The sequence below is a fragment of the Pagrus pagrus genome (assembly GCF_965226575.1).
Source record: "Pagrus pagrus genome assembly, chromosome: 7".
In the NCBI taxonomy this organism is placed as follows: Eukaryota; Metazoa; Chordata; class Actinopteri; order Spariformes; family Sparidae; genus Pagrus; species Pagrus pagrus.
This window is the reverse complement of record NC_140191.1, coordinates 31,749,982-31,822,070: the sequence shown is the minus strand read 5'-3', so window position 1 is coordinate 31,822,070 and position 72,089 is coordinate 31,749,982. Positions and strand designations below refer to the sequence as shown.

Below are 72,089 nucleotides of genomic sequence, written 5' to 3'. Positions count from 1 at the left end.
CGACACAATGTCCCAGATACTAGTTGGCTCTTCCTCCACCCATGGCAAACCTTTCCTCCAAATTTGATTGAGATCTGCTAACCAACACAAAACACACACACAGATGCAAATCTGAATCTTAAATTGTACTGCCTTCTTACATATACATACTATAATACATGAATGATTCCTTGAATCAGTCAGTCTAATTCATCTTCTGCAAATCTTCTCAACAGTTTCTCGTTCATGGCGAGTAATTACACTAACCTCTAAAAATTAAAGTATGGTAGCAATCTATATAAACATGAGTACAGGTTTCTGCAGCCTGTAGGAGGCAGGAGAGGGAAACTCGTCCAACCAACTAAACCATCACAGACAAACAGCAGGCTATCCTGGTCCAGGGAAACTGTAAGGCATCAGTAGTCACATCACATCATTGTGCTCCAACTGCAATTTTCAGCCACTGAGTGTTGGAGAGTGCAAACAGAGAGAGGTGGGGGAAAATTACAGTTGTCACCTGTGTGATGCAGCTTGTCTAATGGCATGGTGTGGAGGCAGCAGACACCCCTGAACAACAACCGAGCAAAGGAAGAAAAAATGCTCCATGGGACTGATGATACAATAAAGCCAGAATAACACATTAAGTAGTAGATGATAACAAGTAGCTGAGAGTCAGAAAACAAGTATTATCATCTTCATTAGAAGACATATCATGCCTATAATGAGAATGAGTCTGTGGTATCAAGTAAAACAAAACAGATACTGTCGAGGTGTTTTAGGATATTAGGGAAAAAAAAAAAAAAAAATTCAGGTTTATTTTTGGATGCATGTAAAATCTGAAGCAAACTGGAGGCAAACCAGAGCTATAGCTAACTATTGGATATTGCAATCATGAGATTGTTTTCACAGCTCTGAATCCTGTTGGGCACAGTTCAGGACTGTAATGGGTTTAGCTTAAAACAATCATGATGAGCTTGAAGCAAGTTTCAAGTGACTTTTCACCTGCAGTCTGTCATTTACTGTACACAACACAGGCTGCATCTCTGTGTTGGTGTTGTTCCAAGAACTTCATGACACTGTTTCTGGACCATCATTTCAGCTGAGGAAAAAGCCACAAAGTCCATATCTGGAGCAAGCCATTGTGGCTGAATGAGCTATGTATAGGGGTTCTTTTCCCCTTTAGACCCAAATATTATACATTAAATTCACTCATTATTTAATGTTTCTTTTAAGTTTCCGGTCACAGTTTATTTAGGTTTAGGCAACAAAAATACTTGGTTTGGTTTAGGAAAACATATTTGGGTTTAAATACACCCTTACGTAACGCTAACCGCATGCTTAGAAGAAGAGCTTTATATACATATTCTAGTCTTTTCGAGAGCTGCAAAGTGATGAGATAAAAAACAAACATGTTTGGTCAGTTGCAAAAGAATCCAAAAGAATGACTACCTATATACTATTTACACCTAATATTTCCATATTGGATTTGTATGCTTCTTTATGTAAAAAAAAACAAAAACATGCAATTGAAAATGAGCACATGCTTTTACCGAAATAATCATTAAAAAACAGCCAAAGGACATGTTTGATACCCACACACCAGCTTTTCTTTAGCATCAGAAATAAAGAATTAAAGTTTTAACAAAACAGAAAATAGGATGTGAAAATAATTTACTGTCACAGGTTGTAAGAGCTCCTACTGTACAAATGTTACCTGACTGCACTGACTGTTGTGCTTGCAGCAGAGTAGCAGTGACTTTATTTGAAAAGACTGTATACGCCATCTGCAATCTACTGCATGTTGTCTCGTCTGCAGATCAATGAGGCTCATAATAGGAGTGGGTCTTCACTGCTGTGATAACTAGATGAAATAATTACACTGGAGAGAACGTTCATAACAAGAAAGGAGGAATGCATTCCATTATGCTATCCGTTTGTATTGACGTATATCGTACTAGTCAGATCAAAGCTGTGGAGGAGATGAGTGATGGAGAAAGCTGAAATTCAAGAAGGCAAGCAAATATGTCAAGATGCCAAACAACTGGCAATGTTAAACAGGGTAGGAGTGATGCTGCAGTCACAGAGTAGCAACAGTTCAGTACTGGGGTTCATTTTTGATCTAGCATTACGCCGCAGTGGTTAGCGATTGCAATTATATAGTTCGCTTCATAACTGCACCCACTTAAAATGATTACAACCAAGGTTTCCCAACTGTAACTAAGTATAACAAACTATTATCTTTCCCCATACCTTAAAGGTGGCCTGCAGTGTTTTCTTGAAAACAAAGTAGATTTTTGAATATTTAAGTCCTATATTGTTTACAACCACATTTTGTAGCTCGCAGGCTTCTTCTCTGCTTTTGTTGTTGCATTGCTGTGTTTGTTACTGCTGTAAACCTTTAATCATTGGAATAGTGTGAAAACGGCAGCAGGAGTGGGTGTCAATCACCCACATGCTGGTTTTATGTGTGCATGATTCTAACAAATTGGCGATCCACTTGTAAACACACTGCCATAGCGCTACTGGTGGTCCCAAACTCCACAGGGTACTTTAAACAGAGTGCTTTCAGAGCCTTAACATGGCCATAGAGCCAGGAAGGTACAGGAATAGTATATCTTTTTATCATTATGACTAAAAATAGAATTACTTTAAGTAACACTATGTAAAGTTTTTACCTTGAAATAACCACTTTGTTAGGTTAGGGGAACAGAACCCGGCTCAGCAGCCTCTACGGACATCATGACAGAGGTGAAGAGACCAAAGAGGATGTTGACAGAGGAAGCTATGAAGAGAGAGAAAGATGACCGAGCAATATCTCAGGCTGGCTTTTTGTTGTTGGCGACAGCTTCACTAAATAAAAGACTGCAGACAGACACCTACTGTAGCAGTATTTGGTAAGCAGTGAGTAATAGATTTAAGAAGTCAAAAATATTTTCAGATCAATATGAGTCTATGTCGAGCAAATAAGACTCTAGGTAATTAATGCGAAACAAATATTCGATACAGTGCCCAGAAAAAGTCCTAGCCCCCTTGGATGTGTTCCCCTTTTATTGCTTTTATGAATGGAATCATGGTCAAAATACAATATATATATATATTTTTTTTTAAAAATGTACAAAAAACCTCTTTGATGTTAAAGTTAAAACCGTTTTTTACAAAATATTGTCAATTAAAATATATGATTAATAAGTGATTGCATAAATAGTCACCCACTTTAAAGTAACTCAGAGGTCCAGCCAATTGGTGCAAGTAGTGTCACAATTAGTGAAATGGAGATCAGCTGAGTGCAGTGACTCTGCAAGGTCCAGTCACTGGTTAATCAGAACTCCAGGCTACAATTACACCAAGAAGACAAAAGAACATGCCAAGCAAGTTGAAAAGTACAAGTCAGGGGATGCATACAAAAACATTGATATAGATAGAGGCACAGGGTCTAGACTGATGAGGCACAGACAGATGAATAAAGCAAATATTTTCATAAATATTGTGAAGAAATTAGGATTGAACCTAAAAGAAAATGGAACTGCTGGAAAAACAGATTTCAAACAAGGTGAGTATAAGAAAAAATATTTATTTAACAGAAACAATCTAAAAAGCCGGCTCCAACAATACTAGAACTCTAATGACTATAACGGAAAACTAAAATCAGTGGGCTGGGGCCTCAGTGGGAGGCAGACTACTGGGAAAGTGCCCCTTCTCACTAGTCTGGGGTGCAACACTACAGAAAGTACAAACAAAACATGCACTAAAAGTGCCCCAGTGCCTACTTGCATGCAACAGGAGTGAGGTTCTCACCACGGTGCCAAGCCTCCCACCTGATGACACCCAGGCCGCGTTGGAAATCAAAGAAAGAAACAAAGAAACTTCCTGAAACAAACAAAAAGTTACCAAAACCAACAACCCAATTGATAATTAAACACCATCAAAACATACACACTCGAAGTCCTGTGTCAAACAGAAATGTACTTAAAGTAAGCAAACTTAATAAATCTGGACCTAACTAGCAAATCAAAACCACAAGAAATTAGCAAAATAGGCAACAATGGCCAAAATAAATCAGAAGAGTGCAAATAAGACCAAAACAGATGGAAAAGCTAGTCCAAAAGGAAAAGAAATGGGGCAAAAAAAAGGCAAACCTAACAAACACAAAAGCAAAGCAGAACAACAGCAGGTGAGCCACCTTCAGCAGGCAACCATCACCAGGGACCAGCAAGAGGCTGAACAGAGCCAGCTGAGGCCTTTTATACTGCACCTGGGCAGGGGGAGGAGCTAAGAGAGGAGTCTTGCTGGACTACCTGGGTTGCGTTCACAACCTTCACTGAGGTTCACTACACATACAACAACTGTTGCCCAGGTTCTTCACCAGTCAAAGCATTATGGGAGAGTGGCAAAGAGTAGGCCACTGATGAAGAAAGCTTATTAAATCTCAACTAGAGTTCACCCAAAGGCACGTGGGAGACTCCAAGGTCAACTTGAAGAAGGTTCTTTGGTCTGATGAGACCAAATGGAGTTTTTTGGCCATCAGACTGATTGTAGGACACCAAACACTGCACATCACCACAAACACACAATCCCCACCATCAGAGGCGATTCTAGAGTCTGTTGGGGCCCCAAGCAAAAGTTTCCATAACATAACAAGTTTGCTTATTTACTTTCTTCTACCCTAATAGCTAGCAAATTAATAGTATTAATGTATTAATTAATACTATTAATTTTCTGAGCAATCATTGAGCAGAGCATGCGTTGAATATATTTTTGAAACATTCATAAAACAGCCCTCGGGCCCCGAGTCTTGGGGGCCCCCTGGCAACTCGGGGCCCAAGCAGTTGCTTGCCTTGCCTGTTCACAAGCTGCGCGTCTGCCCACCATGAAGCATGGTGGTGGCAGCATCATGCTGTGGGGATGTGGGGAATATTTTTTATAGGCACTGTATATGCATGGTCTTATACTTGCTTGATGTTTGTTGTTGTCAGACAAGTGGTCAACTTGATCATAAGCCAAATCAGTTTCGACAGAGGTTTAGCTGGTAACATGTTATAGCCAGCTGTTATTGTCTCTGGTTCAGGTTAGCTTGGTGTATTGTTACTGTTCTGAGTTGTGTGCAGCACTTGTGTAAACTTTGACTGCTTCATGGCACATATTCCTGAGCATGCATGTTTTCTTCAAGACATACGTTTTTCGAGACAAAACATTGTTATGTTAATATTATTGGAACACTGCCTGCACAGAATTGTCGGATTAAATTCAGTCTATTCACTGGCTCAAAGGACATAACTGTGCCAGTTGTTGAGTCCGTGGGAAGAGGTGCCAGTTCACCTCCTGGGCATTGCTGAGGCGCCCTTAAGTGAAGCACCGAACCGCTAACTTTCTCTGCCTGTAACTTTACTCAAAAAAACTTGTAGAAGTGGAAGCAATTAGAGTTTATTTTGATTACTGATGAAATTAGCACTCAATTAGTACCCACAAACATATATGTATGTTATGTGTGTGCATGTGTGAGATAGATAGATAGATAGATAGATAGATAGATAGATAGACAGACAGATACAGTAGATAGATAGATAGATAGATAGATAGATAGAGAGAGAGAGAGAGAGAGAGAGAGAGAGAGAGAGAGACATTTAATCAATCATACACCCCAAAATGATAAAAAGCAATAAAATCCAGTCAAACAACACTTCTCAGTACTCAGTTTTGACACCATGACGGATTGTTATGTTCACAGTCTCTTAGATTTCCAATCTCCAATCTTGTAGCCTGAATTATTCTTGCCCTTCAAATGCCAGGCACCTTCCTGTGATGCAAGACTACAGCCAAGGCTTCATTCACACCCACTACTTCCAAATCACCATGCTGTCACACCTGAAACCATGGCAACAGGCATCGCAGTCGACTAACGCACTCAAGCAGTTACATGTGCAACTCATTAAAATTAATTTGCATCCACATTAATATCCCTATATTTTTACGATTATTCAGTTCTCCCGCTATGAGTTTGCAGGTAGAAATACCACAGCCAGGATAAGCTGCTGTATTAATTATGGGGTGTGTGACTGATAGTTGAGATGAACCAACACTGTCTTGTCAATAGCAAACTTCATTTAATTTCAATTTCATGTGTACACAACATCAACAAGTGGCTACAATTCGACTGTTTTACCTATCTGCATTTGTATATACCTAGAGCAGGGGTGTCAGGCATATTTGTCTGTTGGTCACATTAATGGTGCCTTCATGTGCTATGGTATTTATGGTAAATACCAAAAGACGACATGAAAAGTGCACATGAACACCCTCTCATGTGGTATTTTCCACTGGGCAACTCGTAGAATTTTTTGATGCCCGAGTTGCCGAGATGAGATAACCTTTCACCTTTTCAACATGGCGGCGAGCAACGGAAGATTCGTGAATGGTAAGCAATGTACACTACTAAACGTGTTTTGCTACCGTTAGTGGATAGTTTTTGTAGCCTATAAAGTGTTGCTCCATTGACAATTGTAATATGATGCATTAACACTCGGTGTCAGTTTTTAAAATACCATTATGGTTTGGTTTTACCTCCCCAGAGCAGATGCTAACAAGCCTGAATCTGTGTGTCCACCATCTTTATTTTCTCTGTACAACAACAAAAACACATGAACACAACGCACTGGTAAATACCAGATCACAAGTGGAAAATACCATCTGTACCATAGCACATGAAGGCAGCATAAGCCATATTTGATCTCAGGTGGACCAGGCCAGCAAAATCACTGTATAATAACACATAGTTTTTTCATATAGGTCTAGTACATATAAAAACATTCGCAATTAATAAACCATCAATTTAGAAAACAGATAATAAACAGCCTGAGATGTCTTACATGCAATTTCAACAATATGTCTCAGTCAGTCACGTTCAGTCAGTCTACTATGCATTACAATTTACTGATCAAACTGGATCTATAAAGGCATAAAACATTTAGTCACATGTATTTTGGTTCTGACCAACAATATAGTATTTTACTTCTTTATGATTCAAACAACTTCTTGAGATCTAGAAATTCTTTTAATTTTCCATCTGTTCTACTCCTGCGTAGTAACATTGGCATCGGCACACCATGCCAACTGAAGTGGAAGCATGTGTGCAAGCCTGGAATGCAGTTCTTACAAACTCACTTACACGCCTTTTGTTTCTGCCTTTTCATCATGATTAAAAATGCAACACATCAAGTTACTCACCATCACTTTGCTCATTCAATTTTTAAGGCGATACAGGTTATATCTAGCTATAAAAAAAAGCCCAAAAAACTGAAATAAGAGAGTCCATGCAATCGAGATGATACACTGTCTCGTCTAGTTGCATTGGTATGAACTGGCAGGTTTTCATAACATTGTAACACTCTACTGCTCAGTGGCACCAAAACCAAGGAAATAAGAGGCAATGACACACACCCCTGTCTACATCAGTGGAGCTGAGGTGAAGCAGGTGAACAGTTTTAGGCTCTGTGGAATCCTTGGAAGTTTGATCTACTGTGGGGCCTCCAACAATTAGCTTATTCTAGCACTTCCCACAAATGCTATATCAAATTGGGATCTGGGGAATTTGTATCCTAGTATTTTTTGGGCTCTGTGCCACCTCACATATTTCACTGATGGTTGCTATTATGTATCAATGACATTTTAAGCAGTATTAATCACCCGAAGCAGATTCTTCCTGTCCTGGGACGTGCAGATCCAATGTTTTTTTGTGATGTTGGCAGTAAGAATGCTTTCTGATGCTCCTCTGTAACAGTTCAAGAGAACTTGGCATGGGAATTTAGCCTACTGAAGTTTTTTCATCAGGGTGGAGATGTGTGATGACCATGGCAGGTTGTCCAGGATTTTGATCAAGGAACCTGCAACTGTTCACCTACTCCACCTCAGCTCCACTGATGTAGACATGGGTGTGTGTGTTTGCCTCCTTTTATTCTAAAATCAACAATCACCTTCTTGGTTTTGCTGATGTTGAGCAGTAGATTGATCTCTGTGCACCACCCTACAATATTGTTGATTTCCTCTGATGTGTGCCTGCCAATTTGACTTGTCTGAGTTCTTATGGTTGTTGTGTCTTTGTATGTTAATCCTGCTACCAGGTTTGTCATCCAAAAGATATGCCTGTACTAGGTGCTCTGGGATGCTATGCAACAGTTTGCTAACATGAAGTAACAATCTAACATTGCTAACTGGAAGAAGAAATCTGCTCCCGTCCAATATCCAGTTGCGGAGTGTTCAAGTTTCATAAGATTGTATTGAAGGCTGAGCTGCAATCAACAACAACAGTCTGATGTAGTTTTTGTTATTTTGAAGGTGTGTGAAGACTGAATGGAGAGCAGTAGATGCACCCTCTGTGGATCTTTTGATTCTGAAAGCATACTGGTGAGGGTCCAGGCTGGCAGGGATGTTTTCTGTGATGTGCTATAGAACCAATTTCTCAAAGCATTTCATCAGACACTGCAGACATATCTAATTATGCTTTTACAAATCTGCACCTTTGCGATTTCAAAGGTTGACATCTAGACTGCGCAGCATCCAAAGTAGTGTTGTGTTCTCTGAAAACTTTTGCCATTAGTTCTGACATGAAATGTAGAATTCTTCTGAATTCTGTATGATTGATTAAATATCTATCTATCTATCTATCTATCTATCTGATCTTATGTTTATCCTCTTGGCTTTAGGCATCAAACTCTCATATATGAAAAAAAAAAATATATTGGTATCAAGAAAGTCACACAGTCCATATAAACTGGTGTTGTTATTAGTTAATTGAATGTGATTCTGCACATTCAAGTTTTGTTACGGTGTGAGATGAATGAAACATCACAGGTTATAATATTAATATGCTGTGGGTGTATTTGCATTCCTTCCATTCTGTCCTCTCTTTAACTCCTTTTTGTTCTTTTTGACAACACTCCCTCAAAGGAGAAAAGATACTTACATCAAACAGGATTAAATGCCTTCAGAGCACATTTTATATAGTCAGATCCATCCACTCGAGCCTCACAAGATTAATTTGGGTTCAATAACAATTCCAAACGTCACTAAATGACTCACACAACGCAGGCGCAGGACAGTATTGACAAGGGGGATGTTTAATTATGATAAGCAAGGAAAATCAAATTTATCATTCTAGAATTGTAATTGATTAATTCAAATCATTTCCCCCTTTTACTGTCGGAGATAGAGAATGGGTGCTGAGAGGAATATTAGGTGAATTATGAAATGAGGCTCTTGCATTTGAAATGAATGATATATTAGTTTAGAGGAGATTGGAGAGAATCATTTGTCCTCACAGACCCACAGTTACCAGCTGTGATTAGCCAGCCATTCACTTGACTGTTCATCCTCTTTACTTCCAAGTGAAGTTTTTATGATCCGTATTTATTCTGCATACTGTCACGATGAAATGGTCATGATTTTATTTCAAAGATTAATTATAAATCTCCTCCCACTCAAACTGGAGGAATGTGAGGAGAGTGGTGAGGACAGCGGAGAAGATAATTGGGACTTCTCTCCCCTCCATTCAAGACATTGCTCCCAAGTGCTGCATGTCCCGAGCTGGGAATATTATCAGAGACTCCTCCCACCCTCACCATGGACTGTTTTGCGACTGTAACAGCTTTTCCCCCCATGTCATCAGACTGCTGAACTCTAAGTGACAATTGTCCTTTATTCTGGATACCTTGTTTCCTCAAAATATTTGCACTACCTAACTCAACTATGTCACTTTAAATAATTTGCACTTTCAGTAAGTTTCTGTTTTTGATATGTTTTTTCTTATTGTGGTATTTTTTTGATATACTTTCATTTTAATTCTATGCTGAGCCTCTCAAACGAAATTTCGTTCCGAGTTCACTTGTTGCACACTGAATGACAATACAGTCTGTCTAAGTCTCAGTCTAAGTCTAATTAAAAGAAAACACACACACAAACGCACACACACACACACAAAAAAAACAAATATAATCTGAGTGAATCTTCAACTACAGATATCGCTATTTCACCCCGAGATTTTATGGTTAGGGTTACATATTCTGAAAGCACATAAATGATACGCCTACTGTAAACAAAGACTCGAGCCATCCCTGGAGGATTTCTTCATTATTGTGGTTTTTGATCAGGGCTCAATTTCCCAAGAGTCTATCTTCAAGGAAAACTCTTGATAATGTTGGAAACGTATTGCTGTATCACAACAGTGCTCAACATGCTTTTGTCTATATTTCATTCCACTTATTTGGCAATGGTAAATGAGACTGAAAGTTGTAAACCCTGCCAGTGGCCCCATGAGGCTGTATTGTTTATAATACCTCACAGTAACAAACTGTTGGGTGGAAAAATCATACTGATGATTGACATTCATACTATGCGTGTAATGGTAACGGAAGTCATATTTGGTACGTATTTCGGTTTTAGGGGTCACACTTTTGTACAAGTTTGGTAAAACAGGAACAACGTAAATCCCAACCGTATAAGATTAGATATCTATTTATTTTTAGCAGACTGTAGTGTAAATTAAAGGTCCCACATTATGAAAAACGTTTTCTCTGGTCTCTACATACATAAACTGGTCCTCCCTGAGCCTACCAACTCCCAGAATGAGGAAAGCAAACGAGTCCTGCATCTCTCTGCAGCCCGGGGCTCCTACAGGCTGTTCAGATTCAGCTCCTGTCGTGACGTAACGACAGGAGTAATTTTCATAGGCCGGGCTCCTCTGCGTGAAAACACTCCCCCCTCTCCCCGGAGATATCCGAGAGGGGGGCGTTCATCCCCGAGGTGAAGTTCGGTGTGTCCAACAGTAAGATAGCAGTGTTGCCTAACTAGTTAGCTCCGCCTCGGTCCGCTATGCAATGGCGATTGAAGCAAGTTTAATGTTAATAATATTACGAAGGAGCTTGATGTCACAGTAAAAAGCTAGCTGTTTTTAGATGTTACCTGTTGCAGGTCAGTGGGGGATGGGAGCCGGATGGTTGTGTTGGGGAGTGGGGAGTCTCTCATGTAATGGTGGACAACACACAAATTCCTGACTGTTGGCTTATTAAGCTTATACAGCCTTTTTTGTGTACAGGCCAGCACATCAAGTGCATCCATTCAGCCACCTGCATCAAGGGAGGTCGCATGCCAGACTGACCCACTGGACTACTGTAAGCGCACAGTTTTCCTTTAGGACTCTTCAGCCCCACTTTAGAAGTGAAGCTATGTACAAACCATCTTCAGTACAATACGTTTTGATGAAGTTGGTTATCATTTACCCGTTGTAATTTTCTTGTTGTGTCATTTATGTAGACTTCTTTAGTAAAATTATATTGTTGTTTACAGGTGTTCAGGCTACTGTGTCCTGCAAGGATTTTGGTGTTGGGACATTCACTGCAGACCCTTTTTGTTTTTCCTCAACACCTGTAAAGAGACTCTCAAAGAGACCTCGTCTGGACCTCGAAGAGGAGCTGGAGCTGGAGGACGATCCATTAGAGGGCAGCTCTTCAACAGCAGCTTCAAAGAGGCATGATCCCACCTATGATCCTGCAGAGTCCATCACAGCACTGTCAGAGTCAACACTTTTGTCGTAAGTTACCCAATATATCGGTATTTGTGTGTGTTAGTGAGTATGCATGTGGTGATGGTAGTTCACTAGATAAGAATAGTGCTGTATAATACAATAGTCTATAGTTTTTTCATCATTGTATTCATTTTTGTTCACGTCAGTTTTGTTGGAAAAATTTTAGACAGATTCATGTAGATCTTATGATGTTCTTTTGGTTCCTGATGTTTTATTTTTCAAGTTATACTGAAATGACTTTATGTTTTTAATTGTACGGTGTCTATACATAAAAGATCAGTCTCTATGGAAACTGAAGTACAGTTTAACTGTCCTGGAGATTTCCTGTAACCTATATGACTGTATTTCTCATTGTAGGACTGTTGTTGTTTACATCAGTAGTTGTACCTTTGTTTATGTGCATAAAAAAATGTATATACAGTATATAGACCAACTGGAAACAGTGTAATGGTTTAGAGTACACTACTGAAGAGAATTCAAACTGTGTAATGCTAAATGTGTTTTCCTTTTGTTTGATATAGACAAGAATCATCCACTCCCACCCACAAGATCAGAAAATACATAGTGTATGAGAGCTGCATTATGGAGTTGTTTGCTGCGTGTCCTGTCTGCACGCGGGCATGTGATGTGAGGACCCGAAAGCTGGGGACATTCCTGTCCGTGGAGCAGCGATGCCCCCATTGCGAGTTCTGCAGACACTGGAATAGCCAGCCTATCCTTGGGAGCACACCAGCTGGAAACCTCCACTTTTCGGCAGCTGTGTACCTGAGTGGTGCATCCTTCTTAAAAATTGCATGGGTAAATGATGTGCAACTGTATTTCCTACAATTCTGTTTATCGCTGTGAATATGAAGTATTTCTGATCAAGTTACATGCATTATGTCAACAAAAACTTTAGTTTTTTTTCTTACCAACAGGTCTTCAAGGCAATGGAGCTGCAACGTTTTCAGTACGACACATTTTGCCGGCATGCCAGATCTTTCATTGAACCTGCAGTCATTCACCACTGGAAAATATTACAGGATGTGATGCTGCAGCGGCTCAGTCAGAAGAGCAAAGTTATAGTTGGTGGCGACATGAGAGCTGACTCTCCAGGTATTTACACATCAATGAAATAGTGCATTTTATACAGGTTTTTGATATTTTGTGAAGTTCAAAGGAGAGTGACATTATGAAAATGCCACATATAATCAAAAAGTATTGATATGTGATGACTAATATGAAGAGTTGAACAGGGCACTGCGAAATTTGGGTTGGTTCAGGTGAGTGGTTAAAATTCTAATTGTAACAAGGTTATTCAGTGAAATTTGTAAATGTCCATTTGGCTTTTGCTTATACTGTTTATTTTGGTTTTTTTGTGCCAGGGCGACAGAGCAATGAGGTTGGTGGTAGTTACCACATGGAGAAAGAGGGCCTGAGGAGGAGTAGAACGTGGCATTAATCTTGACTGCATTGTTAGCGACCGTCATCCACAAATTCAAAAGTTCCTCAGGGAGAGAAACATCACCCACTACTACGATGTGTGGCACATGGCAAAAGGTATATTTCCTTATTTTCATGTGCATCCACATAGTAGCTGCTACTAAAAGTGCATTATGCATTAGCACTTTTCTGTGCACATTAGACGTGAGTAACATGAAAGAAAATTGGTTACCTTACAGTAACATTGTAAAGCTATGAGTCAATTAGTATCACGTTTTGAAATTGATTATGAAATGCTGCAGCTGACTGATCAATCAATTTTTGATGAAAGGAATGTATCTATATGAACTTAAGGGATTTCAAAGAAAATGGACAAGATCAGTAAGGAGAAAGACTGTCAAAAACTACAGAAGTGGATGAGAAGCATCAACAATCACTACTGGACTGTAGCTACCTCATCCACCGGACCAGAGAGAGTCGCAAAATGGACCTCAATCCTGAACCACGTGCAAGACGTCCACACACATGATGACCCTCTTTACCCCGAGTGCCTGCATGAGGTCCACCAGACACGGGACAAAAACAAATGGCTCAGAGCAGGTGTTGTACTAATAGATAGACTAAAAGTTATTACATCATTTTTACTCAATTTTAAATAGTGATCACACATTTTGTATAAAAGACAACTACACCTAGTGATGTGATATTTTTGAAATTCATCACAAATAATGTCAGTAATATGTATTACTTTATTGTATTTTAAAATATGCATTTTTTTATTGTTTGTAGGAACTCCGGCTTTCTACAAATTAGAAAAGGTGTTGACCATCAAAAGAACTCTGAAGGATGTGGCAAAACTGAGCCCTCACCACCAGACTTCATCTTTAGAGGCATTCCATAGTGTAATCCTTCGTTTTGCCCCAAAGAATGTTGTTTTTCCCTTCGTTGGAATGCTGTGCAGGTAAATCAAACTAGGGTTACTTCAAACTTTGACAGATGCAGCCTAAACTGTGTTTTATTATGATCACCTGTGATTTTGTCTTCCATGTACTTCCAGACTCTACCTGGCTGCCATGTATTACAATGAAAATGCAGACAGACCACAGGCCAAAATCCGGAAAGGTGTACCTCTCTACAAGGTCCACTTTCCAAAGGCTTTGAAGGGACAATGCAGAGCCAAACTCCTAAAGACAGAGCTAACATTCCGTTAGTGTTAAAATCTTTTAATTTTTTAACTAAACATGTTTTGAAGTTGTTGTACTGGTAATTGCTCTCACATGTTAAAAGATTTTCAAAAACAAAACACAGTAAAAACCCTAACCTTACAAATGAATAAATAACTAAATAAATTAGTGGCAAGTACCAGGATGTATTTAGGACATTTGTATTGTTTTGTAAAAAATAAATAACAATTACAACAAAAGTAATAATAACAAAAGTAAAACTTATCTTTGTGCTTGTGTTTTATGAAACAGGGTATGTTTCTGACACGATGGACCTCATATTTGACAAAGTCTTTGTGGACCCTACGCCATACACAAACGCGATGTTGGCCATCCCTGTCCCAGAGGATTTGACTGCCCAGTATGAGCAGCCTGACAAGGAGGAGGTCATTGCCAACTATGTGTCCAGGTTCAACCGTGGGCCAGTCTAAATCCAACGCAGTGGCCTTCGGCATCAGGAAACTCTCGGTGGATGCGTAGGACCACACAAACTGGAATGACTACCCAGATTCTGTGTCCCAAGAAGCCCCAGCACCAGCTCACAAAACTGCGATAGGCTAGATACCTGTAACGAGGCATTCTGCAAGGAGTAAACATTGAGGCATACAGGCTCCAACCCAGGATGGTCAGTCATACATGACACCTCCTCATCGACCTCCTGTAGACGTCTGGTAACCTACAGTAAATAACAAGCAGTAAATGTCATTGTAATTTATAAGTGTAAACAGTAGCCAAATTGAGACAAATAACTTTTGAGTTTAGCTGTGAGGTTGCTACCTGTGGATTCTCCAAGCAGCAGATATTTTCAACTTCTGTGGGCATAGTTGCAGTTTCCACAGGAGCACCTATCCAAAAAACAGAAGGTGAAGATTTCACAAAAATATGAAATGAGTATATCTCTGCAACCACGAGGTCTATTTGAATAATTGCGGTGTCATAGTAAAGGGAACACTTTGAGATGTGTAAATATCAGTATATGTTTTTTACACGTCTGCTGTTTAATTTGACGTGCAATGTGACTATATTCTTTCATGATTAGTGCAATGGTGGCACTGTGTTAGCTCTGTGTCTCTCAGAGTCCCCTCTCCCTTCTCAAAGTCCCCCAATTGGGAGACTCTCGTTTGGGAGAACTGCAGGTCACGGAGGACTGCACAGTGCCTCAATTTTAGGAAGACGTGTTCATGCTGCTTTGTAACGGGGTAAATTCAATATAATATGAAGAACTATAAGTTACCTCTACCGTTAGCAGGAGCTAGCATTAGCTACATGGTAGTAACTGTAACTACACAAACTAAGTAACATATTCAGACACACCAACCCTTCTGAAATGTACTGCTGCAGCCGCAGAGTCTGTATTTTTCTGAGCCTCTCCTTCTGGGTCCAATTCTGGGTCAAACTGGTGTGGTTGAACGACAGCATCTCGCGAGCCATAGCGATACATCCACCGTAAACATTAGCGCATGCTACCGCTAGCGTAAGCGGCATCCTCTCCCTGAGAGGGGCGTGTAGCAGGACGGAGCTCATTAGCATTAAAGGTGCAGGCACAGAAACAGCCTGCTCTCAGTAGAGCAACTTTAAGACAGCTGAGATTCAGGACCACGGATGGGTTTGGGGCAATACATTTCTAATACAGTGTTGTTGGACCTCTGACAGCTGTGTGAAATTGATGAAAAACAGTATAATATGGGACCTTTAAGACTCACCAAACAACCATCAAAGAACTAGCTGTTGAAGGCCATCTCTTGCAACAACTCATGTCTCCTGTGTCTTGGCCAAAGAGCTACACTTGAACACATCGCAAAGACTACAGCTGGTGTCCAACAAGCTGTTATGTGTCAGCTTTAAAAGAAATACCTCTGCCACTATAAAAACCATAGCTGTGATTAAGCAGTATTTTTTGACAGCACTCTTGCCAAGAGAACTTAGCATGTGCATTTAGCCTCCTGAAGTTTCTTTACCTGGGTGAAGATGTGTGATTACCATGGCAGGTTGTCCATGATGTTGATCAAGGGACCTAAAATTGTTCACCTGCTCCAATTTCTTCTTCATATGATCTCTCACAAATATTTGTTTGTAGTGTGGCCGATGATGGTGGGGTCGTCCGCATACTTCACAAAAGCGTCCTCTTGATGTCTGGGAGTGCAGTCATTGGTGTACAGTGTGAATAGGATGGGGCTGAGCACACAGCCCTGGGCGGCTCAGGTGTTGAGCACTAAAGTAGAAGGGTTGTGTCTGCCAATCCAAACTATCTAGGCTCTGTTTGTTCGTTGTGTCTTTGTATGTTACCCTCCTCACATGTTTTACATCCAAAATATACGACTGTGTCACTGCCACCAGGAGGTGTGTGTCAAGTGGCATCCACATGAATGCTCGTACCCAAGGTTTCCCACTGCATTGTAACAGGATGATCAATGTTAATCACTTCACCTGTCAGTTTTTTTTACGTTGTGGCTGATCGGTGTACTGCTCTGTACGGACCTTATTAGGTGGTAGTACCACAAGTTCAAAAAGTTAAAAAAGTTAGTGTTATAAAGGGACAATGAAAATTATTGTGGTAATACCAACCTATTAAGGCCCATACTGAGCGAAGTACATGAAGATTGTAATTCATGTACAAAAACTTTCTTACTATCAATAAGCAATGATAGTGGTTGTAGATTATAGTAGATATAGATTATATGCTACTGATAACGCATGCTAATAAGAAACTAGTTAATGGGGATGTGCTTCAGTATAAAGTGTAACCCTTTTTCCTGCTGAGCCTCTGTTAAGTTTGAATACTAATTGGAAAAGCCTGACCACTGCTGTTATGTTTATACCAGTTTAAACAAGTTCTGTTAATTATAGATGAAAACTAAAGCTGATTTGATTTTATCTTTCCTGCTGCATCTCTGGCAGGAGATTTGACATTTTGTTGATAGTTTAACATTCTTATAAATTATGTGTGAAAAGAGAATTCGCAGAATAGAAATGACGAGAGTGCAGAAATATCTAAAGCTACAGAAGATAACATATCTGAGAGACATGACAAGCAGAAAAGTCAGATTCATTGTTAAATTAAAAGAGAGGAAAAAAACATCCAGGCTTTTTGTCAAAACACAGCCCATACCCTTGATTAAATTATCTTACCAGTCCCCCAAATACAACATGTTGGCACCATCACTGGACACACACTGAAATTTCTCTGAAGTCCAAATGAAAAATTTCTAACCATGCCAGTTAGAGTCTCCCTGGAGCACTGACAAAGACAGAGTGATGTTTGTGTTTTAAATGCTCCAAACTGAAGTTCATGTGCAGTTTTCCTCTTTTTAAGACAGCAGGCTGTTGGCCAGATTTCACAATGTACAATTTCAAATCCTTTTTTGACTTGCTTCTGCTTATTTCTCTATGACTGAGGCAGTGTATGCCATCTGTCTCACTTGGCTCTTTTAATGTCATGTTGCTATACAGACCCTAAACAGAGCTGTGACTCCAATCTGTTCTCATTCCCAGGTCGTACAATACCGATGTTTTGTCAAATCCACTGGCATATCAATAGACAAGCCTTTGGCGTCTGTATAGTGACGCAACAGGTTTCCAATTGACTCTAATTATAACCCATGGCAATATTAGATGCCCACAGCAACTGCTCCTGACATCCATTGACCCTGACACTCCCCACCCGCAGCAATAATGGACGCTTTGAGCTGTGTGATTCCTACTGAAGAGCTGAGGCATTACACACATTCTCTGCCCAAATTAGGGGTTCAGTGGGAAGTCCTACTGTTAAGAAGCATATTTCCTAACTGCAAGTTCCACTTTTAAGAATTTGTTTATGATACCCTCAATGTTCCTTAACATGAAAATGTAAGGATCTTTTGAAAATAGGTTCAGGTTAGTCCTGATGTGTCTTTTTCAGGGCTCTTTGTCAGTGGGTCACTTTTAGTGTGTGTAATGCACTAGTGGAAAAAGCTCAACCAGTGAACTTGTGATCAGATTGCAGTTGCTCACAGTATTATGGAAAAAGTGGAAATGCACAATTTGTATTTTTTCAAGCAATACGAAAAACCTATAATTACCTGCTTTCTCTTGCTGATGAGTTTACCAATAATTTGTGTTACCAATTGGCTCAAGGCCGGCAACAAAAAGGGACGCCACACCCAGACACTTCAATAAAGAAATTATTTATTTAACTCAAAGTGAATAAACAAAGTAACCAACCAAATGGGGTGTGTGAGTAAGAAAGTCATCAGTCATGTCAGTGGTGTATGGATGAGTGAAAATACGGTGTAATGTATGTTGTAAGGTGCAACAAACCGAACCAAGAGAGAACAGGCTGTAGTGGCTGCATCAGGCTCAGCTGAGAGAGAGACACAGACTACCGGAGAGGCGGACCTCTATGCCTTTTGGGAGACCCTGCCCAAATGGGTAGGTATTAATCAGCCACACTTGGCATTTCCTTGTCTGATTTGTAAACATATATAAAAATTGTGTTCCACATCTGAGAGAGTAACTAGCCAAGTGTGTTCTGCCCCCAGTATACATGTCATTTGAAAAGAAAACCATGAACCTGTATTATTAAAAACAATTTGCCAATACCACTGGCAACCAAAAGTGTTGGCCAGCCAAGACTAAATTAGAATTATTATTAGTTAAAGGTGCATTATGTAAGATCTGTATTTGAACAAAATCAACAGCAAATACCAACAGCCATTATCCTTACAACCTTAACTAATGTGTGTCACGAGTTAGGTTGTCATAGTGCAGCCCCCCTTTTACTGCCATGGCATCACCACAGTAACACAGCAGCAAGCATGTCATATATAAGTAGATACATCTGTATCATAGCCTGATCACATCCACACACTGTTCACACTGTGTGATAAAGACAGTGCTAACATGCTGTTGGGGTACAAAGGTAGGGCAGGTGTGGTTATTAGCAAATAATAATTAGTAATACAAATTAATAAAATTATTAATAAAAAATATGAATTCAATCAATAAAACAGAGCACCACCCTGTAATCAGGGACCAATAACCAGACCGAAAAATAGTCTCAAAAGCAGGGTTCACTTTAAATGTAAATATTTGTAAAATATTTCATATTAAAGGAACAGTGAAGGAATGAATCTGAGCACTGACCATCACAACCAGCTGTTACCATAAAACATATGCACGAATAATCACAGAAACAATATAATGTATTTTATTAATATGAGCAGATTGATGAATAACCAATAATACTTCAACTAACAAACATCCATCATTCAACAACAGCAGCTAAACTATGAAACTAAAACACTAAGACAAACTCAAGCAACAATCAAGCATGCAGTGTGTTTGTGTGTGTGTATGAGAGAGAGAGAGAGAGAAAGAGAGAGAGAGAGTCAGAGAGAGAGCCAAGATGGCGGACGTGGAGTGAGAGAGAGATAAAATGGCTGATGCCATCTCCCAAGAGATGGCGTCAGCCATTTTGGCTCTCTCACACAGAGTGTTCAAGATGGCGGACAGGGGGACGTCACGCCATGGGCAATGGAGGTGACTGCTCCATGGCTGGTGAACAAACTCAGGCTCGAATCACCTTTGGCTGGTCCTCGACAGGAACGCAGCTTAATGTACGCTCACAGGGCGGCAAAGCTAACACTTAGCTCCACAGAGTGGAGAGGCTCAAATCAGCTCACGATGAGCACAAAGAAAAGCAAGCAACAAGCACAAGTTTTACAGTGTAAAACAACCGCAGATAGGACTCTAATAAAAACAGTGTGTCTGAACTAATTGTCATAATTTGCTATAGTATTTCCTTATATTTGTATTGTAATTTTTGTGTTCTATATATATTCTTAACTGTTGCACTAAATAGCCTTCATTTTTTATGCACCAGACATATTTGTGCCGGTTTTACTCAAATGTAGGTTACAGTGGTTGTTCAGTATGCCTGCTTACACAGACCTGTGTTTGTTCCACCAATAGAGTGAGCTGTTCTCAGAATGTAGTATCAATTTATACCTCCCAAGTTTTATTTAGCAATTATTGTGTAAGAAAAGAGTGCAACAATGAAACTGAGGAATGGTGAATATATGGGGAACTTGCAAAATTAATTTGCAAAGAAGCAAATAAAGTATATAAAATAACTAACAAAAAGGGTTTGAACTAAACATTGAGAAGTGGGGAAGTACTGCACCCTATGCGTTTGAAGCAGGTGGCTGGCAAATACAAATGGGTCCTTTAAAAGCACATAAACTACATTTATGTACAGTGGCCAATGCTTTCTGATTTCGATATATTGCTTTGTTTGAAAATGAATAAAACTGAGTGAAAATTGTTAAATAAATAATGGTTTTATTAAAATACTGCTGGTGCATAAATTGAGATGTGTGTACATACACCTCTACAGTGGCAGAATCCCAAAACTAAATAAACTTAGAAACTAAGCAACGTGACCGACTCTGAATATTTGAATCTGTGCTGTTTACCTTTCCCATATTGGAAAAGAAGCAGACTTTATTTGCCAGCAGAGAGCTGAACAACATTCAGGCAATCAGCCCCTCACAGGAAGGAGACAGACACCATAGCAACAGCAGAAACTTTGAGAAGTTGTGAGCTGGGAGCAGCAGCGGCAGCAGCAGTGCTTGTGTTGAGTCGTTGGACTGGAACAGATATACGTTAATTGGAAGTAAATCTGACAGCTCTGGGGGAGAAATGAGGTACGGCAAAGAGAGGGGGGAAGCAACACCATCAGCAGACACCTAGACCTAGGAATGAATTAAGCAGTAAGCTCCCAGATCTGAAGAGGGTACTTCAAACATCTTGTCCTCATTATGTATTTATTGTTTGTATTATAGCCTGTATTTCTCCCCACTTTGTACATCAAGTCTGAGGAAGAAGCAGGGGGTGCACCCAAGGTCTGCATTCACTATTATTTCCAGAGAGATGTTGTTTCTCAAAAAATAGTTATGAAGTTATTTTGTTTGGCTTAACTTTGAACTTCATTGACAACCAGTGATACTAATCAGGAACAAACAGAATAGAAGTGTGATGCTTTCAGACAGGAGAGGGACGGGGGGGGGGGGGGGATGGGGGGGGGGGGGGGGGGGGTTGTGGTGGTGGTGGTGATGGGTGGAATGGGGAGGCTGGAGCAGGGGAGGACAGGGACGCTGCCGATTGAAAGGGATGCTTTCGACTTTTCAGGTCAGACTTGGTGTTTTGAAGCTGACAGCTTCCCCTGCCATCTGAAAGAGCACGGTGGGAAGTCAGGGGAAAAATATGGACTATGAAAGAGGGAGGGGAGCCTGCATTGAAGCCTGCTGCCAGGAAAACTGAGATAAAAGCAATGACAAATAATACAGAAATATTAGAGGTCTGTGTATCTTATTTAAGGAGGACTCTTTATTAGAAAGCACCTCTCAGTTTAAACCACATTCTGAAGGTGGTGGTAATTATCTCTCAATAACTTTACTGAAGAAGGAAACAGTTAAATAAGTCTATTAAGATTCTGTTCTATTAAAGGATTGGCTAGCAGTTAAAAAAATGTTTTTTTTAAAAAAAGGATCAGTGAGTATATATTTTAATAACATGTAAGTATAATGCCACTACTCCAAGCTGAAGTCAAATTGTGACAATAATTTTCCTATTCTTGCAGCCTTACCAGAAGTGAAGCTATGGGTGGTGGTGAGCATTCCTATGGAAGCTAAAGATAATCATTAGGCCTTGTAGTGGTACCGGGCTGTGACGTCATAAATCCAGTGAGCCCTCTGACAGGTGTCACCACCTCTAGCCCTGACCTAACTAATGCCTATTAATCCAACTCTGACCAAAGAAGGCTAAACTACTGCGACTGCCCCCCTGGCATGATAGATTGTCACTCTACCGGGTTAAAGCATGAGCTAACAATGCACTAAAAAACAATAACCAGCTAACTACCTCACATGTTGTCATCACCGGCAGCAATGTGCCTGACCTGCCAATCAACACACCAACAAATCCTGTTCAGCTTCTTCACTTAAGCAGGCAACAGAGCATATGTTTCTGTCACCAGCAACATCAGCAAACAACATGTTAAGCTCACAAGCAACAACCAGCTAAAACCAACCAGCTAACAGCATGCTAAGATTCTCATATTTCTATGCAAAAGTAACCCTTAGATCTGATGTTGGCATTAGAAGAAGATGAAAGGGTCATAAAAATATTAGAACGTATCCTCTTGAAACCATGAACATTAAACTTCATGAAGATACCACATTTGATAAATGTAACTGTGCCTGATAACACCATTAAAATCTAAAGCTGGTTTGCTTTATTATATACCCTTGACAGCCTATCCTGATTATGCAGATTTTCTTAGCCCAAAGTCCAAAATGGAATTTATTCATCCTCTGATAAGTAATAATGTGCTCAGTAAATTTAAGGGGCTATCTGTTAGTTCAGGCAGAGCACTTTAATTGTTCTGCCGGATGTTACTGTTACTGTCATATTTTATGGTACCTCCCAGAAAGCTGGAAATGCAGCCACCGAGGCTTTCATCATATGGAATTGGGTGGGTGTAGTTAACAGTAGTTAACTGGGTTAGAAAAACGATAGATGCATCTAGTTTGCATTCCACCGAGTGCATGAATCCATGTGAATGCAGAATAGGGCCCAATCCTCCCAATTCACCCATTCTTCTCTGATTGGCAAGCACGTAGTAAGTAGCAGTCAGACAAATATAGCAAAAAAGAAGTTGAGAGCAGTGGTCTCCAAATTTGTACTGAAGTACAGCCATTGAGTAAATGTACTTAGTTACATTCCAACACTGGGAGGGAGTCAATGAAGACTTTTTTGTTGATTCTTGCAGCCAGCAAGAGATAAATTGGTGTGCTTTGCCTGTGCCTTCCACATCTTCATATGACAACTGCAGAAAGCAGGATGATTACACTAGGTTTCAAAGGGCGGAGCAACAGGAGTTGGTGCTGTGTGACATAAGCTTCATTTCCACCAAGTAGTTCAACTTAGTTCAATTCAGTTTGTTACACATTTGAATGGTTATTATTGCGTTCCGTTGTCAAAACTGAGCACACTGATCCGATACTAAAAGGCGTTAACATGCTGCAGATCACTTATTGGTCTGTAAGAACAACTAAGGGTATCCCGTCACCTGCACCTTGATGTTGGATTTCCCAACCTCCTGTTATTTCAGCAGTTTGTAAAACCTGTCTGCAGACTTTGACAAGCAAAGCTAGTTAGCTTGTTGTAATAAATAACAACATTTATGTTCTGTGCTTAGAGAATGTGTGGTCGAAAGAAAGAAAGAGAGCTGCAGGGCAGAGATGGTGAATGCGAGCATAAAGGAGGGAAAAAATGTGAGCACTAGTTTTATGTTTCCAATGGGAGAGTTATGTACAGTGTTGGTCAGTGTCAGTTACAGTAAGTCCAGTCCCCTTTGTTGTTTTCCAACTGCTAGAAAAGTGAAAGGGGGTAACCCAAAGCCAGCCAATAACAACCCAGCCTACATTTAAGATTACTGTCAACAGTGGAAACGCAAAGCAGATCTGGCTTTTAGGTAGAGTGACCAGGGGTATCTTAGAGTTCAAAGGGAACTGTACCAAAAGTACTTTGGTGAAACGCAGCTATAGCGACGCAGATATGTAACGAAGACTACAAAGAAGGCGTTTCAGCAGCCCATTCTCAACTATATAGGTTAACTGTAAAAGCAAATAATTATAACCCATATTGATGTTTCTTGTTAGGCAGCAACCTCTAGTGGCTGTAGTAAATATTCACGGCAGCAAAGGAGGAAGTCAGTTGAGATAGTATAAAGAGCAACATGTCCATATAGGGAGGAGGCTGGGGCTGATTGTTTGGGTCAAACAAGCACAGGATAATGTAACTGCAGTTATGTATGTAATGCAGGTATGTTTGTTACTGAAGTCACATAGTTTAATCCTAACAATGATGTTTTCCTAACACTAACCAAGTAGTTTTGTTGCCTAAACCTTGTTTTAGGGAAAGTGATGTGTTTTTTTCTGGGAGTCTCTGGCAATTGATGTATTCAATCTTAAAGGTATGCGGATGTGTTGCATTTCAGACAGTTCAGGAGCAGTGTTTTCCCCTTAAGAGATGAACTCCCTTTGGCTGTATAGTTATATAACACACTAATGATAAGTGAGAAACAAAAAGAGCATAATATGGCCTCTTTAAGATGACATGATATGAATTTATTGGTGGTGGTGGTGATGATAGTGTGGTGTGTTTGTACTTGTGTACTATACTTGCGTGGCATGTGATTTCATAATGATGAATATTTTTCTGTGCCTTTCATTTAATGCCGAATTATTCAACGAGACATAAACCTGGCAATCAGAGTGTGGCAGGCAGTTTGGCTGGGAAATATGTTGTTTTCCTCTGTCATCAACACTGAATCTCACTTCCCGCCCATCGCCTCCCCCTTTATCTCACCTCCTGATAAACAGTAGCAAGATGTAAACTGGTGTCACACGAAATGTGTTCCAGCACAGGTACTTCCCTCATTTAGTTCATGTGAATATTTGATAGCTGATATGTGGCACAGCAGTTTGCCCCCGGTGTTTGTGTTTGTTTAGCTGCCATGTGGTTACACACAGACAAATGCTCCACACATCCACACAGTACTTGGCAGGATACATGTGCCAATTTGTTGTCAACGCTCATAAAAATATTTTATTTGACCTACTTGAAATATTAATAGCAAGCTTTCTGACCCCAGTTTAATAGATATAATAAATATCAAATTTCCCTAAAATGAAAGAGATGAAAGAGACACAATAACATTCATTCTTGTTTCTTCCTGTCTAGAATATTTTGTGAAAAAGGAACAAAAACATTTGAAACTATGACACAATTTATCAAATGCATGCCATTAAAAGGCATGTAAATGTTTTCTCTTAAAATTCTACATTGAAAAGTTATTTCAGCCATGTAATAATCTAACAGAAGTAATGATAAAATAATATTACCATTGGATATCAGGGCTGGAATCCTGTCAGATTAATGTTTGCTTTTTTTAACTAGCCATATTTTTTCCCCAATCTTAAACAGGAACTTTGCTGATTGTCAACCAGTTTTGTATCACTACAACGTTGGTAGTATATGTAAATGAACGATGATAGACCTCATTCCCTGCGTTTCCTGCGCCAGGAGCCCCCTACTTTTGTAAATTTTGTGTGTCCGCCATATTGTTCCTGTATTGTAAAAAACAGAGGCTGAATTTACTGCAATTAAGCTGTAAAACAAGGCCATGCTGATCAGATTTGAACCACGACCCTGTTAATTTTATATTTATTTTCTTAAAGAAATCTGTGTGGATGTAATACAATATGGTTTGTTACTGGCTGGCTGCTTTACTATTTTTTGTTTTAAAATGGAATCTGAGCCCAAACCAATCACCACCCAACTCACAGTTCATCACTCATCAGAAGGAGTATTTCTACCTTTTAAGCAAATGGGAATACCACAACTCTTTTTCTCTGTTTTCTCTGGTCATGTAGCACCAATTTCATGAATATGTGTGTCTTTCTACTGCAGAGACAGCACAGTTTTATGCAAGGACCATCTCTCCAGCGGTAAATACTTCTTTAACCATATCATGGTTGCCATACCGGATATTAGAAATTTTAAAAACATTGTCACAAGATACAATCTTGGGTTTCGCAGAATTTTTTGGTATCAACAATAATCAGCATTCAAACGTACAGGTTGCTTAAATCAAACAGCAGGTTATCTGAACCCCTTTATTTGGGTCAAACTGAGAATGCATCTAAGAAAATCTGTCTCAGCAGTGCTGGGCAAGTTGCTTCTAAAATACTTTACTTAAGTTACTTTAAGATATTATTGTCCGTGTAGAGAAATGCAAAATCACACCACTTTTGCAATACTTTTACTTAAACAACCATAGAAGTAGGACTAGGCATTATAAAATGGAAGAGGGTAATATTGTTTACCTACTATACCCTCAGATTCACCAGGTCTCTTTTGACTTTAAAACCTTTTACTATCATTCAAAACTTACTATCATATTTTTTCTTTTGTTCTTCATTCTGCAAAAAACAGATGGAAAAAACAAGTGATTCAGTACAGCTGAATTGTGAAGATTGTGACTGATCTAAGCATGTAGTTTAAACATTTATATTTTTATGAGCCGCTTTGAATAAACTTAAATGGGTCTGAGCATCATGAAAAACATCTATAGACACAACAATTTTGGGTGGCAATGTGTTACTGGACAGATAATTTTTACTTTTAGTCTACCATTACTTTTGTAGCATGTTACCCCCAATACACACTTTTCAGTTAAGTTTTCACTTCCCATCTCTGCAATAAACACGGTAAGTTCAACAATTATGGCCCAACCTACAAAAATAAGTTGTATCTAACCAGAATTATCTTTAATTATGATGCTTCTGCCTCTAGGGAGAGTTAAATGGCTGGGAAACAACCAGCCATTAGAGATAACCAGATTATCGTTTAATTTAATATATCGCATATGAGACATTGCACATGTCCATTAGAGGGGCTCTGTAGAACATTTGTGTTGCGGTGGAAGGCCATCATTTGTTTAGCAGACTTCATTTATAAACTAACGTCAGCTACTGTTGCTCTTTGTTAGCGGACCAGAGAGAGGCACTGAAACAAGGTACTCAAGAACTTGCAAAAAGCCACATCCTTGATGTGGAAAATCCATCCCAAGCCCTTCACAAAGAAATCCACAGTCGAGCAGCATTAAACAACTTTAATAATAACTTAACAAGGCAACAAAGAGAGATGGGGAGGGTCTCATTTTTCATGTCAAGTTACATTCCGCTCACATATGGTCAATAAAGAAGTGATTATTCCATGTAAATTGCTCCAAATTGTTACACAGAGCCCCTTTGAAATTGCACTGTAAATGAATTTGAGAGCACCAAGTAACAAATCATCAATTTGTGTGTATGTAGTTGTCAGTTTAATAATATAAATGACTCATATACCCTGGTCTTCCCTCTGCACGCTGCCAGATTACACCAGCTCCAGTGGTACTTGGTTTTTCAAAGTGACTCTTGAGTTTGTATGTCTGAAGTTTTCTTAGTTTCACTTGCCAGCGATCTAATCCAGCTTCTCTTCTGTTCCAGTGTGATTGGACCATTTCTATGGACCAGCTCCTCGACCACTCGCCACCCAGCCTCCAGCACCTCCGCCACCCTGCTCAACCCTGATGACCTGAGTGGGCTACCTGCCTGCGCCTGTGCTCACTGCCTCTACCAGCCTGTTATTTCATAGTGTTCAATAATTTCACCTTTGAAATCAGCTCTCTGTTTGGCGTCCACATGTACACTCCTATGAACCGCTACACATACTCCCTATTTTAAGTTGTTAGATAGCCGATATTGGTTGGGTCATACATGAAAGCTTTTTCTGAGAGTTGTGTAAGGTTGATCCTGGTATTTTTGACTGACACAGTCAGTTTCCAAGTTTTCACAATACATTTCATAAACTAATTTCCAGGCAGGTACACTGGGTGTCCGCGGTGACATTCCCGGAAAAAATCACAAGTGGTGCACAGTTAGTGACGCATTCAGACGTCAGTGAGCAGTGGTTGGTCGGTCAGAGAGAGTAGGTGGTTGCACGCGACATAACAGGATATGTCGGCAGGATTATGGATTTGGCCCAATTTTCATGAACCTTTGTGGAAGTCATTAGGTTTGCAAACAAACGGGACCGTTTCAGGGCTAATTTATTTTCTCTCTTAGTGAGCTAGCTATGATCAAATTACCTCAGAAAATATGCAAGCTAAAGTTAGACCCTATCAGACTACTTGACTATCTGGTTGTGTGGTTTAGCACAGACTAATTTGACTCAAGCAGCCTGCATTATATGTGTGGTGTACAGTTATATATGCTGACGTTACAGTATGCAAGGTTCTCGAGTAAAGTCATACAATATGGTTGCTGGTATAATTTTCACCTGCAATTGCCACTTATCGCCATCGGTGTCGCCAATCTTCAAGATTGACTGAAGTTATGTACATAAAGTAGTTACTTTTTAAAGTGAAGTTATGTAAGTAATAAATTCATTTTAACCCAAATCGCAATGTGTTTTATTAAACCCAACCAAGTACTGTTCTTGCCTTGACCTAAAGTCATTGTGACTGTACAACCATACATATGACGCTGGTACTCTGCAAATGATGTTTTGGAAACAGTGTTGTATGTCATTTGGGAGTCATTGGCAATCAACCTACTCAGTCCTTTAGATATGAGGATGTATTGGTTTTCACTCTCAGGTAATGCTCGAAAGCATGCAAAATTCACATGATCATGGTTTACCATAACAGATGTGATGATCCTAACTACCAGTGAATATACACCAGCCACAACATTAAAACCACTGACAGCTGAAGTGAATAACATTGATCATCTTGTTACAATGCAACATTCTGCTGAGAAACCTTGGGTCCTGGCATTCATGTGGATGCCACGACGTGAACCACCCACTCATAGACCGTTGCAGACCAAGTACACCCCTTGATGGCACCAGTGCTTCATGATGGCTGTCCCACCTTGCAGCCTTCTGATGTCAAAGGATCTGCCACCTACGCCCTGGTGACAGAAACCACAGGAGGTGCCCCAGAAGTCCTGTGTCTATGCCTTGATGGGTAAGAGCCAAGTTTGATCCATGATTTGGCCTCCATCAATCAGACTTGTTCAGGGACATCTCACAAATGCTCGATCAGATTAGGATCCGGGAAGTTTGGAGGCCAGGTGGACACCTCAAGCTCTTTGTCATGTTCCTCGGGCCACTCCTGAGAAGATCTTCCAGTGTGGCAGGGAGCGTTGTCCTGCTGGGGGTGCACTGCCACCAGGTGCCTTAGGGGTGGTACTTGGTCTGCAACAGTGTTTGGATGGGTGGTGTGTGTCAGGTGGCATTCACATGAATGCCAGGACCTAAAGTTTCACGGGAAGTACATTGTAACGAGATGATCATTGTTATTCACTTCAACTCTCAGTGGTTTTAATGTTATGGCTGTTCAGTGTGTATTTTAAAAAGTAGAAGATGTACTAGTTAGTCATTCAGGGACCTCAGAATGTCAATAAAATAAGCACATTCAGACAAATAATCCATCCTTTTCCAAAGATGAGTCTGAGATTAGAGCACACTGTTAAATGACCAAAGGGATTAAAAGTGCTTTGATGTAGCTGTTTTAGAAATGTATTACTGCACAAATGGAGAATGCAGCAGACGTGTGTGTATGCGTGTTAGATACACGAAGAACAGGATGGAGAAAGTTCAACTGTGTGTGTAGGGGAGGCGTCTCCATGTTACAGATAAAAAGAGAAAAAAATAATTTGTTTGGGTGTGTGCTGGACTGAAAGGTCAATCTCTCAGCCTCCATCTGCAAGAGTGGCTCTTTAGAGGAAAAAGGCAAAGGTTGTTAATCAATAGCATTTCAGATTGGTCCCAAAAGTCTGCTGTGAGCCTGGAATATTGCTGCCATTTTGATTACCCCAATGATTAATTAAAACTTATGTATCCTGCAATCAAACTGAGCTTAATCAATACGGAGTGCACCGGCTGTGCCAAGCTCATCTTTCATGCTTTCACTAACAAATATCACATCAAAACTTTCTGTTGTGCAATGTACTCCCACCTCCACCACAGCAGGTAAACGGGGCTCTGCTGTTTTATACTGCATCAGGAGCTGCTGGCTCCAACATATTCACATTTTCAAATTAAAGAATGAAGTTTGTAAAAACTTAAAGTAGTAAAAAGCAATCAATGCCATGTAGAAGCAGTTTGAATTTCAAAAACACTGGTGGAGCAAAAGACTTGAAAATGTGCTCACTGTTCTTAACTATAATGTAATTGGGATTGATGAGAAATATGACTCAAATGCCTACAAAACATTTCACTGGTCGTATCTTCAATTCAGTGCACATTGGCAAACAGCAAAGTCAAAGATCTGCACACAGCTTTAGTGCATGACGACAGTAGATTAATGATATAGAGAGATAAAGTTACCCACAAGATCCATCGAATTCAGCTATGTTGCATTCTGGCTTCTTTACAGCTGCTTGAGATTATCCACTACCATTTCAGCTTCACAAATTTAGCCCTTGTAAGTTTCTGTCAGAAGAGGAGCCTGTTCTGTGCTTTTTTAATCAGAGCGTTGATGTGTGATGACCAAGACAGGTTCTCAGTAATGGTGATTGCAAAGAACTTAAAACTGTTCACCTGCTCCAACTCAGCTCCACTGATGTAGACAGGGTTGTGTGTCTTTGCCTCCTTTTTTCTAAAATCAACAATCAGCTCCTTGGTTTTGCTGACGTTGAGCAGTAGATTGTTCTCTGTGCACCACTCTGCAAGATTTTTGATTTCCTTCCGATATGAACTCTCATCATTACCTCTAATGCAACTGATGGTGGTGGTGTCATCCGCATACTTCACAATAGGGTTATTGATTACAGTTTTTGTATATGATCTATGTTTATGTGCAATCTGAACCATCCCCTGCGGCATGCTGCAACAGACACACTGTGCAGTGGACTGCTGCCAGCGGTCTACCTCAAAGCTCTGTGTGTTTGTACCAGAGCTCACTGAGATGAGGCGCTTGGCTGTCTGAAGCCTGCACACTGCACCTGAGTTAGAAACGGTACTGGTATATTCTGTTCTATTTTTCTATTGGCTATAATGTTTTTATTTAACTTTTGATTAGGCATAATACACATGGCTACTGCCAGCACTGACCGCAGAGAAATTGCTAGCTAAGCTACAAAAGCAGCAAGGACTGCTTACTACAATCTGTCCCTCTCAAGATGAACTGTTACAAGGCAGGTTGAGTACATCACAGGAGCAATGCTGAAAAGCAAGTCTGACAATTTCAACACTCCTCAAAGCTTTACAAGAACTACTTGAAGACCAAAGAAGACCAGGGAGTCCTGACTGTTATTTACTTTCCTCCCTGTCAGGTCAAGTGCTTGCTATCATCAAAGTCAATGCGGGGAAATTACTAAATACTAAGATATATTAAAATTTAAGAAAATCTTCAACAATTCAACTTTTCACTCATATTATTAGGTTTATATCATCGTTTGTAATGAAAAAAATACCAGTGATACCAGTTAGTGCTTGTTGGTTGTTTGCTGGTTTCACTGATGGTGTTATTATTTTATCTATAGCGTTCAGTGAAATTTCACCGAGAGAAGCATTTATAAACTTAATTGTAAATTATTAATGAGCGACTCATTTTAACATTGTATTTATTTACACTGGAGCCATCACCTCCCTGTTAATGATTTTCTCATTTGATCCTGAGTCGTCGAAGTCTTCTTCAATACGAGCTCTATAGATTAACCATTGATCTTCCTTCTGACATGCATTAATGATGAATGAGATATCACTGTGATGAATGAGAGGTATGGCTCTATAAATAGCCACAGCCCTGTATAACGGTCTCTCGTTATGACAGCTGTTCTGATGCAGTTGGAGAGCCTCACTGATAAAACACAGTCACTTAAATGTCCCTTTTCTTCTTTGCCGTTCTTCCTATTGACAGGTTTAATGAGTGGTGGAGACACAGATTAGCTTATTACAAGCAGAGTTACGGAAGGATTCAATGTGACCGCAGGCTTCTGAAACAGACTCAGATATTCTGGGCGATAAGCAATGGACTAACTAGTGAGCAAAGTCAACCCGTTTTTATTGAGGATCCAGTTCGATACCAGGATGCTTTAACAACGTTGTTGCAGCCTATATTTCTGTTGCAAGTTTACCTGCTAATGTATGGTCCAATTCTGATCATGTCGCTTGGCAAAAAGTGAGATTAAGAGTGACGATCCAAAATTGTTTGGTCCACAGCGCACAACTTAATGTACAATTCTGCTGCTGTTGATCAACAAGCTGAAGACAGTCAAGACGTCAAAGACACAAAGGTAAGCTGTGAGAAGTTGTCAAGAATCACAGTAACATGGGAGTAACTAAAATGGAGGACGGCCCAAACACAAAATTCCAGGACAGGTTTTTCCAGGTTAGGCGCCATGTTTTCAACATTAAATTGCAGTTTGACAGCTGCAAGGAGCTGAGGGAGAACCTGAAGCCCAAAGGGTGCCTCAAACATGCAGATTTAGTGAAAATTACTTATGCAAGTACAGTGAAGAAACCCAGTCTGTGCATTTTGGAAGTTTACAACAGCAGGCCAGTCTGCACACTGGAGTGTTAGACACCACAGATGAGCAGGTGCCGCAATCTTCATGTTCAAGTAACAGCCAGTAGTGACAACAGGGAACTTCTTCTACGTGCCTCTTGCTGGAAGCCTACAAGTATAGCTTTAAAGAAATAACTTGGATTTTTTTTTTTCATTTTTTATATTTTTTTGCTAGCCATGGGATGGAGGCCCTGGACAGTATGGGTGGGGCCTGGGGTTTTGGACCATGGACGAAACATTAAATATATTGTCTTTGTACTTTTTTCAATTAAATATACCATATGTTAAAAATGATTTTATTCTATTATATGAATTTGTTTGCATTGATCCCAATATTTTTGCAATCGGGGGTTCTACAAATAACGTTACGTATAAAGCAGGTACAAAAGCAGTATGAACACCACCTCCTTTTGTAAGGATCTTGATAAAACATTCATTTTCTTTTGAAAGAAGCGAAATAAAGACATGAAGGACCACTTTTCTTTATTACACACAGCTGTTTTCAGGATGTATAGTGAGGAGGTAATGTAAGATCAATAACTGTATTATGATGTGTTTATTAAATTGTAATCGACAGTCTGCCCACATTTTTCTGAAAAAAGCAACAGTTGACCTGATGAAATGTAACCTGTTTTCTAATGATTTAGAGATGTCCTAACTCTGAATGTTCCCACTCAGGAATCAGTTTGGTCATCTTTTCATTAAACAGAGCAAAAATCATCCTAAAAAAAAAATAGTCTCTTTCAATTAGTTTTTCAAGAAATTACTATACTTTATCTTTTGGACCACATGGCAAAATTTGACTAAGTATATTTGAGCAATATATTCTAAATTGTCATGTTTCACTGAATAGTGACAATGTTCATATCCAATGATTGGATTTTTATACAGGTCCAAAACAAACAATACCCCAAATAAATGTAATTTACTTTCCTGCCCTGCTCAGTGGCACCCTGGCAGTCTATGTTGGGGGATAAGGCATGTAATTGTAGATCCTTTTTGGTCTATTAATCAGAAACACACATCTAACCATTGTATTGTCAATCACAGTTGTTGTATCAGTTATGACAATATTGTTGATGATTATATGAATAATACAAATGTGCATGCTTTGATTTCAGTTTACAGTTAATGAAAGCAATAAATAATGATTTAAACTGACATAGCTGGCTCAGAGAATGAATAATTCAGAGATGCAGATTTTGTCAGAGTCATGCGATCAGGAACAGTTTGCCTGGGGATACAAACACTGAGATGTAAGTTACTTTAAAACACAAACTTGCATGTTAACATTTATGATTTTACCTTAATCAACTGTTAATTACAGTAAGTATACAGATTATAGATATATATTGCTAAACAAATGAAATGTTTTTCACCTTATACACTTTATGTCTATTTTTTTGTAGTGTATTTATTTCAGTGTGTCTTAGTATTATACAGATACAGACTCTCACTCATGTTGTCATGTCATCTATGTCGATGTACATATTTCTAATTGATACGTTCTTCACATATTTAAACTGCTATCTGTTTTGTTATGACACCAACATTTAAGAGCACGGCAGTGTCTGACACATTGTTTCCCACCTCAGCCCCTCCATACTTCGCAAGAATCACGTATGCTTGTATACAGTGTACCAGCGTTGACATTGGCAACTATGGCAGGCCTATTTTCCAGTTCTTTTGGGGAATCCCCCAGTGTTCCCCGTCAATACTGGATCTCTTCAGTGTCTTCTGGGGCAGAAATATGTCTCCTGCAAAAAGAGATCAAATCCGGAATACACTGAACAGTTGTCCCTCAACAAAATTTAGAGATTAGTTGTATCCAGAGCCGATGAAAAAGCAAAACTGTTCGGGAAATTCTGAGGATTGATGATCTTAAAGTTACAGTTATGCAGAGATGATGCAAGATAATTACAAGAATCGCTGCAGAAATGGTTTAAGGGTTAGGGTTAACCAGGGTAAATCTGAAAATTATTAAGTGTAACATAATAGAAATGGTTATAGTTTAAAGCTGTAACCCTTACAGCAAGGTTTTACCTTAAAACTATGATATCTATATTGGAGTCACCATCAGTGTAAGGTATAAAACATGAGGCGGATGGTCTTTGAGCTCTCTGTGAATGTTTAGATGTATGTGTATGTGTGCATTTATGAGTATGCTTCAGTCTGAGGTCAGTCCTGACCTCCCCCTGAGGCTCCATCTTTACCCTGCTGATGGTATTCAAAGAGTGACTGGCCTGTCAGACTGGCCATGGTTGGATGACTGCTGCTTAGCAACGACAGAAAAAGGATGAAATATTATCCAATCTTTTCTCTTTGTTTCGCCTTTTGTTTCAGGTTAATTATTATCAGATGGTTTGCATCAGGTTGAAAATCTGCATGTGGAACCAGGTCGAAAAGATGGCACAGGTTTGAGGTCTATGCAGTTTTGGTTTTAGCATGAATGACACAAAGTGTATTGATCACCATAGAAACCATATTTAAATATTTATTTATATTCACTCTCAGTGGCTACTTTACTAGCTACACCGGTACGATCCAATGTAGTCAATTTGCAATGAAGCTGACACATGTTGATACCTCGCTTTGTGCATACTTTTAAGGTAAGAAAACAATAGTTTGGTGATTTTCTATAAATTTAGTTTTGCATTGTAGATCATGAAACAAGCATTTGTCACTAGTATCAAAATACATTTCTCTCCAGCCAGGGGCCTAGCAGACATTTCATGAAATTATCTAACTTATCAATAACACTATTATTATTATTGCCTAGTCTTCTTACTTAATGCTTCTAAAGCCTTTAAAGTCTTATTGTCAACTCAAAATGCTTCACAACAAAAATCAGCATTCACCCACACATTCATTTACTGGTGGCAGAGGCTACCATGCAAGGCACCACTTGCTCTTTAGAAGCAAAAACCATTCATACACACACTCATCATCAAGACACCAGGAGCAATTTGGGGTTTAGTATCTTGCCCAAGGAGACTTTGGCATGTCGATGGCAGTGGCTCGGGAATGAACCAGCAACCCTTCAATTAGTGGACAACCACTCCACCTCCTGAGCCACATAGTGCTACTGGTAATATCACCCATAATTGTTTCTCAAGTGACCTCCGCAGGAATTGCTGTATAGAATGTTCACATCAGTATTTGCGTACAAATTATACAAATTATGTGGTTCTTTCATCAGACCGTTTCATCTGAAATCTTGTTTCTTTCCATTTCATGTGGCTAAGCATATCTTGCATAATCTTGTTTTGTCTAGTTTCTGGGTTTTGGAGGAAATTCCTAGAATGTTTCATTGGCTGCAGTTTCATAAAAACCCTGGAAGCTGTTGTATTTTGATATGATTCAACTGTATTACTTGGTAAATTGTGTGAAGATGATTTAAGACAAGTGTTTTTTTCTGTTACTATGACTGTACGGTTGGTTTTGTGTATTTCACAAAAATATCCTATTTTCAGGAGCTTGTCTTTTTTTATTATGATTTCCACTCGCACTCGAGTTCTTATAGATGACCTGCTCGCAGACAGACACAGACTCGCCCACACACTCAGTCAGAGCATTATAAATAAAGCCTAATGACAGTAAGCAAGAGCCTCACCTTCTCCCAGAAATAACACCCTCCTGTTTGTGTTGAGGTATCAGGCGCCATCCATCAAAGAGCGATCTGTGTTTCTATCAATAAAAACGCTCATGCATTTTTCAACATTCAAATACCTTGCAGCTCCGGGGACGGATGTTGCATTCCTGTCTGTCTACCAGCTCCGCCACAACAAAAGAACAATTCATAAATATTAGAGCGGATTAGTCCCAGCCTTCTCCTTTCTCTCATTGCTCTGTCTTGATTTACTGTGTAAGTATAGAGTTAGACCATTTCTCTCACAGGAGCTTTGTTGGGTTTTGTAAACTCCCTGCTTGCCTGGTGTTTGTGACACTTCCCCTGAGGATCAGCCTGCATACATTTACCATTACTTTGCTAGCAGGTTATCAATTCAAACATGTATCTCTGAAATGGTGCACAGATGGACATGGATATGTAAATAAGTAAATTCAATATATATACAGTACATACACAAAATATCTCTTGTGTATATATATATATATATAAATATATATATATTGTGTTGTAACTGAACTGTACCTTTGCAGCAGGTCAACATATTAGGTAGAGTGGAAGGAAGAAGGGGATAGCAAGACAAAGAAGAAGCATCCTCTGATTTCAATTAACCAAACCTTATTGTGTTGATGTCAGAAAGCAATTTCAAAAAAAGAATTGTGCGAGACTTTGAAGCACACCGATGATAGATCAGACAACATTTGCTCTTGTGCTACTGTGTTTTAAAATGATTCATCTTTGCATCCCTGATAGCTGAGTCGATTTTTTTTTCTTTGTTTGTGTGAATTTAATCACTGCACAGACACAATCATTGTCTCAGTATGACACCTTACTTCAATTCCTGGGGCTGAATTTGCAGATGTGGCCAACATTGTTATGGATCTCCTGTAATTTTTTCAGAGTGATTATGATAAATGGATGTTTCTCTCACCCGCCCATTTCCAACCTATTCATCACAGGGCCAATAGAATATAAAAGATTACAACAGAGGCTTTTAACGTGCCTCCCAATGGAGGCAGTGGCACAGAACTCATACATTTAGCCTCAAGGGGCTGATGACAAGAATAACACGAGGCACAGTTATTTATATGCAAACACACACACGCATATACTGTATAATAAATATATCACACAATGTCATAGAATACGTATGTCTTCTACCAAACTGCCCTGTCCTTTTCGTTTTGCTGATGATGACTTCTGGCAAACTGAGTAAATTCCTGTCACATACAATGAGGACAACAAAGACAGACATATTGTTCTGCTGCTTGAGATGGTGACTGATGTGCTGGCAAAATGCTGACTGGCCACAGACGCACACACAAGTCAACCTGCCAGGTTGTGAAAAGTCTTTCTGGTTGGTGTTTATTGTCCCCTAGCATGACACATGCTTTGTCTTGTTGGCTCTTTAATTCATCGGATCTGATCTAGGCATCAGAAGGACTACAAAGAAAGTATTTCAGCAATATAATGAATATCATTTACCAAATTCAATCTTCTGTAGATATTTTTATCTTTGAAACTATCTCTACAATTCCAAAATAGTGTAGGCATTAAAGAGCATCTTCCGCTTAAGGTTAAAAAACTACAAGTAAAGATAAGATAGAGAAACCTTTAACATTCCTCTCTGATGAAAATAACATTCAAGTAGCCCACAGGCAAACAACACAGCTAAGCTGACCTTAGAATTAGAGGGAAAGTTGAAAGATACATTTTGAAGCAATTCAGAAAACAACTCCATACCAAATATTGAAGGGGAATTGCAATTACATCAAAAATTCAGACTAAATTTAGTATACCAGTGAAATCATTCAGCTGGGGAAGTAGCTGCAAAAAGAGTGAAAACCACTCAGTATCAGCACCTGAATTACTGTATGTACTGTATGTATATTGACTAATGCTGCAGCTGTATAGGATACTGTGAACTGCAGCTATGAAACAGATAACTAGGAAATGGTGACAATCTTGAACAACAATGTCTGTTGTTAAATGCTAATAGTTGAGCTTAAAAGTTTGAATAAATGATTTATCAACAATTAAAGGTCATACCGATAACATTTTTATGAAGACAAATCATTTAACAAAAGAATAATACATATACAAGAGCTTGTAGAAGGGTGCAGAATAAAATAATCTGTTTTACTTAAAAACATTACTATGATTGTGAATTAATAATTTGACAGTGTTAAAAGGGTACAGATGACCCTGGCCAGTACTGCCCCTAATGTAAAGGGAACTGACTAGCCAACTCTAAATGCCTCACCAAAAATCAGAGGCTCAATCACTCATTTATTGGAGGGCATTTTCTCTCCTTGTTTAAAGGTAAGATGGAGAAATATGGAAAGAAACTGTCACAGTGTAGTTTGAGATTTATTTTTTCTTTGTTTAAAATAACTGACCCTTGCAGGCTTAATAATCATATTATGCATGGCATGGATGTGTTGATAACACTGAATTTGGAAAGAGAATCTGTGTCACTGTAAGGCTAATGACCAAGAGTTTATTTGAAATTGCCCATGTTGGTATCAGAACAAAGGGGGTCCCCCTGTCCATAATTCCTAGCAGTGTTGCCTAACGTTACTTTTAAAAGTGACTTGTTACATTACTGTGTTATCTACTGAGAAAAGTAACTTGTTAGAGTACTTTAGTGTTACCAAAAATTATGATAAACCCCTTTGAGTTGCAAGGGGTTTTACCATAATTTTTGCAAAAATTTAAATTTACCAGACGGTGTGTAGCCTTCTTTATGGCCCACAATCGGCCTAATAAAAGGAATGACAGACACAGTATAACATTTACAGCTCTTTATTTTACTAACAATCTGACAGTGAACTGGGCAGAGGCATATAGTGTTAGGCACAGCTGTTTCACTGAAAACAATACAACATGGGCTCTTATAGCCAGTATATGATGTTTACACATGCAACTAATGAACCCATAAACTTTGAGTTCTTACATAGAAACTTTAAAAGCACACATACGATGAAAGTGCATGGGCTTTTTTTTTCAAACACATTTCTACATACAAACGATTGAAGTGCATATAGTCTTAGGCCGTGTGAGCCCTTCCCAGGATATTATTTTTTTAAGTGCATTTCCCACAATTCACAATTTTCATATATATGAAGATTTGCTCATTTAGAACATAGTTTTGAGGAATACATTGACCATTTGAATTCACATTGAAAGAATAGTCTGCAATTTCTCTGACATAGCAGCAAATAGGATGGCTTCCAATGAGGAAAAATTACATACCTAAAGCATGTTGGTGTAAATTTTGTGATTGAAACAATGAAAACGTGCTATGGACTTTTAAGTAAATCAAAGTGAATTTGCATTTTGTTGATTTGTCTCAAAATAAATGTACATTTATGCTGAAAAGTTTAATGTGAATGAAGTCATAGATGAAATTAGAATTAAATTCAGATACCATTATTGTACTAGAAGAACAATGACTGACCCCATGATCATTTTAATTTGATGCATTAAATATTCTGCTTTTATTACTGCTAATGTTAGTTGCTTTAACTTTACCAAGCCTGTTTAAGTGCCAACTGAATTTTAAAACCATCAATCACACACACACACACACACACACGACACACAGGGGGGAGATGGAGAAAAAAGAACAGCACACACGGATGATACAGAGTTCAAATGGACCCCTTTTAAAAGTTTTTCCCCCACCAGAATTTAGCCTAACTTTGGAGCATTATTCAGCCCGTTTTCCGACAAGCTATCATGCCGTTGGTACCAATAGATGCCTTATATATTCTAGTTTCATATGATATCTGTATCTTCATTCTAGCTTTAATACTGAGCCATTTAAACGCGATAATTTTTTCACATTCATTCAAAAATTAGCACGCTCATTTTGAACATAGCACTACTTTTTAGGTGTCTAGTTGCTTACCGTCTGAAAAAAAGGCAAATGTCCGCCTGTTGGTCCTGCTTTTTCCACTTTGGTGCTACTCCCTCCATTTGTTTATATGCCCATGACCACCAGTGACAGTCGGAAAGAGTGGTTTTTCACATGATGCCGGTGTTCACGGGCGCAACCAAGTGTACAATCGGGAGGGGGGTTGTCACACAGTTTTGTATTCCTTGTTTTTCCTGAATTGAAAATAAATCGGAATTAACAAGAGACTGTTCCACTGACAGCCAGGATTCATAAAAGGAGGACACATCATATGTCACATATTTAGATATATTATTGGGGGGACGCCCATGATCATGACTATATTCTCGATATCTCCGTTTTTTCTTTAACATGTCGCTAATACTTTGTCATACACACCTTTCAAACACACAGACTCACCCAGCCAATGTTCTGTTCTTTCTAGTTGACTTTGCTCCAAAGTAGTGATTATAACGCAGGAGAAGACGTTTTTCAAAATGTGTGTCTGACAGTTGGTTCCTCTTGGAGGTAAGGACAAGCCTTCCAAGGCGAAAAAGCTTCACTGATAAAAATACGGGGCTTGATCTACTTAAAAAAAGTAAGGCAACTTTTTGCATCATTTTATCCCGTAGATCAAACAAGAGTAGTCTTTGTTTGTACAACATTACTTTTGCAAGTAAAGTCAACTTACTTTTGCAAGTAAAGTCAACATTACTTTTGCAAGTAAAGTCAACTTACTTTTGCAAGTAAAGTCAACATTACTTTTGCAAGTAAAGTCAACTTACTTTTGCAAGTCAAGTCAACTCAATTGTGTTAAGCTGACTTTACTAGCAAAAGTAAGTTGACTTGACTTGCAAAATTAATGTTGTACATACAAAGACAACTCTTGTTTGATCTATGTGATAAAATGATGCAAAAAGTTGCCTTACTTTTTCTCAGTAGATAAAACACGATATATTTTTGTCATGGTGAGCTACTTAAATCAAGTATGTGATCTATGTGTTGGTCAACCTGTCCAATATAAAAATGCTAGAAAAAAAATACATAACTAAATTAAGAGGGTGAATGCCCTGGAAATCATAAGTACACTCAGCAAATTGTATGAGAGTTGCACTAGAGGAAAGGTCATAGGGTCAACACAATCAAGAGGTCAGAAGTTACCAAAATTTACATATTTTATTGCAAATTCTCACAAAATTTCAAACTCATGTCATACATGTACTGCTATTGAACTGGGCAAAAACTGAGTGTACTGTATAGAGCTGCGACTATTAGTTGTTTAATTGCTAAGTTGCCAATTACTAATTTCATCACAGATTTTTTTAAAGGATTTGTAATTATCAATTAATCTTTAAAACAAGACATTTTAAGTTGCATCTCGGGCTTCGGGAAACAGTGATAAAACATTTTTCCCCATTTTCTCACAACAAAACCAATCAATTGAAAGAAAGAGATTGTACAATAATGAAAATTATTGTTAGTTGCAGCCCTAATACTGTATACTCTGCAACAACGACCACATTATTCAAACAACATCTGGTATTAATTATTCAACTTAACAAAACAAAAGGGCTTGTTTACCTTGTTTAACAATAGTTCCAGATGTATTGTAATATTTTAGTGTATTTACGGCATGGAACATACGATATACCAAAGACACTTTGATAAGAAAATAAGACCATAAACTCCATTGTATTGACAACATCAGAAATACCTGAGATGCCAGTGCCAGACGCGCCATAAGACAATGCCAATGACCCAACACATAACTCATGGGATTCGCATCCTATTACTTAATGGTTCTTCTAATGAAAAGTGAACTTCTGCAAACATGTTCTACAAAACAAACATCCATTCTGTCTACCCTGAGGAAGCACTTGCAGGGATGAGACCCCATCCAAAGTCTGACCTTAAAGGTTTGAACGTCCAATCAAATGATGGCTACATTCAAAATCTGACCGATACATTGATTGCGCAAAAAACACAAAATCCAGCACCTCACAAAATATAACTGTACAGAGCTTTCCTGTTCTGTATAGATCTGCCTCCTGTAGCAGTACCTCAAAAGCTGCTTGAACAATACACCTCAGGTCACTTACAATGATTTACTCTTGTGCTGAGCCGAATTATATTAGCCATTTAAAGTGCAGACAACTGATGGAATTTACACCACATAACAAATTTAAGCATATACAAGCTTCAAAGCATAAAAATTTAAACTGAGGAAGCGTGGTGGAAAACCTGAGAAGATGCGATGTAAAACCGACAACTGTAAACCTTGACAAGAGGGAGCTCACTCAAAACCTCTAGCAATGTCTGTATGGCTTTTATGCATGTAAACTGACCTTGAGATCATGGACTTTGGAGGACACCTTTTGGTTGACATCCTCCAGCTCTAGGAAGATCTTTTGGAAAACTTCAAAGGTGTATTTCAGTTTGTTTGGGTACCTTAGTTCCAAGGCATAGATAAGGCCCATTAGGTATGTACAAGCATGTGCCACATCAGGGATACCAAAAAGGATCTCTGCTCCCTCAATGGCTATTCCAGCTTGCTTGGGGAGATCTTCATCTCTGGCTTTGCTGACCACGAAGATGTTGAGGACATGTGTAGTAAGGGCCTCTTGGACAGTCGCAGCATCATCATCATCTAAAACCTGTAAAATATACCAGAAAGAATAAAACCCTCTTGTATACCAATGTGAATGATGCATACAGTATAGTTCTCTTGGCACTCTTTCTCCCCGCATGGGTGATCAGATTGATATGCTTTGGTTGCTTTGTAGCTTCATAAGACTGTCTACGGGTATCACAGATTTAAATTTAATGCAATTGAAGGCCATTTTAAGTAAATCTAAGAGTGGCTAAATAGTCTCATTCAATTTGATAGATTAATTTCCAATAAATGGCAATCTTCAAAATTCCATAAAATAATCTAATTAAAATGTTAGCAGCAGTTTTCAGCAAACTGCAGCACATACATGTACAAGTCTCTAGGTATCTCTGATGATTTTCCAACTTTGACTATAGTGTTGTTAATAATTAGATGCTTAAATCATAACATTCCATCCATTTCTACATAGACAAAAAAAAAAAAAATCAATTTTTAAAATACCACTAAGCCATCAGCTATCCTGGATTGCACAACCTCATCTCAAACAGGCAGGGCTTTGAAACAGTTTTCTTTACCTTGTAGTCCTTGATGAGCTCCTCTGTCTTCTCACCAAGGTAGAGAATGAGGCCTCTGATCACAGCGTCTCTTCTGGAGTCAATGCTGTTGTCCTATAAAAAAAGAAATGAGATCATGCTAAGTACAGACATCAGAAAGCTAATACATATAACTAACTATTTAACTGTTGTGCAATAAGTACATGCCTCATTTAACATGTCAAGGGTCTCATCGAGCTTCTTCCCAACAGCGCCTCCCTTCCTCCTGTAGAGGCTCAACAGTCTGGGTGTGTACTGGTCCAACTTTCCCAGGAATGTGGACTGTAGTGGCTTAAGTGTTATCCTCCGGAATTCTTCCTCGATCTACAAAAGAAGAGAGATGGAGAAACATCATGAGATACAGAAAAAAAGAATTACAGAGACACAGAGCAACAAAAACAGAACAGGAGCCTAAGGCTACACTGAAAGCAACACTTAAGTGGTCATGCGTTTTGCAAGGAATGTTCCACAGGTAATCAGGTTAAAATCTTATCCTTCAGTTTCATCAGGTAGGAATACTGTTCATCCCTGCCCCACCACAGGTAATCAGGTAAGTTTAGCTTTTATTCTGACAGTCTCATCAGGTTTTTTCCACAGGTAATCACAGAGGTTTCATCAGGTAAACATCGTCTTCATATGTTTTCACAGGTAATGCAGTCAATTTTTTTTTTTTTTTTGTTGGCATATGCCAGGCTGAAGACTTTGAAACTTTACCATTACCACCTCTATTGAAGAAGACACAATTAAAATGTACAACATACCTGGGAAAGCTCAAACAGGGCAGGCCATCGAGCTTTGAAGTCAATCACAGCTGGTTTATTGAGGATTACATCATTTCGACGCAGTGAAAAGGTTTTCGCCATCTTCTCATTGATGATTTTGGTGTTGTCCTTCTTCTTGTACTCATAGAGAAGCTCTACTCTCTCTTTTTCAAGGGTTTCATCAGTTTCACCTTGAGGATGAGGTGGGAGATAGTTTACCTCAGATTTCTTAGCTTTTTTCAAGCTTTTAGTTGGAGGTCCATCTGCAGCTGATTTTCTCTTCCGACAGTTTACATTTAGTTCTGGTAATCCAAGGTGCTTCACCTTTGCTCTAAAATTGCCAACCTTGTATTTCAGGCTGTTCTGCCATCCATATATACCATTGGAAGACACAGGGTCCCTCAAACAGGGGTGTTTCATGACCAGGGCCTCAGCAACCTGCTCCCTTTGTGCTCGTGAAGGATAAGCAGTGTAGACAAAGATGCTGTCTGCAAGTTTGTCCAGAATGTTGGGTTTTACTGAAGGATTGCTGAGCAGGGTTCCGTCCTTTCTGTAAGCTTCATTTGCAGCTTGTAGAATGAGCTCTGTGTCAAAGGAGAAGGTAGGTATGGTAAACTGAGCTGGCCAAGATGAAGAACGAAGAGAGGTCTCTGGAGAAGACTGAATTATGGTCTCTGGAGAAGACAGAAGTATGGTATCATTGGATGTATGGGAGTAACTGGAAGAGACATCTTCTGATGACTCAGTGCAACTGCTACCAAAGCTCTCCTGGAGTCCTTTAGCATTCAAAGAATCTTCAAATGTTAGTGTGATCACTGGTGCAGTAAGAACCACCTTGATGGTGTCTTTGTCCTTTACTTCATTCATTTCAAGAAGAGTAAAAAATTGACCGTCAAAATCCTGGTCCTGGAACTGCAAAGTAAAATCTTGTTCAATTGCAAATGTCTCCTGTACAATACGCTTCAATTCATCCACAGTCTGTGGGATTCCTGAGGGCAAGGGAAGCTTGCGAATTTCCTCTTGGAGTATGACTCGAAGTCTGGCAGACATGTTGATTGCTCTATAGGAAGGGGAAAGAGAGGAGACAGAAAAAAGAAAAAAAAAAGGTTCTGTTGACTTTAGGCATACAAACAATAAAATTACATCCTATAACAAAGATGACTAAAAGCTTCAATCTTAACCCTCGTATTATGTTCGGCCAGAGAATGGGGGAAACATACAGGCAGTACATGATGGTCATGGTCAGGAGTCAAACCAGTGATCTCCTGCACAAGGGCCAGAGTCCATATGGGATGTGCTCTAAGACCACTCACCCACCAGAACACCACCTCCACCACCACTTTGTTTTATTATTTCACATTTTCAGACTGAATCTTTATATGTTTAGCCCCTCACTGCTGAGTGTCCACTCAGAGTGTCACTCAATTGAAAATGATTTGAAATACTGACTAATGTAAAACATGTCAATATATACTGTATTAAATGACCTAATCTTGAATGGGAATGTGACGCTTCAAAGTGACAAATCGCCTTTGCTCAAAAGCGTATGCTGCAAGAGGGAAGAAGTCTGTTAATTCCTGTTGCTGAAGGATTGTCACTTGTCTGGTGGATTCCAATTCAAAAGCTCTCAGGTGCTCCCAGTACCAGGAATGAAGACACTTGGCAGCAAATGCAAGCTGGCCACACACAATGAGGATTAGATTTAGTTCAACAAAGTCTGGAAGCCCACCAGTTGATCCGTACGGCAAGATCATTCCCACTGAGTAAGTGGTGCCATAGCAGGTCACTGTATTGGCCACCTGAATACACGTCTCTCCAGGAAATTTTCTTTGCACTGCTTCCTGTATGTTTTCCTTGAGGACATCCACAGGCACTGTGGACAGATTTGAGACACTGAGGGCAGGTTTGAGTATGTCTGTGCCATGCAAATGGTAAGCCAGCATGAACTGATGTTTTACAGCCAGAGACAGTAAAATGTTTCGAAAACAGCTGGTATGTCGAACAAGTCGCTTAAAAAAGCTATGTTTTGCTTCGAAGCGCATCGCCCACAGAGCTACAAGAGGTCCAAAAGCCTTGATTAGTTCTGGATAATGTTCCAGAAAATGGTGTTTTGGCAGAAGTTTTGCTTCTGGAAAAACCTGGAGGTATCTATGCCTGTGCTCTGATATTTTAGTGTCAAGGTCTCTAATTGTGTCCTCTGTGTGGATTGGAGAAACAACTAGTTCAACGATGTCTTTCAGGTCCATGAGGAGATGCCATGCTGGTTCGCTCTCTGGCACTTTGAAACCAATGATAAGAGGAAGCAGACGCAACAGGCTCCAATTTTCATGAGCATTTCCACCCACGCTCTTTCGAGTGGCAAAGTTCAGCGGGACAGGCTGTGGGCTGTCAGCTTTGTCAGTCCACTTGTAGGGGAACTGTCTGATTAGATCATTGAGTTGAAATAAACTGAAGTATTTTTTCTTAATCAGAACATTAAGACACAAAGCCAACTCCAGAGGTACTATTCCCTCGAACAGGTCGTGGAGCAGGTCTGGTGGATACCCTGATAAAACGTGAAAATACTGCAGTTTATTAGTTAAGGCACACTGCCTTTTCACACCAAAGCAGTGAGTGAGAGTGGGACTTTCTGAAGCTGTTTGAACATGAAGCGAATGTTCCTGCTTTGTTCTTGCTCGGAAGGATCCAGTTCTTACTTCTTTTTTCCTAATCTCAGAGAGCTCCCCCAAACAAAACCTGCAAACATGAGATCCAGAAAAACTTTCCACAAAGCCCCCAATTGAATGGGCACCTAAATTGTCAGCTACTACACTAACTATTGTGCCTTTGATTTTCTTCCCAAGTGCAGGAATAAAGAGCCCTTCTTCTTCCAGCTGGACAAGGTCTTTTAACAGTGGCTCAAGCACTGCTTCATAACCGTATTTTTTGACATCCACAGCCTTGCAAAGCACAGCTAAATAAATTGACTTCAGTGTAGCGCGAAACTGTGGTGGAATATTTGCCAACACCCAATACACTGCCGTAATCTTGTGCTTTTTGCGGGATGTTCCCAGGGGATTGCACACCTCAAAATCGTCAACATAGAGAAGGAGAGGAAGAGTTATGTTTTCAGTGGCAAACAATGCATTTTCTTTAAAATGTGTTCCATCATGAAATGACTCGTATCTGCCCTTGTGAGTAGTGTATGAAGAGTTGAAAGCCTTCTCCTGAATGTCATTCAGGCTTAATATCTGGGACAGTGACTGAAGAATGGGAACATATTGGAACGTTCGACCTTCCTTCTTGTCCAGAATGTATTCAACAGGCTGAACTACATGAAATGTCTTCTTAAAGAACTCCTGTCTTTTGAAAGTTGTAGCTAGAGGACCATCAGCTCTTAAAGCTGTGCTAATTGGGTTTGACTCACTCAACTGTTTGACTAAATCAGAGACTACTGAGTCATCAAGCACACAGTTATGCTTTCTTAAACATGAGTTCACAGTTTTTTTTATGCCGGGACCTGACACCACAGAGGATAAAAACTGGAGCTCAGCTACTACTTCGGTAATGCACTTGCTTGGCACATTGTAAATGCTCTCTAATTTCAATAAAAGGTGGCCCAACTTCAGTTCAATTTCTTCTTCTTTCAATTCTTCAGGTTCATACTCTCCTGAACAGTCATATGCTCTTGAACACGCATATGCCTCAGAGCAATGTGCTTCAGCAATATCATCTGTAATATTTGACTGATCTATATACTTGTGTACAATTTCAGCCCGGAAGTCATTTGAAGAATGTGCTATGTGTTTTCGGGATCTGTGTGATGCAAAGGTTCCAAACACATTTGTATAAAAATCACATTCTCTGAAGACACAGTGCACAGTTTGATTTTTCCTAAGATGAACTGCAAGATGTTGGAAAAAATCCTTCTCAGTTGAAAAACTAGAACTGCAAAGTTCACAATTGAAACAAATCACTTCTGGTGTTGACTTGTTAGTTGGATGTTTCCTTGACAAATGTGATTTGAGGGTATTCCAGGTTTTGAAGGAGCAGGGGCAATCGGCATGTAAACAGGGAAGAAATTCGCTGTGGTCGTGCCTTAACCTGTAGTGCCTCAAAAGTTCATTTGCTTCAGGGGCAACATAGGTACAAATCTTGCAAATCCATCCCATTAAGAATAAAAGCCAGCGTTTAGATCCAAGTACATTCAGACCACGACGGAGGAGCAAAAGGGGTGGTCTCTTTGGAGGAGGTTAGAGCAGAAGTCAGCTGGGAGATTCAGTGTGATGCCAAGTTATGGTCAGGGGCTCGGCTTCTGTTTAGCACAAATTATACAAGATCGTATGTAGATCAGTCGAATATTACAGATGATATTGTAGAAGCTCATTGTTCTGATGCATACGAGAGTTCAGGACCATATGACTGTACAGGAGGCTAAGAAATTGAAGAATTTAAAAAAACTGAATTTAGGCCACCTTTAATCTGGTAATCAGGTAAGTTTGTCTTTTATTCTGACAGCCTCATCAGGCTTACTTTTGCTACATTTTAGACTGGGCTGTCACGACAATTTTTTCAGTGAAAGACCAGAATCTCTGCCCCCAAAATGATTGTCTGGTCCATAAACTAACTGAAATAATCTAACATTGCCCACTTTCCCCACAACAATTGCAATTGTTTTTACATACCTTCATCCAATGTGCTTGACACGATAAATCACCTGGTAAGGATACAATGACATAGTTAGTAACTGACCACTGAAGAAAACAAAATCATAGTAAATAATCTATCTTTTAAATTATGTTAAGAATAAAACAACCAAACATAATGTAGCGACCCTGCAGGGGTAATGGGATGGGATGATAGGGAGTTCATGGGGGGAAGGAGTTGCCCTAGTTCAGCTGGATAGGCCAGTTTGGGATTATGGGAGGGGCGAAATGAGGAGAGGAAAAGGAGAGGGAAAAGGCAGGCAGTTCGGGACAAAAGCCTGGGAAGATAAGCTGTTACACCCTATGGTCAGATAGCTAGCCAGTTTTCGGCTATCGGTTTTTGTTGTTTTGGGCACTCCTCCAACCCCGTTGTTAGCCTGTATAATAAGGGCAATAAAAGCCGGTCCTCCGGTTAAACTCCAGCCACGGTGTCCTCGTCATTGTGTTAGCTAGCCCGCACTGTTGGGCCGCAACCGCTACACTGGTGTCAGAAGTGGGATCGCCAAGCCTCCATTTCCCACACATACGCGGGCTACGACCGCTAGCTAACACCGCGGGACGAGATGGCTGAACGAACCGGAAAGTCCGACCTCTTCAACCCATACACTCCGCCTGAAACACCGAGGATAAAGCCAACGGAGGCGAGCCGAGATGTAAGGAGAAAAGAAAAGTCTCACTCACCACTGGCCACATTGCTGACCGACGTCCCCGACGCTGTTGAGAAAAGCCCCTTCCAAGTTGCAATAACTCCCCGGCCATGCTCCGGTAAAACAGAGGTAAACAATGTACACACAACCAAAGCTCACCTCGACCAATCAGACGACGATGACGTCACCGCCCTGACAAATCCTCATAGTAAAGTTGTTGGCCAACCAAGCTCTTTCCCAGAGTTGCAAAAAGACATTACAGCTAAAATAGAAGATGAATTTATGCAGAGAATGAGCATTGCAATGGAGCGTGCTTTTGGAAATTTTCTGAAGAGCTCTAGAGGCAGCATAATGTCCACGATGGGAGAAGAACCACAAGGCTGTGTTAATAAACCACAAGAAACAGAGAGCCATGCTGATGCTAATGCTAGGCTTGACAGGTGTAGGTCCCCCATCGTAGCCCCTCATAGCTCCATGGCTGCTGTTGCTAGCCAACAAGAGGACTTGGTGCCTGCTCTGACTACTGCACTGAGTGCTGCCTTGGTTGCCCTTCAAAAACCAACCCCAGACCTTGTCCCCAGGGGGAGCCACATAAAAGTGGGGCGTTATGATGGCCTCACCTCTTGGGAAACCTATTACGCCCAGTTTGAGCTCCTAGCAACCGCCAATGGCTGGCCCCCAGCCGAAAGGGCTGTTCAATTAGTCTCAGCGTTGGAGGGGGAGGCAAGAAGGGTACTGTTGGATGTGACCACAGCCGACCTAGAAAATCCACAAGCTATATTCAGGGCCCTAGAGAGGCGATTTGGAAGCACCACCCCTGCAGTCGTGATGCGGCAGAGATTCAACGAGAGGGTGCGGAAACCCGGGGAGAAGTTAGGGGTGTTTGCGGCGGAGCTGCGTTACCTCGCACAAAGGGGATTTCCTGATTTTGACGATACAACACGCTTGGTATTAACTAAGGAAGCCTTCATTCGTGGCCTACTGCCCCCCCCCTTACGCCAGCAAGTCCGGCTAGCTGACCCACTGAACTTGGAGGCAGCACTAGAGAAAGCATTAGCAGTAGAAGACATCCTCACAGAAGGCTTGGACTACCAACCCAGACAGGCCTCTGTACGGCCCAGGAACCAGGGCCTTCAGCCTCCTGGACCTACATTGTCCTCCACGGGCTCAGAACACAGAGCAATGTCACTGGAGGAAAGACAGAACCCAGTCTGCTGGAGATGTCACCAGAGAGGCCATACATGGCGCCTTTGTACAGCACCTGATTCCGCCCTGCAGGCGCCAGAGCCGGGAAACGCTCAAGGCTCGGTGTAGAGGGGAGCGACCCGAGCCACCTTTCCCTCCCCTCAGACAATGACCCACAGCCTGTTGTAAAAGCGCTCCACCTCCCTGTCACCCATGCTCTCCTCACCCCTGACGCACTCACCACTGACTGCTGTAGAGTACCTCTGTTGGTTAATGGCCAATGGACCCAAGCCCTGCTGGATACAGGTTCGACTGCGTCACTCCTTCACCCAGACCTCCTGCCCACTGGAACCCAAGTCCAAGCCACTGATGTTCCACTCACCACAGTTACTGGAGAGAAAGCTCCGATGCTGGGGAGGTGGGAGGTTCAGATTGAAATAGGGACTTACTCAGCCTGCCAATCCGTCTGGATTGTTGAAGTAAAAGAGAGCTGTTTACTTGGAATGGACTTTCTGTGTGCAGCGGGGGTGACACTAGACTTTGAGGCACGCACTGTAACGTTCAGGGACGGAACATCCATCCCCTTTCTTCATGATCCTCACACTTCAGAAATGACCGACAGGGGAGGTGGGAACAATGAGACCGAGAGGGACCTACCATGTTCTCCTGATCCTCCACAATGGGAAGCCCCTTTCTCAGACAGCCCTCTTCCACTGTCCGACAATGACCCCATAACCCCAGGACCGGACCCACACACCCAATCACAACCCCCTGCAGTCATACAGACTGCATGTGTGGCCCCCATCTCTGCAGAAGAGTCAGCAGCCACTACAACTGTCCGAGGTATTTGGGAGAAGACTCGCGAAGGCCTTAACTCTGAACAGCAGGATAGGCTATGGAACCTCCTCTATAAGTATCGACACAGTTTTGCCACTGGCCCCAACGACGTGGGACAAACACATTTGGTTCAGCACTCCATCAATACAGGGAATACGCGGCCAATCCGCCAGCGGCCGAGACGATTGCCCAAAGCTCGCCAAGCTGCTGCTGATCAGATGATACAGGAGATGAGGGACAGTGGCATTATTGAGCCGTCAGAAAGTCCATGGGTGTCACCAGTCGTAATGGCTCCAAAGAAAGACGGGAGCTCGAGATTCTGCGTCGACTACCGGCCATTGAATGACAAAACTGTGAAGGACTCCTACCCACTGCCGCGGATAGACGAGTCTCTGGATTACGTGGCTGGTTCAGCATGGTTCTCCTCACTAGACCTCCAGAGTGGGTACTGGCAGGTGGCCATGGCCCCAGAAGACAAAGCCAAGACTGCCTTCACCACCGGACGTGGCTTGTGGCAGTTTACCACCATGCCATTTGGGCTATGCAATGCCCCGGCTACATTCGAAAGGTTGATGGAAAAGGTCCTTGTGGGTATGTCCCCAGAGCGCTGCCTCATCTACCTGGATGATGTCCTTGTCCATGGGCCATGTTTTGACTCAGCCTTTGAGAGCCTGGCGGAGGTGCTGGAGCGGATTAAGTGCGCAGGCCTGAAGCTTCACCCAGGGAAGTGCAGCTTCCTGCAGCAGGAAGTCTCCTTCTTGGGGCACAGGATCAGTGGAGCTGGCATCATGACAGAAGCGGACAAGGTAGCAGCTGTTAGGGACTGGCCTACTCCCACCAACATCCACCAGCTGAGATCTTTCTTAGGACTGGCATCCTATTACAGGCGCTTTGTGGCTGGCTTCTCCACTGTAGCTGCCCCCATGTTCAACTTGCTGCACAAAGACACAGCCTACGAGTGGGGGCCACAACAAAACACAGCCTTCCACGAGCTGAAACGGGCCTTATGTAGGGACCCAGTGCTAGTAGCACCAAACACAGAGCTGCCGTTTATCCTGGACACTGATGCTAGCAACTCAGGCCTTGGCGCAGTGCTCTCACAGCTGACCCCTGATGGAGAACGGGTTGTTGCTTACCACAGTCGTACCCTGGATAAGTCTGAGAAGAACTATTGTGTCACACGCAGGGAACTGTTGGCAGTGATCGACGCAGTGAACCATTTCAAGCACATTCTCTGTGGCCTCCCATTCACAATCCGCACTGATCATGCTGCTTTGAAATGGTTAATGTCCTTCAAAGAGCCGGAAGGACAAGTTGCTAGATGGATTGAACAGATCCAAGCCTTTCAGTTCACTATACAGCACAGAGCCGGTGAGAGTCACACAAATGCAGACAGCCTCTCCCGTCGACCATGTGCCCCAGGCTGTCAACACTGCAACCGGGCTGAAGAACGGGAGGCAGCTAACCTACAAACAGGAGAGGTGATCTGTCGAGCCATATTACCCAATGATGTCAGGGGGTGGGGTGAGCTGCAAACTGAAGACTCTGACCTGAAAATGGTCATGGGGTGGCTGGAAGCAGACGGCCGGCCTCCCTGGGAAGATGTGGTGGCGCAGTCGGCCACAGTCAGAGGTCTGTGGTCTCAATGGCCTGGGTTGGAGCTGCAGGAAGGAGTCCTAAAAAGGTGCTGGCGTGAGCCGGCCACTGGAGAACCACGCTGGCAGGTGGTTGTGCCGAAGGACCTCCGGGGCAAGGTGCTGGAGGCGCATCATGGGTCCCCTGGAGTAGGTCACTTTGGGGTCACAAAGACCTTAAAGAGGCTGAGGCAGGCATTCTATTGGGGCCAGAGCAGGAGAGATGTCGAGGACTACTGCCGCCGCTGCGATTCCTGTACCGCCCGTAAAGGGCCCCAAGGTCAGTCCCACTCACCTTTACAGCAGCACCGTGTTGGGGCACCAATGGACCGAGTGGCAGTTGATGTGTTGGGTCCACTTCCCCGTACCAGCAGAGGGAGCCGGTATGTACTGGTTGCCATTGACTACTTCACAAAGTGGCCAGAGGCATACCCCCTTCCTGACCAAGAAGCAGCAACCGTGGCGGAAGCTTTGGTGCAAGGGATGTTCAGTCGCTTTGGAACACCCTCAGAGCTCCACTCAGACCAAGGGCGGAACTTTGAATCACAAGTATTTGCTGCTATGTGTAGCCAGCTTGGTATCCGGAAGACAAGAACCACTCCACTCCACCCGCAAAGTGACGGGCTCGTGGAGCGATTCATGCGGACATTGAGCGCCCAATTAGCCCTCACCACTGCCCCAGATCAGAGTGACTGGGACCTGCAGTTGCCTCTTATCCTCATGGCGTGCCGCAGTGCGGTCCAGGAGTCCACTGGCTGCACTCCTGCGTTGTTGATGTTGGGCAGGGAGCTTAGAACGCCGCCAGAGTTGGTCTATGGACGACCGCCCGATGCACCAGATGCCATGGCTGGCCCAGAGTATGCCAGACAGTTACAGGACCGCTTGGAAATGGCCCACAGGTTCGCCACACACCAGGCACAGCAGGCGGGGGTCCGTCAGAAGCGATGTTATGACGCGCATGTAAAAGGGCAGGACTTCCAGGCTGGGGATCTCGCCTGGGTGTATGGACCTAAGAGGGTAAAAGGCCGCTGTCCCAAGCTGGACAGCACCTGGGTTGGGCCCTGTTATGTGGTTGAGAGAGTTGGTGAAGTCGTGTACAGGCTCAAACTGGCTCCCAGAGGTCGCACAGTTGTACTGCACCGGGATAGGATGGCGCCGTACCGGGGAAATCAGCACCCAGCCTTCCCTGTGACACCTCCCAGGGCACAGACCAGGTCGCCTCGCCGCAGGGGAACCCCGCTGAGACAGCGAACGGGTGTGCCTCAAGGAGAGGTGGTGACACCTCTTGGAGCTGTGGTACCAAGGAACACAGCTACATCGAGTGGAACGCTGCTGTTGGATCTTAACTTAAGGAGGTCACAGAGGGAACGGCGCCTTCCGGGTCGCTTTCAAGACTTTGCTCTTCCTCGGGGACGAGGAATTGGAGGGGGGGGCTGTGTAGCGACCCTGCAGGGGTAATGGGATGGGATGATAGGGAGTTCATGGGGGGAAGGAGTTGCCCTAGTTCAGCTGGATAGGCCAGTTTGGGATTATGGGAGGGGCGAAATGAGGAGAGGAAAAGGAGAGGGAAAAGGCAGGCAGTTCGGGACAAAAGCCTGGGAAGATAAGCTGTTACACCCTATGGTCAGATAGCTAGCCAGTTTTCGGCTATCGGTTTTTGTTGTTTTGGGCACTCCTCCAACCCCGTTGTTAGCCTGTATAATAAGGGCAATAAAAGCCGATCCTCCGGTTAAACTCCAGCCACGGTGTCCTCGTCATTGTGTTAGCTAGCCCGCACTGTTGGGCCGCAACCGCTACAATAACATAAACCGAAATTTGCAATATGTAGGAGCATATGTAGTTATGTGTGTGGTGTCAAACTAAAGGAAAACAAACAAAAACGACAACAAACAAACTTCCTGGGCCTGTTTCAGGGTGTGCATTCATGCATACAGTGAGAAACACAGCTGATGCTGGGAAGTAACCCCACAGATAGAATATGGTAAAAAGAGTGCACACTTCACTCAAGAAGCCCCTTTGTCTTTATGTAAACAACAAGGACCTTCACAATGAATTTTAAACTAACTACCTAGCTAACTAGCAGCGTTTTATTGAGCTTGAATATATTCTTTGTGTTTCGTTTGGGTGGCAATGCTTAGTATGGGCATTTAGCTGAGTTTCTCCCCGTCATTTTGGTATGCTACATGTTATGATTGGTGCTACCTAGCGAGCACAGAGATCGTCTTTCAGCATGCATCTCACGCTGCCCCCTGTACAGTGGGCTCTCGTATTTGGGGACTCTGAAGTCGGCGCTGTCTATCACCTGCGGCTGGACTCGCTCTGCCCGCTGCTGCGGTTCAGCGGCGAACAAGCAGAGCTAACTTAACAGACTACAGCCACCGCTGCGACCAAAAAACACGACCGACTTACAGCTAAAACCCCTCGCTAACGGCTAGCAGGTGTGTTCTGCATGCAGCCGAAAACGCAGCACCTGGCGCCGTCTAATTAACGTTACGTGGAAGAAAAACAATCACATCCCTGCTTACTTTAAATTACAGTCACTTGCAAACGTCAGGTTCAAATTACATTTGAAGCAAGTATTTTAAAACTTGCTAACGTTAGTTTCAAGTTACACAGTAAGTCTTTTGAAGCCACTTGCTATTGTTGATTACAAATTACATCAAGAGCCTCCAGTTATTTTACTTATTCATTTCTACAACAATATAAAACCTAAAAGACTGTAGTAATTAATCAACTATATCACTAACATTAACTTAATTCTTACCTTAAAGTTCAGTCTTTCTGGAACATCTCCTTGCGGTGCTCAGATGGTTGGCGCGAATACCCAGAATACCCAGAAGTACCCAGAATGCACCACACGGGGTGCAGTTGGAGCAGAGTAAATACAACGAGCAAATTGTGTGTTGTGTGGATCTGCATAAGAAGATTTGTTGAGCCATTTACATAAAGCTTGTTAGGGGAAAAAAACAAAATGACTTGTGTTTTGAACAAATGTAGACTAATTCACAACTTGATACATTCATGTCAAGAGACAAACTTTGTTTTTTATTGTTATTATCACAGACTTAATTATGTTACAATTACATATTCTTAGATTTACTTTTTTCAGTGTTCTCCACGGGCGCACTGGATGGTGTTGGAGTATTGACTCGCAGAAAGATTTTCTTGATAATGGGGAATTTGTTTAAAACATCCATCTCGATTTTCGACTTGAGATACTTTGTTTCAGTGTCCACAGACTCAGAGGCTGCATTTCTGTCCTCAATGCAATGCAATAATGTCCCCCTCTGTGTCTCCTCTGGTTACTTGTGCAGGCGGTGGGAGTTCTTGCGGTTCCTCAGCAGGGAGAGCACTGCACTCAGGGGCAAGCCGCATCTTCGAATTGTCTTTTTTCCCATCCACCCTCTCATCCAACGCAGCTTGAACTTAGTAATCAGGGCAGCCAGCAAGGTGTGTGCTGTCTAGCAAGGAGGCATGGCAAAATATATTTAAAAATTGCTTCAAACTTAAGTGCAGTGCATATGTCTAGAGTTATTTATTTTAACGTTATGTGGATGCAAACACTACTAATAGACCTTATGTAGGCTACAGTGTACATTTTAGTGGGCAGCAAGAACAAAAACATCAGGCAGGCCAGATGTCATACAGGAGACTTGTCCTTTAATCCCAATGTTTTAGTCATCAAGGCCTGAAGTGTTGGCTGTACAGTTCCTTAAAAGCATGTTTCTCCCCCCTGAAGAATGTCCAAGGCCTGTGAGCAGCTTCTAATTGAACAGTACTCCTTTAGAAATTGGTATTCCCTGTAAGTGATGCACCTGATACCTAGCTGGGTGCAAAGGCTGCTCAAGTCTGCAATAGGAATGTCAGTGACCCTGCACAAGGCATCATAGAAGGAGTTCCACCTGGTTGTAGAAGGAACAATTGTAGTTGCTTATTTGGGCTTGTTCCCAGCTCCATAATAAGTTGTCAAGCAGATATTTTCGATATGTTATTTAAACGTAGGAGTTTGTCCTGCCTGTTCCCCCTGCGCCCCCCTCCCCCCTCACACACACACACACACACACACACACACACACACACACACACACAGGCACACACAGAGGAGACAGCAGAGCTTTTTCCACCCACATCCTGCTTCTAATTGGCTCTGGCCATGATGGCAACGAGTACTAGCCAATCAGAGCAGAGGCTGAGCAGGGCAGTCTCTTTTTGTGTTTAGGAAGTAAGAAGAAACACGTCGGAAAAAGGAAGATGAGTGCATAAAAGCAACAATAAAGAATTTTTGAATTCCGGATAATATTTATTTGTGGAGCTTTTCTGTGTATATAATGTACTTGGTACATCAGTTTATATTTGATATCCCATCTGTTTTCTAATGTTAAATAATGTGAAAAGGTGGTTTAACTCCCTCTTGTGGTCATTGTCCTGACGCTCACGGGGGAGAAAAATAAAACTGCGCACAGTTTACCGATCTGTCCACATGGATGCAAATTGGCAATCTGTAGTGCCCACAGTTTACAATCCGTCCACACAGATTGTAAAAACATGCACACAATTTATTTGTTTTTCTCTCCCTGGAACCTAGGGGGGCGCAAAAGTCGCTTGTTTTGGCCTTGTTTTCAAAGGCCTGGTTGCTTATTTGTCTCGCGAGATCTGGCAACACTGGCTGAGACTACACGTACTGTTACACATCTTTAATACCATGTGTACGATTCAGGCAGTCTTACCGGTGTTAGTGTGATGATGTGAGTTGGCAAAAAATGATAGGAAAAGTGTTGATTTTATTTAGAGCTGTTTTTTTCACTAAATTGTGTTACAGGATTACATCATCTAAAAAAACCTTCATTATTTTCACACAGTGATTCACGAGTTGTTACCCCTGTTATTACTGTCTTCTGTAAATATGTTTGTCAGGTAGCATTATGATAATTATAATAATGATCCTTATGTAAATACACAAATAAATACATGATCTTTATGTAACTAAAGATTATTTTCCTGTATAATTGGGGAGTAAGAGTACCTTCAGGTGTGACCTGTTATCAGGAACTTTAAACAGCTACAACCCTTATGGCTGTTACCGTTCGTAACGGCTGTGCCACATAATACAACAGCTGCTTTGGCGTTGCTAGAGGACATTGCAGATGCGCGATTTAGGTGAGAGCGTGTTTTCAGGGAAGGCACTAATGTTCTGGCCCATGATGATGACGATGACTGCCCATCAAGCCCAAGAGTGCGGGGATCCAGGAGGTCACACACCCTTGCTATGTGCAGAGATGCGCTTCATGGCCTCTTGCTTAAAATCAACTCTCTCAAATTCCGTGGAAGTGAACCACTTCTGTCACTTTCTGCCATTTCACTTGCTTCATTTTGTTGATAAAGGCAGAACTTACAGGCTGGACACACTGGATGCCTGTGTACTGTGTGGCGGCTGCGTTACTGAGCTGCTGCAGCTCACTCGTGTTTTTGTGTTCACAAAGGTTGCGTAGAAGCTGTGTTGCTGCTGCAGCGCGGCTCCTGCCTCCCCTATCTGTTTACATGGAGTTTGCCTTTGATAATTATATTATTATATATTATATGATAAAGTGATTTTCCTTAACCCCGCTAAAAGAGCCAGAAAGCCGGAGGAGGAATGAGAGGAAGTGAGGGAGAGAAAGTGAATTGAAAGGAAGAGAGTGCACAGGAAGGAACCTACCCCTCACCTGTTGTGTGTATTCTCTTCATGTCTGTGACATATTGTACACAAACAGACGTTAAAACTGTAGTGAAATGCTGTATGATGTGGGTATGACTGCCTACAGGTCATATTCAGGTCCATTTTTGCAGAGAATCACGCATGTATAAATAGGTGAGATCATGCAATACAGCAGCCACATGGACGCCGAAATGAAAAGTGAGAGGTAACACCACGCAGCAGCGCTGCACACGCATCCAGTGTGTTCAGCCTGTTATGCCTCCAGATGATACTTGTTTTTGTCCGTCAGTTTGATCAATTATTACTTGAAGGTCACAGTCCGTAAAATTACGCTTCTTCTTCTTTTCCAACTGTTTCTTTGTTTACAGCATTTCACCTCAACACTATACTAAATTCTGGCCCCTTATTTGCAAACCAGGCAATTGGGGGTATGTTTAAAGCCATTCATAGTAAATTGTGGGTATGGTCAGACTGCTCATTCACGTACTCATAATTTCAGGATGATTGAGATGTATGAGGGAAAGAAGCGTGGGAACAGATGTACGTGGGGTTTTATAAATCTGAAGAAAAGATTTGTACACAGATTTGTACACCTGGAGTTTTATACATTCGGCCCCTGGTGAACACAAACAGACACGCACACCCTCAGGGCCAGTTGTTAATGTACAAGGTATTATGTCTTTTTCGGGGTAAAAACAAACCACCAGTCAAAAGCATGCGAGTCACAAGAGGTGAGATTTGGCTCTCTTCAGCTCAACCCATGCTCCACCTTCATCCCCATTTTTGATTAGCCGGGAGTTAGACAGTCAGTTACTGCCAAGATAGCGACAACCAGTAGGACCTACCTATTATTGACCTACCTACTAAAAGTCATGTCACTGATCGTTATTTAAAAACAAAGCAGGTTGTTTTCCTACACCATACCAAGTCGTTGTTGTGCCTAAATCTAACCAACCCCGGCCATTTAACAACATTAATAACAGTCCAAAAGTAATAATACAGTATGTTGTAATACGTTAAATGTTTGTCAGCCAGACGTTGCAAGTAGTTGTTGTGCCTAACTTGACTGTTGGTGTCATCCATGTGCAACACTGACGCTAAAGAGGTAAGCAGAGCACCATAGATTGAAGCTTAAGGCCACTGACCAAGCTATTTGACTTGATTTGGGTCAAAGTTTGGACTGAGAACATGTTGGAAATGGTGTGTAAAGCCCAAATATTTAAACATCTTATTCAGATAAGTCTGATTTATTATGACTGAACAAGGCCTGGTTTAGTTCGGTGAAGGACAGACAGTTTTAATTTCTGTTTAAATAGGACAACAGATGTAAGAATATTTTCTGTCTTGACATTTTGTTGATTTAGTACTCTGAATGGCTAAGAGAGCTTGTGAAACAAAGAACTCATCACTTGCATGCTGCCCTGCAGAAACCACAGAGGAGAGACAGTCACCTCTTGAGTTACAACATGGTCTGAGGAGACAGGACAGGCTAGCTGGTTAGCATGCTAACTTCAGTAGATATCTCAATACATTACCTCAACATTACAGTTCCTTCATACTCTGTTGATAAGATTAGTTCAGTTTTTTAAAGTTTTAAACCAAAATTCTGGCCATATCTCACATCTCACCCCTTTAACCAAAACAACTGTCATTCACTAACCATCACTACATGCTTTGAGCTATCCAAACAAAATGAAGATAGTAAGTCATACTGTATGTCAGTCAGCATATGGCCTTGGATCTCTTGGTTTCAGGCCTTGACCAGACTTTGGAGCTGGCTGTATTTAGACATCAGAGCATTAGCGAGGTCTAACACTGATAAAGCCTGGCTCACAGTGGGCGTTCCATTTCATTCCAGAAATGGTGAATGGGTTTGAGGTCAGGATTCTGTGCAAGCTGGACAAGTTCCTCCACAGCCAAGTGGGATAATATTCCTTTATGAAGCTGGCTTTGTGCATGTTGAAACAGGAACACAAACTGTTGACACTAAGTTGGAAAACTGCATATTTATTTTTCTGAAAATTGGATGGTTAGCTCTGCAACTCAATGTAATTTAATACATGAGGCATAACTGGAACTAGAACTAGACAGAAGCTGATATTGTAGAAAACAAATGAAATACAATGACAGTGAATGTTTCTTCCTGTATAAACATTACCTAATCATTTTGGAATTATGCTTTCCCTTTATGTATTCTCTATTTCTGCTACATTTATTTGTTGTATTTGAATAGAATGCAATTTTAAGGGGACACAACTGCTGAAAGAGTAGATCCTTTGTGTAATGCTTCAATCGGAGGTTAACAGTTCATCCTAGGTTTTATACATTAATGATGGGTCAACTATGAAGGGCACGTCATTCAATTTTAGCTGAACATAAATATTTGATATACTGAATGCATTTATAACATTTCCCTTTTAGTGCTATATAATAAATGAGCCTAGTGTGACTGACAAGTAAAGTAAGTTTCACCCAAGTGTAAGAAATGCTGAATGTTTTTTTGTTTTTTTCCAAGGAAAATGATTCATGTCACTTTTCCCTTTCAGATGGGAAATACTGCAGACAAGGTTGTTCTTTGAGTAAAACACAGAGCTGCACGGGCTCATAAAGGAGGAGCATCCATTTGGTGTGTGTTCATAATCACTGTCAGACGGCTGTGACCAGATGGCAGAGATGCTACTTTGGACAAACTCCAGAGCCACTTCGGTTCTCTGAGGAGATTTCTCTGTGAAATCTAACCTTGAATCTGCCAAAGATTTTTTCCAATATCTGCGTATGCCCACAAAAAGTTGCTGCTGGCTTTGTTGTTGTGCTTTCAGGATCGGATTCTGTCAAGTGAAAGTCATTCACCTTCAGTGATCAGCTTGAATGCCTGCCATCTACTCACCGCAGGGCTTCTGAGGACCTGGAGAGCAGTCCAGAGAGCATGCGCTTCACACTACATGTGAGACAGACAAAAAAAGAAGAAAACACTTCCAAAGAAATAAGGAGGAATACATTCTGCTGGAGATTGCTGACTTTCAGCGAGCAGGGTTTTTAAGCAGTTTCCTCCCAAACTTTGTCCATTTTTCATGTTGTAAGTGATCCTAAAATTGCTCCAATCTCCCAGCCAGTTTTACACTCACAGACACTCACTTACTTCACAGAATTTCATCTGCTTTGAATGAGGTTAAAAAAATCTTTGAATCAAAAAGGCTTTTCTCAAAGGCAAGTAAAGTCAAGGTTATTTGGGATGACTTATTATTTTGATGACGCAGAGCACTCTAAGTGACGTCGTGATGGGGTTTCATGCCTGTCCTACAGAGTCCTTGATTAAAGGTGCCGGGAGAAAGCAATAACAGCAAAGCTGTGCTCCAGCATTAACCCCCGTGAATTAGAGAGGAGAGACAGAGACAGAGGAGACAGAAGGCTTATTGTCACATGCAGCCATGTTTAGCATTCAAACGGTCTTCCTGTGACAACTGTTCAACCCTAAGCCTGGCCAAATGTTTTGGCTCCAATAAACATACATTTGGTTTGCAAAAATATTGAAATGAAATAATGTGACTTCTATCTTTCCCACATATTTGTGGGAAGTTTCCTTCAGTTTCCTTTTTCTATCACACAAGCGTCTTTATGACATGCACTTTCGGGCCTGTCTCCTGAAAATGACATACAGTACAGTACTTTTACATCTGAGATGCCATCATCATCAGTTATAACTCTGTCCTTTTCCTTTTGAAAATGGAAGTTGGTGGTTAATATCACTCTTAAGTGAATATATCTGAGTTTTGGTCTGCTGGTCAGACAGAACAAGCAGATCCAACAGCCTCTCAGTCTGACTGGACCACCATGTGTGAGCCCTGACGCTGGCTAGCACCAGTTTGTTTCAGGCCAAAACAGCTAGCTAGTGTTCTGACTCAGAGAGTTTCTCTAGCCTGTGTCTCTCATTGTTTACAACTTTTGAGACCAACATCATTTTCCCGCACACACTCAGATTGTATTGGGGTCAAACACAATGCCCCATAAGGGCTGCCAGCTGCTTCAGAAGGCAAACAGAAGCATAACTAACCTCTGGGATATCCGCAGACTCTTGGAACAACTGAAAAAGGACAGCCTCTTGACCAGCTTCATTGACACCAGGCCAAAAAGACATCTGTGATAAGCTCAGCTCTATCAGATGCTGTTCTGTGGGATCCAGTAACCCACCCCTGGCCTTCCTCCTGCTTAACTCCCAATCCCCTGGCTACCTATACTGAGGTAGTTGTCTTGGGCCACAGGAACAGCGATCTGCTGGCAGTCTCACCACATCCCCTGAATCTTAAAAATCGCTTTGCAATTCTTCAGGATGAAGCGCTGGCACCTCCGGTGGATATTGCTGAAGGTGATAAGCTTCTTCTGTCGTTGAACGCCATCAGGGCTTCTCCAACCTGTTCATACAGGCGGGGTCCAATGACGTCATTGAGCAAACCTCACAAATCATCCGTGCAGACTTGCGGCTGCTTATCTCTGCCCTAATGGACACTGGGAAACGCTTTCTCTTATCTGGTCCAATCCCATCCCAGGACTTTTTCCGTTTATTGTCACTGCTGACCTGGCTGAAAGGAATATGTAATGCTTCACATAAGAGTCTCGACTTTGCAGAAAATTAAGACCTGTTCTGGAACTGTAGCCAACTATACAGACCTGATGGACTTCATCTGGACCTGCTTAGGGCAAAGCTGCTCTGTACAAATATTGGTTAATGTGTGAAATGCCTGTCAGACTGTCTGAGCCAGTCTATGCTACCGTGAGGTAATAAACACACACGATCAAATGAATGTTCAGTGTCCCTTATACGGTTGAAAATTATACGACATCTGGTCGGATTCATCCCCCACCGCTCATGGGGCATTGACTGTCGATCACTGTAGATTTCTTTCAACATTAAACTTGCACATTTTTTCACCTGTATGTTTGTTGGTTGGTCTGTCAGCATTTCCATTCATTTCTCAGGGAATAATACAGTACATGGATCTTGATGAAAACCTGTGTATTTAGGTGGCTGGTATCTACGAGTGAGAACAATTTGATATGGATTTTAGATCTGATCTTAAATTAAGATTGCTGTAAGAAGTTATGGGTGATGGCATTTGATACAGGGCTATGGAGTTTGATATTGGATTAGGCTTGACTGAACTGAAGGGGACTGTACTCTATTGAGTGCCATTCTAGTTTTCTATGTATTATAAAGATTATAATCTTATTTACACTTTATCTAAATTTAGGTCCAATAGGCATAATCCTGTGAAGCATAACGTCCAGAGTGGAGAGATGTATATTCAGTCCCAGAAAAAAGATGTACAAGAACAATATAATAATCTATTTCTAACATCTTATTTAGTTAAAAAAAATGTTGTTTCTAGCCGACTGTTTTTCAGAAAATAAAAGGATTTAACACATATTCCTGAATCATTTTTTTATAACGTTGGTGCATAAATTATCATTATTATGAGACTGCTGTTACCACTGTTTATTACCGCTTTAACAGCTTTCTTTTTTATCCATACTCCTCACTCCAACCATGCACAAACACAAACACACACACACACATCCACACACAATAAATATAAATAATAAATAAATAAAGATAAACTTTAGTAATTTGACTGTTCACATGAAATGCCTCATCAATCATTTTTAGGCAATTGTTTATCGTAAAGGTGCAACTGATGTGTATAATTGCCAGGATAAGCTTTCTCAGTTCCTTAACTATTTTTTCTCATCCATGAAGAGGAGAAAAAAATTTTCTCATGTGTGAAAGCGAGTGAAAAAAAAATGGCACAAGAAAAAATAAAGTGTTTTTTTATGCAATACTCATTTTGACCACAAGAGGCTGAAGTCCGCCACTACCCCATGATCTAAATTAACTAAAAGCATTGATGTTTTCTGTCAGGTGGGTTTTAATTTCCACAGTAAACACATGATACACCTGTTGTGTGTTAGCAGGTTATGTAACATTACTGTCACATCTTTCTTTTGGAGATGTGTTATAATTGGCACTCATCTGCCATCAGTGTCAGGGTGGAATATTGTGTATTATCAGCAAGTCAGATCAAGCGGTAACAGTTAATGGCCTCATTCTGATATACGAGCATTTTCATGTTACATCATAAAACACCAACAGTAGTAGTTACCAGGGGGCTCCAGGAGGGGGAGCGTGCAACTGGAGCTGCGTCGTGGAAATTATACACATGACCTGAGGAAAGTTCGTGTCCCTGCATCTTTCATTCATTCAATTCAAAAAGAGAGTGCATTGGTCCGTCCATCAAGTGCAACAGCTTGATCTGAGATGTTGTGGTGGAGACAGGTCTCTGAAAAAATGTAGGCATAGCAGTCTCTGTTAACGTTGTTTGACCAGCCTGAGCCCAATTTCTCCATTTCCTTTTCCCGCGACTGAACGCGAGCCAGGAGCAGTCTTAAATCAAGATGGATTAGCATGGCTCTTATTCCAACTTAACCTGACCAGATGACTCCCTGGGGTGGTCTGGCTGTTCAGGTTGGATGCTCAAAAGATGCCTTTGGCAGAGATCATTTCAAAGTCCATTGCTCTTAATCCAAAACAACCGCTTTCTTCTCCGGTGCCGATGAAAGTATTTCTGCCATAGGCAATTCATGTTTGAGCTACAAAACCGAAAAAAAAAAAATTCAGTTTAAAAAAACAAAAATGTCGCAAAATTTGGAGGAGCTTTTGTTACATGACGGAGTGGCTGCCTGATGTGAGTAGCGCATGCGCAAGTATGTCTGCCATCTTGGTACAGCTTGGACAAACCACATACAAAACTACAGTAGTAGTATTAAGAAATATTTTAAGACCTCTCAAAGATAAATAAGGTATTTAGTATAGTATTTTATTTTAAACCTCCCTCATACAAATTTGATACAGCCTATGTATTGGTTTCTTGTATTATATTTTCTTATTGTTTTCCTTTTGCTTCATGCATATGTATGAGCTGTAAAAATAATTAGTTTTCAATGTAATTATCAAGTTAGTATATATAGTTCTATGAATAATTACTATAACACTTGTTAAAATTAATAAATAAAGATTAAAAAAAGAAAAAGAACATCAGATGGCAGTGTGTGGTTGCGGATATAGCATCATTTGTTTTTTCAATTCAATTCAAGGCAAAAGGGCTTGCCAAAGCATAAAAGTATAATTTATCCAGACATTTTGACCGTCCACAACGACAGCAATATCAATATCGAAAAATATGCTATGCTACAACATGGACCACTGTCGGAAATATTTATTATTAGTGTAGTCATAATCAGAAACTAACTTAACAAATATCTGCTTTTACTGCAGTTCTGTATGTGGTTTGTCCAATTTGTGTTGCCCTACCTAACAGTCCAAGACAGGGAACATATTTTTGCATGCACCACTCACATCAGGTAGTGACCGGAGCAGCGAGCAGCTGGCCGCTGCATCTTCATGTGCTACCATTACCAATTAAATACATATGGAAAAAAATAAGAAATTGAAAAAATAATTTGAATAAATAGCAAACTTATAGGAGTTTGTTTGACCTTGTTGCATTTAGCAAATGTGAAGGGTGGAAAACGGGTCCTCAGGAAATATAGCTGACCTTGTGGCTGTCTGATTGTATTGCTTTTTTATAAATATTTGATGGTATCACTAAAAAATGGGAAACATTTTGACCAACCACAAAATAAGAACTGATATTATTGAAAATTCACTGCAATTAGTTTTAAAGGTTTTACTTGCTACTCCTGTATGTTAATCTCTTGTCTTAGTACACGTTATTTTGCTGGTACTGGGTCGTCACGTGATAAAACAAATAAACAAAAAAACATATGCAACATATTTTGCATTTGATGCTCAACCATGACTATTTTAAATAAAAAAATGTTATTTATTTTCAGCAGAATTAGCAATCTTCTTATTGGGGCATGTTTTCACCAAACTCTCAGGAAACAGTGAACCGATGTTTATGAACTTGCTTAATAAATGTTTAATAAAGCATTTCACTGTTTGTTAACAGTGAGATTACTATTAACTGATGTTTAATCGACTATCAATGTATTGATGAGGAAAAATAATAGGGGATCTGAGTTTATTAGACTAGAAGAAGTGTCCCATGCACTCATAATGGTCATTAATGAAAGCACAGGGAACAACAGACAGGGCAACTGTGGCTCAGGAGGTAGATGTGGCATTCCACTAATGACAGGGTTGGCGGCTCAATCCACTCTTACTGTACACATGTAGAAGTATTATTGATCCCTAAAAATAGCTTGTGATGATAGGACTAGCACCTTGCATTGTAGCTGCCACTGGTGTGATTGGTGTATAAAAGAGAGGCAAATTGGAAAGTGCTTTGGATAAAAGCTATGTATATGCAGCCTATAAAGAGACATTATGCTGAAAAATAACTTTTAAATCCCATCAATGATGCAACCTTTGACACTCTCCATCCTGCATATTTTTATCGTCCAGCTCACCACTTCAGCAGTAACGGTGCTGTCAGGTGCCAAAAATCATGCAAGCTGTATCCATAACTAGTGTCTGAATAGAGCTGTTACATATCATTTAAGAAACAGAGAGCTCTATTCTAAAGCCCAAAAGCCATTACTTGAACAAATGAAGCCATCCATGTGTAGATAGTGGCTAGTGAGACCAAGCCGAGATTCATATGCAAGTATTTTTCCAAAGTGATAGTGACCATTTGGCCCATCAAATAGCTGGATGTGTTGTTTCTGCTTGTGCTGCGATGTGAAGGGTAAAATGGAGGCTGAAACAGCTCTTTTCCTTTGTCTTTGCCATGATCAAATACCCGTCCAAGCAAGAAGCAGCTAATGATTAGCATAATCACTCAGTCCCCAGAGCACTCAATCACCTCCAGTGGCAGTTTATGATGCAGAAGGGCAGACATGATGGAGAGGAGCTTTTCTAGCCCATAATTGACTGTAAATATTCTTCTATATTTTTCTATTTAGTGGCACAGATACAGCTGTATGTATGCCGCCTGTGAATTGTAAATATGTGTGAGCAGAAGGAAATAGGGAGGATTCACTGCTCTGTTGTTTTTAGGAAAGTCTTCACTAAACAGGTGTTCAGGTAGATAGCTCATCCCAGAGGTAACCAGACACACATTTGGATTTAATGGCAGTCAGGTACTAACTAAGAACCAAGAAATGTTTAGAGTTCTGAGGTCTGCGTGTGGTGGTAAGCAATGTGTGTGGCAGTTCCTAGTTCACACACAGGCCTGAACATTCACTAAGAGACTGTATTAACAAAAAGTGGGAGCAAATGATAAAAAATGTTTCTGCTCATGGAAACAACAGCTGAACGATGAGGCGTTTGGGAAGAGTGCGAGATGTCAGCTTATATCCACATTCCAACATCATTAGTGTTAATGTCAAGCTAATGTCCCCGAAATATCCTGCTTTGCCTGATTTGACATTTTCCGAGCCACATTTGATGTCAGAGAATACACGCCCGAGGACGCATCAGAGAACAATTCCTCACAGAAATGAGCAAAGTGAGTTTTTTTCCAGTCCCTGTGGAGAGATTTATTTATACAACTGTCATCTAACTCTGTCGCAAACACACACACACAAGCATGCACGTACGCACGCGCACACACACACACACACAAGCCGGTCTGTGTCTGCGATGGTCCCCCAGTGGAGCTGCCCTCCACTCTGTGTATCCCTAGAGAAAGAGGTCAGGATCCAGCCCAATCCTCCAGGGAATTGCCTCGTAAGACGCCGCCGCTCCCCATCTTACTGCTCCAGTATCTACACAAACTTGAGCTGCAAATTAAACATAGCTGAAAAAACAAACACATCTCAAGGAACCCTCTCTGAGGGCCCTCAGTCCTTTTGGGAGGAGGAATAGCTCTTCTCTCACATTACCAGCACCGACAGACATGACAGAACACCAGGCCGTTGGTCACCTGCCACTCGCTTGTCAACACTGACTCAGACAGTCTCACACCTCCTGCGAGCTGCTCAGACCCGCTGATAAGAAATCATCTTCACTTCTGACACAAAAGCTTGTGGCTGAGCATTGTGTGAAACAGTCATCCCATGCATAAATCAATCACACTTCCATCTTAAGCGCTACAATCCAAGTAAGTGGTGACTTGTCAGATCTGCAGTCTGGAAGATGAAATCTCAATCTCTCTTTAAATATAACATGAATTTGTCAATAACAATCTTAGATCTTTTTTTTTACTTAACTTTAACTAAATATCATTCTCTAGCTCTGTTATACACGGCGTCCACTACATTGGAGAGATATTTGGAAGCCGTTTTTAACCATGTCCCAATGACCAGGTGGTAAACCCGCCAAGCACTGTCCACAACTCTTGTATCTCTTTGTTATTTTGAGATACGGTATAATGAATTCAAAATGGCAGAGGGAAGATGAGATGCATGTACCTGTGGAATAACTGTTAAATCTTTTTTATTATTATTATTTTATTTTATATTTCAACTAAATAAGATCTCAGAAATACTTTCATCCAGATTTTAATAACATTTTTTTTGTACATTTCTTTCCGTGCTTGAACATACATCTGTCCTCTCCAGTGGAAGTTTTGCACCAAAAGGGAATATTCTGTTTAATTAGGCCTTATTATTTTACACCTTATTTTGTATGTTTTATCTGAAATTATGATAATAGTTCACACTTGAATATACCCTTTGGTGCATACAATAATGCCCACAAGAGTGGACAGATGTATTTTCAAACACAGAAAAAAAGATTTAAAGGAAAATTATATTAAATCTGGTTACCATTTCTGACACATTATTTATTTGAAAATATAGTTTTCACCTGTGTGGTTTTCTGAGACTAAAGAGAGAATATGCATGGTGTCAACATTTATCACGTCAGAGTAAAAAACAAAACAACAAAACTGTGTAATCTATTAATTCATACATGACACGGCTAGGCATGTAAATCAGGCAACATAATGTTAAGTAAGGTCATGTTACAGGGCTAGTAATTGACTTTATTGCAGATGTCAGTGTGATTAGTGATTGCTTACTTATGGATCAGTAAGCACTTACTCATAAGGTCTGGTTTCACTTCTGGATCAGGACTAGGATGGTCTCACAGTTGGAGGAATCGTCGCCCTGTGCAACAGTGTTCCTCACTGATGTGTTTCACATCTTTTCACTCAAAATCTTTCAGCAGCCTGGACACAATACAGTATTTACTGTATTTGTTTACCGCTCTAAAAGCATGCAAAAGTTGTTGAGTGTGAGTTTGAAGTGATAAATACACCTTTTTTTCCAAGCTGTCACTTGTGCAAGTCAGTGTAAATGAGAACAATGAATCTTTTGATTTTGCTTTTGTTTTGATTTAGTTCCATCTTAAGCATCTATTTTACTCTAGGAATGTTTATTGGTGTGCAAGGCCACTTGGCTCTTACTTTCTTTTAACATTTTCTCAGCAGCCTCTCTGGCTTTCTCTCAGAGCCGATTAAAAACATTGCCACCACACAGGTACTGATCAATGCTATCTGCTGCCTGATGAAACAGGAGTGTGATTGCCCATGGAAACACTGTGTTTAGTTCCTTATTAGCATGTGAGCTAGCACTCCCGGCGGGGGGTCAACTTCATCAGTTCCGACTCAAGCTCTCAGCAGTAACGGTGGGGTGGCAGAGCCTGTCAATGGGTTCTTTTGACCTACCTGCACAGCTTTAGAAGCTTTCTTTGAAGAATGTCCTGCTTCTTGTGATCATAAAAGCTGAAGGACACATTTTCTATACAAAGATCCCACATATCACACGTACATAACTTGTGGTTATTATTAATCACATGCATAGTAAATGCAAATTTCACAGCTTGTTGTTAGCTCTCTTCCCTGTTACACAATGACCTCTATCCCTGTGTGACCAAGTTGAATGTACTGGACGACAGTGGTCATTAGCAGTGTGTAATTAGCTGCACGAACATATGTGGGCCTTAGGTGAATTGAGGGGGGATGCAATCGTCCTTTTTAGTAAAGTGACCAAAATGCATCGCCCTTGTTATCATGCCTTTTCCTTTTCCATCCCTGAGACACAGAGAGAGTGCAAGGGCAGCCCAGCCACCAAGATACAATGCTGGCACTAAATGTTTCTGCAAAATACTGATACGTTTGCATTTATACGCGTCATAGGCTACGTACCATCCTGATGTTTCTAATAAACATGTCATATCACGTTCACATTACATGTTTATGGCTTGATTTTCGTGTCTGGAGGTGGTGGGATGGTGGTGGAGTTACAGACAAGAAGGCTGCCAAGCCATTGACTGCAGTTCAAACCATGGATATTTTTGACAAGGGGCCACAGTGTTTCAACATTTGCAAGCATGACATTGTGTTTGTGTCATTAAAAAATTGGCATTTTTTGCCAGGAAGTCAGGACATTTCCAGCCATCTAATAAGAACATTTCTGACATTAACAATTTAACGCCAGTGTGCATTCTTCATTAATGCAAATAGGTCAAAACTGACAAAAATGGTTGAAAAAAACTACTGTATGTAGTTAAAAACTTTAAATGCAGTATTCAGCTGTCATGGATTGATTTGTTCTAAAATGAACAGAAACTTCAGTCAGAATAATTAGTTCACGTGTAATTACAATCATCACAAGTAATCATTACAAATGGTCTGGGAATTGTAATTGCTATTTGCACTACAATTCCAGGATATAAGAATGTATATATCTATGTTGAAGACATGTTGAATAAATTGCCTGCTGAAGAATAACATTTTGCACCAATAGAAACAATCACCTCCATCTACCAACAAAGCAGGTCAGTGGTCAGTTCAGGCAGGGAGGGCAGACACATACAGCAAATGACTAGCATCGGTAAATATTTGATATTGTTTGGTTGCAGATTTTGCCATCACTGCTGTCTCTGTATATCTTCACTTGATTTTACTTCTATTGTTATGCTTTAATTGATTTCTGTATCTCTGCTTTTCTAGTTCTATATATTTAATGAAGTAGCCCTTGGCTTATTAGAAAGAAAACCTAATAGTGTCAGGTAATGGTTTGACTGATCAGCATCATCACGTGAGTCATTGCAGTTTGCAGTCTGTGAGTTTCCTGGGCTGTTAAAAGCTGCGCTTAAAGTTAAAATACAAATGCTCTGTTAAAAAAAAATAATTCTCAATAATTTATCAGTTATTGGTCCAGGTTACGGCTAGATTCCACCAGATATGTATCCAGTCCGGCTCCGCTCCGTCACGGCCCCGCGTTGCGTATCTGCTCCGAGATTCTGAAGCACGACATAGCAATTCAGCCATTCAGCACAGAGCAGACAGGAAGTCAGACAATGAAAGAACAACATAACATGCGGTTAAGTTTCAAAATAAAACACAGCACGCCAGCACAAAAATCTAAAAAAAGAGACAAATCCAAGCACTTCTTGAATCCTTCGGTTGGGACCACTTTGTTTTGTTGTGTTTATAACACATACCTACAACTGCAGTCGTGCGTGATTATGTAATTATTGCGGGAACTCCTCGGTCTCGCAACTCCAGCTGTCCAGCAGTGCTGCGCTG

The 72,089-nt window shown here is 40.9% G+C and overlaps 1 protein-coding gene and 1 long non-coding RNA gene across 3 annotated transcripts; both read right to left on the bottom strand.

The window, feature by feature from the left end:
* Positions 1-14,650: 14,650 nt before the first annotated feature.
* LOC311259410 (uncharacterized protein) lies at positions 14,651-44,558 on the bottom strand (the record flags this gene model as incomplete). The annotated part of the gene is made up of 5 exons (XM_084356553.1): positions 43,854-44,558; positions 43,261-43,416; positions 43,075-43,167; positions 42,234-42,542; positions 14,651-14,872 (listed from the first exon to the last, which is right to left on the bottom strand). Exons 1-5 carry the CDS (start codon positions 44,271-44,273, stop codon positions 14,651-14,653), a joined length of 1,200 nt encoding a protein of 399 aa, XP_084212679.1. The 5' UTR covers positions 44,274-44,558.
* Positions 44,559-44,674: 116 nt separating this feature from the next.
* Positions 44,675-55,668, bottom strand: LOC311259438. 2 transcript variants are annotated; one of them, XR_014622860.1, is made up of 3 exons: positions 55,606-55,668; positions 48,518-48,549; positions 44,675-44,913 (listed from the first exon to the last, which is right to left on the bottom strand). It is a non-coding gene; the product is annotated as an uncharacterized lncRNA (long non-coding RNA). The 2 variants fall into 2 exon arrangements; XR_014622861.1 differs by lacking the exon at positions 44,675-44,913 and adding an exon at positions 48,026-48,147.
* Positions 55,669-72,089: the final 16,421 nt, after the last annotated feature.